At 37.7% G+C, this 69,871-nt stretch overlaps 8 protein-coding genes and 1 long non-coding RNA gene across 14 annotated transcripts in view; 6 read left to right on the top strand and 3 right to left on the bottom strand.

The window, feature by feature from the left end:
• Positions 1-14,373: 14,373 nt before the first annotated feature.
• LOC114557099 (apolipoprotein A-I) lies at positions 14,374-24,184 on the bottom strand. The gene is made up of 6 exons (XM_028580393.1): positions 24,077-24,184; positions 21,265-21,408; positions 15,772-15,966; positions 15,630-15,681; positions 15,332-15,482; positions 14,374-15,205 (listed from the first exon to the last, which is right to left on the bottom strand). The coding sequence occupies exons 3-6, from the start codon at positions 15,856-15,858 to the stop codon at positions 14,629-14,631; spliced, it is 867 nt and encodes a 288-aa protein (XP_028436194.1). The 5' UTR covers positions 15,859-15,966; positions 21,265-21,408; positions 24,077-24,184; the 3' UTR covers positions 14,374-14,628.
• LOC114557101 (apolipoprotein A-IV) lies at positions 18,031-19,597 on the top strand. Of its 2 annotated transcripts, none has more exons than XM_028580396.1 (4): positions 18,031-18,216; positions 18,324-18,374; positions 18,531-18,681; positions 18,818-19,597. In XM_028580396.1, exons 2-4 carry the CDS (start codon positions 18,335-18,337, stop codon positions 19,392-19,394), a joined length of 768 nt encoding a protein of 255 aa, XP_028436197.1. In that variant the 5' UTR covers positions 18,031-18,216; positions 18,324-18,334; the 3' UTR covers positions 19,395-19,597. The 2 variants fall into 2 exon arrangements, with proteins under 2 accessions (XP_028436197.1, XP_028436196.1); XM_028580395.1 differs by having other exon boundaries at positions 18,528-18,681.
• Positions 24,185-24,255: 71 nt separating the features above from the next.
• apoeb (apolipoprotein Eb) lies at positions 24,256-26,539 on the top strand. The gene is made up of 5 exons (XM_028580394.1): positions 24,256-24,300; positions 24,538-24,603; positions 24,711-24,861; positions 25,082-25,369; positions 25,466-26,539. The coding sequence occupies exons 2-5, from the start codon at positions 24,561-24,563 to the stop codon at positions 25,815-25,817; spliced, it is 834 nt and encodes a 277-aa protein (XP_028436195.1). The 5' UTR covers positions 24,256-24,300; positions 24,538-24,560; the 3' UTR covers positions 25,818-26,539.
• Positions 26,540-29,303: 2,764 nt separating this feature from the next.
• apoc1 (apolipoprotein C-I) lies at positions 29,304-30,717 on the top strand. The gene is made up of 4 exons (XM_028581324.1): positions 29,304-29,411; positions 29,860-29,929; positions 30,030-30,165; positions 30,331-30,717. Exons 2-4 carry the CDS (start codon positions 29,875-29,877, stop codon positions 30,389-30,391), a joined length of 252 nt encoding a protein of 83 aa, XP_028437125.1. The 5' UTR covers positions 29,304-29,411; positions 29,860-29,874; the 3' UTR covers positions 30,392-30,717.
• A 2,388-nt stretch (positions 30,718-33,105) lies between these two features.
• Positions 33,106-36,806, top strand: apoa2 (apolipoprotein A-II). Of its 2 annotated transcripts, XM_028579664.1 has the most exons (8): positions 33,106-33,192; positions 33,381-33,426; positions 33,512-33,596; positions 33,766-34,142; positions 35,066-35,170; positions 35,407-35,451; positions 35,913-36,144; positions 36,374-36,806. In XM_028579664.1, the coding sequence occupies exons 4-8, from the start codon at positions 34,118-34,120 to the stop codon at positions 36,528-36,530; spliced, it is 564 nt and encodes a 187-aa protein (XP_028435465.1). In that variant the 5' UTR covers positions 33,106-33,192; positions 33,381-33,426; positions 33,512-33,596; positions 33,766-34,117; the 3' UTR covers positions 36,531-36,806. The 2 variants fall into 2 exon arrangements, with proteins under 2 accessions (XP_028435465.1, XP_028435466.1); XM_028579665.1 differs by lacking the exons at positions 33,106-33,192; positions 33,381-33,426 and having other exon boundaries at positions 33,497-33,596.
• LOC114556667 (uncharacterized) lies at positions 33,323-40,947 on the bottom strand. 2 transcript variants are annotated; one of them, XR_003692729.1, is made up of 4 exons: positions 40,790-40,947; positions 34,005-34,111; positions 33,731-33,878; positions 33,323-33,579 (listed from the first exon to the last, which is right to left on the bottom strand). It is a non-coding gene; the product is annotated as an uncharacterized LOC114556667 (long non-coding RNA). The 2 variants fall into 2 exon arrangements; XR_003692730.1 differs by having other exon boundaries at positions 34,005-34,082.
• Positions 40,079-41,925, top strand: LOC114556666 (uncharacterized). 2 transcript variants are annotated; one of them, XM_075447428.1, is made up of 4 exons: positions 40,079-40,196; positions 40,619-40,681; positions 40,803-40,959; positions 41,057-41,925. In XM_075447428.1, exons 2-4 carry the CDS (start codon positions 40,633-40,635, stop codon positions 41,142-41,144), a joined length of 294 nt encoding a protein of 97 aa, XP_075303543.1. In that variant the 5' UTR covers positions 40,079-40,196; positions 40,619-40,632; the 3' UTR covers positions 41,145-41,925. The 2 variants fall into 2 exon arrangements, with proteins under 2 accessions (XP_075303543.1, XP_075303544.1); XM_075447429.1 differs by lacking the exon at positions 40,079-40,196 and adding an exon at positions 40,208-40,226.
• Positions 41,926-43,935: 2,010 nt separating this feature from the next.
• LOC114556854 (trypsinogen-like protein 3) lies at positions 43,936-47,496 on the top strand. Its single transcript, XM_028579914.1, has 5 exons — positions 43,936-43,993; positions 44,084-44,225; positions 44,931-45,184; positions 47,009-47,145; positions 47,308-47,496. The coding sequence occupies exons 1-5, from the start codon at positions 43,954-43,956 to the stop codon at positions 47,494-47,496; spliced, it is 762 nt and encodes a 253-aa protein (XP_028435715.1). The 5' UTR covers positions 43,936-43,953.
• Positions 47,497-65,070: 17,574 nt separating this feature from the next.
• Positions 65,071-69,871, bottom strand: part of bcam (basal cell adhesion molecule (Lutheran blood group)) — a 54,034-nt gene continuing 49,233 nt past the window's right edge. For both annotated transcript variants that reach the window (XM_028581103.1, XM_028581104.1), the window contains one exon: positions 65,071-67,144. In XM_028581103.1, the coding sequence (XP_028436904.1) occupies positions 67,142-67,144 (3 nt within the window). In that variant the 3' untranslated portion in view covers positions 65,071-67,141. The remainder of the gene's footprint in view (positions 67,145-69,871) is intronic.

Here is a 69,871-nt window from a genome sequence, read left to right as displayed (position 1 = left end):
AAAAGTAATTTTATAGTATGACAAAAAAAACATTAAAAAGTCATAGTAAGGTATATCGAAAAAGTCATTGTATAGTATGTTGATAAAAGTAATAAAAAAGTCATAGTATATTATGACGAAAAAAGCCATTAATAAATCATAGTAAGGTATATCGAAAAAAGTCATAGTATAGTATGTCAAAAAAAGTGATAAAAAGGTCATATAGTATGTCGAAAAAAGTGATAAAAAGTCATAGTATAGTATGTCGAAAAAGGTCATAGTATAGTATGTTGAAAAAGTTGATAGAAAAGTCATAGTATAGTTTGTCGAAAAAAAGTCATAGTATAGCATGTCGAAAAAAGTGATAATAAGTCATGGTATAGTATGACAAAAAAAGCCATTAAAAAATCATAGTATAGTATGTCAAAAATGGTCATAGTATAGTATGTCGAGAAAAGTGACAAAAAAAGTCGTAGTATAGTATGACGAAAAAAGCCATTAAAAAGTTATAGTAAGGTACAGTATATCAAAAAAAGTATTAGTATAGTATGTCAGAAAACGTGATTAAAAAGGTCAGAGTATAGTATGTTGAAAAAAGCCATTAAAAAGTCATATGTCAAAAAAGGTCATAGAATTCTATGTTGAAAAAGTTGATAGAAAAGTCATAGTATAGTATGTCAAAAAAGTGATAAAAAGGTCATATAGTATGTCGAATAAAAGTGATAAAAAGTCATAGTATAGTATGTCGAAAAAGGTCACAGTATAGTATGACAAAAAAAGCCATTAAAAAGTCATAGTATAGTATGTCAAAAAAGGTCATCGTATAGTATGTCGAAAAAAGTAATAATAAGTCTTAATATAGTATATCAAAAATTGTGGTAAAAAGTCACAGTATAGTATGACAAAAAAAGCCATTAAAAAGTCATAGTATAGTATGTCAAAAAAGGTCATCGTATAGTATGTCGAAAAAAGTAATAAAAAAGTCATAATATAGAATGACGAAAAAAGTGATAAAAAGTCATGGTATATTATGACAAAAAGGTGATAGTATAGTAAAAGGTGATTAAAAAAGTCATAGTATAGTATGTTGAAAAAAGTGATAAAAAGGTCATAGTATAGTATGTCGAAAAAAGTGATAAAAAGGTCATAGTATAGTATGTTGAAAAAAGTGATAAAAAGGTCATAGTATAGTATGTCGAAAAAAGTCATAGTATAGTATGTTGAAAAAGTTGATAGAAAAGTCATAGAATAGTATGTTGAAAATGGTCATAGTATAGTATGTAAAAAAAAACGATAAAAAGTAATAGTATAGTAGGTTGAAAAAGATCATAGTATAGTATGACAAAAAAAGCTATTAAAAAGTCATAGTATAGTATGTCAAAAATGGTCATAGTATAGTATGTCGAGAAAAGTGACAAAAAAAGTCATAGTATAGTATGACGAAAAAAGCCATTAAAAAGTTATAGTAAGGTATTAGTATAGTATGTCGGAAAACATGATAAAAAGGTCAGAGTATAGTATGTTGAAAAAAGCAATTAAAAAGTTATATGTCGAAAAAGGTCATAGAATTCTATGTTGAAAAAGTTGATAGAAAAGTCATAGTATAGTATGTCGAAAAACATAAGAAAAAAGTCAGTATGGAATGTCGAAAAAAAGTGATAAAGTCATAGTACAGTATGTCGAAAAAGGTCACAGTATAGTATGTCGAAAAGAAAGTGATAAAAAGTCATAGTATAGTATGTTAAAAAAGGTCATAGTATAGTATGTTGAAAAAGTTGATATTAAATTCATAGTATAGTATGTCAAAAAAGTCATAATAGAGTATGTCGAAAAAAGTGATAAAAAGTAATTGTATAGTATGACGAAAAAACATTAAAAAGTCATAGTAAGGTATATCAAAAAAGTCATCGTATAGTATGTTGATAAAACTAATAAAAAAGTCATAGTATTTTATGATGAAAAAAGCGATTAATAAATCATAGTAAGGCATATCGAAAAAAGTCATAGTATAGTATGTCAAAAAAAGTGATAAAAAGGTCATATCGTATGTCAAAAAAAGTGATAAAAAGTCATAGTATAGTATGTCGAAAAAGGTCATAGTATAGTATGTCGAAAAAGTTGATAGAAAAGTCATAGTATAGTTTGTCAAAAAAAAGTCATAGTATAGTTTGTCGAAAAAAAGTCATAGTATAGCATGTCGAAAAAAGTGATAATAAGTCATAGTATAGTATGTCGGAAAAAGTGATAAAAAGTCACAGTATAGTATGACAAAAATAGTCATAGTATAGTATGTCGAGAAAAGTGACAAAAAAAAACAGCAGCGGTGTCATTAAAGCCATTAAAAAGTCATAGTATAGTATGTCAAAAATGGTCATAGTATAGTTTGTCGGAAAACGTGATTAAAAAGGTCAGAGTATAGTATGTCAAAAATGGTCATAGTATAGTGTGTCGGAAAACGTGATTAAAAAGGTCAGAGTATAGTATGTTGAAAAAAGCCATTAAAAAGTCATAGTATGGTATGTCGAAAAAGGTCATAGAATTCTATGTTGAAAAAGTTGATAGAAAAGTCAAAGTATAGTATGTCGAAAAAAGTAAGAAAAAAGTCATAGTATAGAATGTCAAAAAAAAATGATAAAGTCATAATATAGTATGTCAAAAAAGGTCACAGTATAGTATGTTGAAAAAAGCGATAAAAAGTAATTGTATAGTATGACGAAAAAAACATTTAAAAGTCATAGTAAGGTACAGTATATCGAAAAAGTCATAGTTTAGCATGTCAAAAAAGGTCATAGTATAGTATGTTGAAAAAGTTGCTAGAAAAGTCATAGTATAGTATGTCAAAAAAAGTGATAAAAAAAAGTCATAATAGAGTATGTCGAAAAAAGTGATAAAAAGTAATTTTATAGTATGACAAAAAAAACATTAAAAAGTCATATATAGCATGTCGAAAAAAGTGATAATAAGTCATGGTATAGTATGACAAAAAAAGCCATTAAAAAGTCATAGTATAGTATGTCAAAAATGGTCATAGTATAGTATGTCGAGAAAAGTGACAAAAAAAGTCATAGTATAGTATGACGAAAAAAGCCATTAAAAAGTTATAGTAAGGTACAGTATATCAAAAAAAGTATTAGTATAGTATGTCAGAAAACGTGATTAAAAAGGTCAGAGTATAATATGTTGAAAAAAGCCATTAAAAAGTCACATGTCAAAAAAGGTCATAGAATTCTATGTTGAAAAAGTTGATAGAAAAGTCATAGTATAGTATGTCAAAAAACGTAAGAAAAAAGTCAGTATAGAATGTCGAAAAAAAGTGATAAAAAAAAGTCATAGTATAGTATGTCACAAAAGGTCATAGTATAGTATGTTGAAAAAGTTGATAAAAAGTAATTGTATAGTATGACGAAAAAAACATTTAAATGTCATAGTAAGGTATATCGAAAAAGTCATTGTATAGTATGTCGATAAAAGTAATAAAAAAGTCATAGTATATTATGACGAAAAAAGCCATTAAAAAGTCATAGTAAGGTATATCGAAAAAAGTCATAGTTTGTTGAAAAAAGTGATTAAAAGTCATAGTATAGTATGTCGAAAAAGGTCATAGCATAATATGAGTAAAAAAGCCATTAAAAAGTCATAGTATAGTATGTCGAAAAAGTCATGCTGGGAATCAAACCTGGGTCAGAGTCTGCAGTTCCTACTCACAGTTCCTGTTTGCAGCGGTGTTAACTAATGAGCCACTGTGGTACCAAATAGAAAGTGTTGAAAACACTTAAAGCATAGAATGTCGAAAAAAGACATTAAAAAGTAATGCATTGTATATCAAAAAAGTCATAGTATACTATGTCAAAAAAAGTGATGAAAGAAGTCGAAAAACAGTCATAGTATCCTACAGTATGTTGAAAAAACTGAAAAAAGTCACAGTATAGTATGTCAAAAATAGTCATATAATAGTACAGAATGTCAATAAAGTGATGAAAAAGTGATGGTATAGTATGTCGAAGAAAGTCATACTGGGAATCAAATCTGGGTGAGATTGTGCAGTTCCTACTTGCTGGTGCAATTTGGAGTCGTGTTAACCACTGAGCCACTGTGATACCAAATAGAAAACGTTGGAAACAGTCATAGCATAGAATGTCAAAAAAAGCCATTCAAAACTTATAGCATCGCATATCGAAAAAAGTCATCTGAGTAAAACATTAACTATTATTATATAATCTATCTTCCTTGTCTCATCATGTATGATTTGTCGACACAGCTTATCATCAATATAGTACCATACCATACCATACCATAACATTAAGCATATTTTAAACAAGTGGTTGGTTGGCCAAGTGGTTGGAGTGAGCTTGAATCGTCACAATACAGAAACTTCAAAGCACCTAAATTCTAGTCACGAGAAGTGGCAGTTGAACCTCTACCTGTTTTATTCCCACTCAAGCCGTTAAACTGCTCTGTCACAGTTTCATCACTGGGTGGCAGTGTAGCCTCTTCTATTGGCACAGGGAACACAGTCATCCTAGTGTTGCATGGTGCATTTCACAGTGGTGGAAGTATTATAACTCATTTACTTAATTAAAAGTAGTGATACCACACTAAAGAAATACTCAAAAACAAATAAAAGTCCTGCATTCAAAATTTCTCTTTAGTAAAAGTACAAAAGTATTATCAAACAAACAACAACAAAATGTACTCAAAGTATTCCTTTATCAGAATGGACAATGTCAGTGTTATATCATAATATTACTGGACCATTGTTATTGATGCATTAATATGTAAACAGTACTTTAATGTTGTCTAATGCTGAGGTAAGGTGCAGCAAATTTGAAATGCTTTATATACTTTTTGTGGTTATATCTATAAAACATCATGTTTTCTATGCTGATCATATGTTTTGTTTGTAAAATCTGAAAAGTAACTATAGCTGTTAGATAAATGTAGGGGAGTACAAAGTACAATATTTGCCTATGAAAGTGGAGTAGAAGTATTGAGTAGCATAAAATGAAAATACTCAAGTAAAGTACAAATACCTCAAAATTGTATGTAAGTACAGTAGTTAGTAAATGTACTTAAGTTTCATTCCCCCACTGGCTTTTTATAACAAGGCTTCTGTCTTACGGCAACTTACATTTTTGTCCTCCCAAACATACACTCATCACAGGGGTTTCAGTGTATTGCTCGAGGGTACTCGACAGAGGGATTAAATCAGTAACCCTATATCAGTGGGGAAGATGTATTCAGATCATTTACTTTAGTAAAGGTAGCAACACCACTGTGTTAAAAAACCTAATTACAAGTAAAATTACTCTACTCAAAATGTTACTTAAGTTAAAGTACTGGCAACAAAATGAACTTAAGTATTAACAATTAATATCAGCACTATACTTTAATGTTGTAGCTGGTCAAGGTGGTGCTTAATTTAACTAATTCATAATAGTGTTGTTTAAAACACATTTTATAAACTGATCATTTATTTAATATGTCAAATCTTAATCTGAAAATTAACTATAGCTGTTAATTAGGTGCAGCAAAGTAAAAAGTACAAAATTTCCCTCTGAAATCTAGTGGAAATATAAAGTAGCATAAAATTGAAGTACACTACATGTACCTTAAAATTGTACTTAACCCTGTAAAGCCCAAATAAAAAAAACATACTATACCTAGCATAATATGAGGAAAAAAGCCATTAAAAAGTCATAGTACTATGACTTTTTAATGGCTTTTTTCCTCATATTATGCTATGACCTATGACATACTATACTATAGTATGTCGAAAAAGTCACGCTGGGAATCGAACCTGGGTCAGAGTCTGCAGTTCCTGTTTGCAGCGGTGTTAACTAATGAGCCACTGTGGTACCAAATAGAAAGTGTTGAAAACACTTAAAGCATAGAATGTCGAAAAAAGACATTAAAAAGTAATGCATTGTATATCGAAAAAGTCATAGTATACTAAGTCAAAAAAAGTGATGAAAGAAGTCAAAAAACAGTAATAGTATCCTACAGTATGTTGAAAAAAGTGAAAAACGTCAAAGTATAGTATGCCAAAAAGTCATAGTATAGTATATAAAAAAAAAAAATCATACTATAGTACAGTATGTCGAACTTTTTTTTAAAAGTCATACTTTTTCATAGTACATAGTATAGTATGTCAAAAAAGGTCATAGAATTCTATGTTGAAAAAGTTGATAGAAAAGTCATAGTATAGTATGTCGAAAAAAGTAAGAAAAAGTCAGTATAGAATGTCGAAAAAAAGTGATAAAGTCATAATATAGTATGTCGAAAAAGGTCATAGTATAGTATGTTGAAAAAGTTGTTAGAAAAGTCATAGTGTAGCATTTCAAAAAAGGTCACAGTATAGTATGTCGAAAAAAGTGATAAAAAAGTCATAGTATAGTATGTCGAAAAAGGTCATAGTATAGTATGTTGAAAAAGTTGATAGAAAAGTCATAGTATAGCATGTCAAAAAAAGTCATAATAGAGTATGTCGAAAAAAGTGATAAAAAGTAATTGTATTGTATGACGAAAAAAACATTAAAAAGTCATAGTAAGGTACAGTATATCGAAAAAGTCATAGTTTAGCATGTCAAAAAAGGTCATAGTATAGTATGTTGAAAAAGTTGATAGAAAAGTCATAGTATAGCATGTCAAAAAAAGTCATAATAGAGTATGTCGAAAAAAGTGATAAAAAGTCATTTTATAGTATGACAAAAAAAACATTAAAAAGTCATAGTAAGGTATATCGAAAAAGTCATTGTATAGTATGTTGATAAAAGTAATAAAAAAGTCATAGTATATTATGACGAAAAAAGCCATTAATAAATCATAGTAAGGTATATCGAAAAAAGTCATAGTATAGTATGTCAAAAAAGGTCATAGAATTCTATGTTGCAAAAGTTGATAGAAAAGTCATAGTATAGTATGTCGAAAAAAGTAAGAAAAAGTCAGTATAGAATGTCGAAAAAAAGTGATAAAGTCATAATATAGTATGTCGAAAAAGGTCATAGTATAGTATGTTGAAAAAGTTGTTAGAAAAGTCATAGTATATCATTTCAAAAAAGGTCACAGTATAGTATGTCGAAAAGAGTGATAAAAAAGTCATAGTATAGTATGTCGAAAAAGGTCATAGTATAGTATGTTGAAAAAGTTGATAGAAAAGTCATAGTATAGCATGTCAAAAAAAGTCAATAATAGAGTATGTCGAAAAAAGTGATAAAAAGTAATTGTATTGTATGACGAAAAAAACATTAAAAAGTCATAGTAAGGTACAGTATATCGAAAAAGTCATAGTTTAGCATGTCAAAAAAGGTCATAGTATAGTATGTTGAAAAAGTTATAATAGAGTATGTCGAAAAAAGTGATAAAAAGTCATTTTATAGTATGACAAAAAAAACATTAAAAAGTCATAGTAAGGTATATCGAAAAAGTCATTGTATAGTATGTTGATAAAAGTAATAAAAAAGTCATAGTATATTATGACGAAAAAAGCCATTAATAAATCATAGTAAGGTATATCGAAAAAAGTCATAGTATAGTATGTCAAAAAAAGTGATAAAAAGGTCATATAGTATGTCGAAAAAAGTGATAAAAAGTCATAGTATAGTATGTCGAAAAAGGTCATAGTATAGTATGTTGAAAAAGTTGATAGAAAAGTCATAGTATAGTTTGTCGAAAAAAAGTCATAGTATAGCATGTCGAAAAAAGTGATAATAAGTCATGGTATAGTATGACAAAAAAAGCCATTAAAAAGTCATAGTATAGTATGTCAAAAAAAGTCATAGTATAGTATGACGAAAAAAGCCATTAAAAAGTTATAGTAAGGTACAGTATATCAAAAAAAGTATTAGTATAGTATGTCAGAAAATGTGATTAAAAAGGTCAGAGTATAGTATGTTGAAAAAAGCCATTAAAAAGTCATATGTCAAAAAAGGTCATAGAATTCTATATTGAAAAAGTTGATAGAAAAGTCATAGTATAGTATGTCGAAAAACGTAAGAAAAAAGTCAGTATAGAATGTCGAAAAAAAGTGATAAAAAAAAGTCATAGTATAGTATGTCACAAAAGGTCATAGTATAGTATGTTGAAAAAGTTGATAAAAAGTAATTGTATAGTATGACGAAAAAACATTTAAAAGTCATAGTAAGGTATATCGAAAAAGTCATTGTATAGTATGTTGATAAAAGTAATAAAAAAGTCATAGTATATTATGACGAAAAAAGCCATTAATAAATCATAGTAAGGTATATCGAAAAAAGTCATAGTATAGTATGTCAAAAAAAGTGACAAAAAGGTCATATAGTATGTCGAAAAAAGTGATAAAAAGTCATAGTATAGTATGTCGAAAAAGGTCATAGTATAGTATGTTGAAAAAGTTGATAGAAAAGTCATAGTATAGTTTGTCGAAAAAAAGTCATAGTATAGCATGTCGAAAAAAGTGATAATAAGTCATGGTATAGTATGACAAAAAAAGCCATTAAAAAGTCATAGTATAGTATGTCAAAAATGGTCATAGTATAGTATGTCGAGAAAAGTGACAAAAAAAGTCATAGTATAGTATGACGAAAAAAGCCATTAAAAAGTTATAGTAAGGTACAGTATATCAAAAAAAGTATTAGTATAGTATGTCAGAAAATGTGATTAAAAAGGTCAGAGTATAGTATGTTGAAAAAAGCCATTAAAAAGTCATATGTCAAAAAAGGTCATAGAATTCTATATTGAAAAAGTTGATAGAAAAGTCATAGTATAGTATGTCGAAAAACGTAAGAAAAAAGTCAGTATAGAATGTCGAAAAAAAGTGATAAAAAAAAGTCATAGTATAGTATGTCACAAAAGGTCATAGTATAGTATGTTGAAAAAGTTGATAAAAAGTAATTGTATAGTATGACGAAAAAACATTTAAAAGTCATAGTAAGGTATATCGAAAAAGTCATTGTATAGTATGTCGATAAAAGTAATAAAAAAGTCATAGTATATTATGACGAAAAAAGCCATTAAAAAGTCATAGTAAGGTATATCGAAAAAAGTCATAGTATGTAGAAAAAAGTGATAAAACGTAATAGTATAGTAGGTCGAAAAAGGTCATAGCATAATATGAGTAAAAAAGCCATTAAAAAGTCATAGTATAGTATGTCGAAAAAGTCATGCTGGGAATCAAACCTGGGTCAGAGTCTGCAGTTCCTACTCAGTTCCTGTTTGCAGCGGTGTTAACTAATGAGCCACTGTGGTACCAAATAGAAAGTGTTGAAAACACTTAAAGCATAGAATCTCAAACAAAGACATTAAAAAGTAATGCATTGTATATCGAAAAAGTCAGTATACTATGTCAAAAAAAGTGATGAAACAAGTCGAAAAACAGTCATAGTATCTTACAGTATGTTGAAAAAACTGAAAAAAGTCACAGTATAGTATGTCAAAAATAGTCATATAATAGTACAGAATGTCAAAAAAGTGATGAAAAAGTGATGGTATAGTATGTCGAAGAAAGTCATACTGGGAATCAAATCTGGGTGAGATTGTGCAGTTCCTACTTGCTGGTGCAATTTGGAGTCGTGTTAACCACTGAGCCACTGTGATACAAAATAGAAAACGTTGAAAACAGTCATAGCATAGAATGTCAAAAAAAGCCATTCAAAACTTATAGCATCGCATATCGAAAAAAGTCATCTGAGTAAAACATTAACTATTATTATATAATCTATCTTCCTTGTCTCATCATGTATGATTTGTCGACACAGCTTATCATCAATATAGTACCATACCATACCATACCATAACATTAAGCATATTTTAAACAAGTGGTTGGTTGGCCAAGTGGTTGGAGTGAGCTTGAATCGTCACAATACAGAAACTTCAAAGCACCTAAATTCTAGTCACGAGAAGTGGCAGTTGAACCTCTACCTGTTTTATTCCCACTCAAGCCGTTAAACTGCTCTGTCACAGTTTCATCACTGGGTGGCAGTGTAGCCTCTTCTATTGGCACAGGAACACAGTCATCCTAGTGTTGCATGGTGCATTTCACAGTGGTGGAAGTATTATAACTCATTTACTTAATTAAAAGTAGTGATACCACACTAAAGAAATACTCAAAAACAAATAAAAGTCCTGCATTCAAAATTTCTCTTTAGTAAAAGTACAAAAGTATTATCAAACAAACAACAACAAAATGTACTCAAAGTATTCCTTTATCAGAATGGACAATGTCAGTGTTATATCATAATATTACTGGACCATTGTTATTGATGCATTAATATGTAAACAGTACTTTAATGTTGTCTAATGCTGAGGTAAGGTGCAGCAAATTTGAAATGCTTTATATACTTTTTGTGGTTATATCTATAAAACATCATGTTTTCTATGCTGATCATATGTTTTGTTTGTCATTTATTAATTTAAAAAAAGGATACAATTGTATTTACAAAAACTGAATTTCATCTTCATCCCAGTGTTCAGTCATGTTCATTTCCAATGATAGTCCCCAAAACTTTCTCTGAAAAGCAAAGACGAACATTACACTTGCTGTATAGAGTGTTGGTGTATCCTTTATTGCAGTGTCCTCTCTTTGTTGTCACTGGGAAATGTGCAATTAGGTCCTTGCGTACATCCTGTGGGGGTGTACAAATTACCTCTTGGCTGTCACCCCATTTGAATGGTCTCTTTTGAGCCTTCAAAGGACTCCTTGTGTCACCATCTGTGTTACTGGACTCCCAATGGCTAAAGATGGTCGCCCTCTATTTGGTGTGTTGAGAGTTGTGTTTACTGGAATTGGATTAGAACACAATCAATTAAGATAAATGTCAAAAATACATTAAGATACAAGTCAAAACTATTATAAATAGTGAAATATTAAAAAACGGCAACTAGCAGAAATACATTCTGAACAGGATGAGAAAGGATGCTAGTTGTGCCTGAAACTGTATCCTGTTAAGTATTTCTTTCCTAGAAATATTAAGAGCTTTGCAGAGGAGCCAGGCGATCACAGCGAGGATAATGGTGTGCCAGGAAATGTAGATGTACCAGTTGCAGGATTTCGTGTGGAACTTGTCAGTGGGTTGTTGGTTCTCTTCATCCACTTCACCGGCATGTTCATCTGTCTCTTCATCACTTGCATTAGTGTCGTCTTATTCCATCTCCAAATCCCTCTCACCATTCTGGATGGCTTCAATCACATCCTGCACAAGGTATAGAAGACCTCTCTTTGCTGGTGGCATTCTGGAACGGAAAAAGTAAAATAAATATTTATAAATAATATATGTGAGTATTATGTTGCAGTAGATAAACTAAAGGATTAGATATAGAGCCAGATATTTTCCAGGCGAAATAATTCCAATGAAAATGTATCCTCATCCTATTTACACATTCCAGGAAATTCACCTAATACTGTCTGGCTAACCTATTATGCTCTCCAATTAGCATACTAAAACAAATCATGCATCACCACAGACAATTTACATCCCTAAATCCAGGGGAGAATGTAGCAAGCAACGCAGCAAGCATCCCCCCATAAAACATTTCAGAAACAGTTTCTGCATGCAACATGCAGCTATTTAGACAATTAAACAAAACCCAGAAAAAAGCTCAGGATCAGTTCAATATATTTTTTCAACTGATAAGATACAAATACTGCTACAGATAGAGTTTCAAATATTGCAATCAGAAATTATTTATTAATTTGATAGTTATAGTGAATTATCAAAGATATTATATTTATTTTTGTATTTTTGTTCCCATATGTGAACATGTGACAAGTGCAATGCCCCCATCTTATGTGTAAGGTGCACATGCTATTTTGAGTAACAATCTCACCCAGATTTGTAGAATTGCAACACAGACATAACAAGTTAAAAAAAACAATTTGATAAATGTATTGCATATGTTCTAGATATTGTAATAATAACACAAACAATGTTTAAGCAATTTTACTTACTTGAATTTTGACAAATACCAGTCCAATACAACAAAGAGATGAGTTTTAAGTAAAGTCTGCAGTTGTGTGAGTTCATTGCCAGATGACCGGACCTATAAACACATTTAGTATCCAATAGCATTGCGATGATAAACAATAGGACTCAATTCAGTTCAATTCAATTTTATTTATAGTATCAAATCATAACAAGAGTTATTTCAAGCCACTTTACAGCTAGAGTAGGACTAGACCACACTCTATAATTTACACAGACCCAACAATTTCCCACGAGCAAGCATTTGGTGCAACAGTGTCGAGAAAAACTTCTTTTTAGGCAGAGACCTTGAGTGGTGAGGAAAAACTTCCTTAAGGCAGAAACCTCGGACAGACCCATGCTCCTGGTGGGCGGCATCTGTCGCTGCCAGTTTGGACACAGACACTAATACAGATATAGATATAGATATAGAGAACATTTATACAGTGATGTCAAGTATCAAAAATGATCTTACTACAATAAAACGGCTACTATGGGGACTAACATCATCCGTATGAATATGTTTGGGCTCAGCTATCCAGTAATGGCCATTTTTTCGAAGAAGAATACATTTTCATGCAGATATCTTGAGGTGAGAAGTCAAGGGACCCTTGTGAAAATGGCCATGCCAGTTTTTCCCGTTCCCCTAAATTCAGCCTAACTATGGAGTGTTATTTAGCCCCTATCCCGACAAAATTGCAATTAGTTGGTACCAAATGGATTCCTGAGATCATCTAGTTTCATATGATAGCTTTAAAGTGAGGCCCATCAGGCCTTTTAAAGACAGTAATGTTGGGCAAGATTGAAAATATTTGGGGCAGAGGAAGATCCAGGCTTAACGTTACAATGGTGCTGCTTCCCATATTTTTTCATAGGGCTGTTAGATTGTAATATATTTAAGGTATATACTTCCCCAAGAACATATCTTAACCATTCTGTTATGAAACCAGACCAGCTGATAGGGAACAACAAGGTGGAGCAAACAACAGCCTGAGAGCATCTACCATAACCCATCGACACTAGACAATCATTTCATCTCTGCTGGCACCGATCTGCTTATCAAACCAGCAGCAACAGTCTTGTAACAACCTCCTATCTACATCAAAACAATACTGAACCTCTGTTTGTCACTACAGTGATTAGAGCAAGATGGGTCTTGTTCAAAGAAACTTGTGTGTGTCAAACAACGCCTCCCTCCTCTCAGCGGTCGGCATCGTAGAGTTTAAATGGGACGGACACTTGGCCTTCTTTAAAAGTGGCTGTTAGGATCAAGGCCTTAACGATGCCTTTTGGCTGTTTTGACTGCAGTGTGAATAGTTCTTCTGGGTGCCCACACAAGTGCTAATCAGGCGTAAAACAGGCCAGAGCATGAAAACCTGGGATCAGATTAGCATTTGTAAAGTCACACAGAGCTTTGCAGTAGTTTGAATAGTTTGTGTCTCCCTGAATGTAGGACTTTAAAATGCTGCAATTAAAAAAGGGCAGATTGACCTCTAGGGACTTACAGTTTAGAAAAAGTACACATAGGCTTTTTCCTATTAATGCATGGATTATTACTCACTGCGGCCTTATGAAGAATTAGTCAAAAACAAGTTATTCTCTGTCAAAACAAAGGTATTCTCTCTTCAATATCCCCACAAGGTTTATAATAAGGAATTTTACTTGAGATAGATATCTCAAAAATGACTACCACATTTTTCCAGTGCAGTTTTTGCAGTGTCTGTTTTGATGTAACCAGGGAACAAATAAGCATTGTGTGTGTTGTGTGCGCATGTGAGTGTAAATGTAGTATTGCAATTGGACTCTGACCCTCCACGTTGGATGCTGGCACTGTCAATAGAGGGAGGATAAGGCTTTGTGTTGTATATTTAATAAGAGGTTGCACAATTTTAGTTATTTATGACAAAAAGAATTCTGTGGTTTTCAAAGCACCATCAAAACAAATAAGTCACTTTAAAATAGAATAAATTAAAATTGCATCAGATTTTTAGAGCAACTCACTTATTGTTTTATATGAAATCTAATGGGATGAATCCAAAACTGACTTGTATAGGCCTTTCTTGGTCATTCTCACAGCCATTTCTCAATGTTAGTGCTGACACCGGGAAGGTGCAGTTTCATGGCAAGCATTGACAAGTACCAGAATAAGAACATTCTGCCCTTTGGATAAAGAAGAAGGCGAAACTGTGACAGGAGCCAGGACATGTTGAGACACGGGAGAAATACTAATTGCCTCCTAGGTAAAAAGCAGCACATTTCCCACTGTGGCTTGTGACCATAGTAGACCCTCTATATGTTTCTCTCACTGCTTTGTTAGTGCTGTGTACTTTCAGGATGGCTTGCCAATACACTATATATGTGTGCTATAAAACAGATGATGTTGTAAAAAAGAAGATATCTCTTGTGATTAGATTTCTTGTAGATTTTCATATTCTGTAGAAGAAAAAAAAATACAAATATATATTTTTCCAGATTCATCTTTTTATTTTCTATAACTTACAGAAATTACAAAAAAGTTACAGCTTCGAACTTCACAACACACAATAAAAACTTAGTATTTACATTTTGGACAAGTGCAATGGTTTGCTTTGCGTCAAGCAATAAATATTAGTTTAATTTGGTATACAGTACAATTCAGATATTTCATGCTTCAAACAGAGGTAGACCAAACAAGGCCAGCATCTTGATAAATGATGAAGCAGGTGTGGAGGTTGACTTATTTGCCTTCAACAAAGGATTGGTAGAGGGACATGAGTTGGTCCTGAAGGTCCTGAGCGAAGGGGTCCAGCTTTTCCCTCAGGTCCTCAGCGTAGGGGGCCACCATCTGTTTCACCACATTGGCTCTCTGACTCAGCTCAACCTGGACCTTCTCGGACATGGGGGCCACGCTATCTTGGAAGTTCTGCAGGTGCTGGTCCACCTTCAGCTTCAGGTCATCGGTGTAGGGCCCCAGCTGAGCCTGCAGATCCTTCACACTCTGCTCCAAGTTGGTCTTTAGATCCTCGCTCTTCTGCATCAGGGTGGTCTTCAGGGCCTCAGAGTCCAGGGAGTCTGCGTATGGTGCCAGCTCCTGTTTGAGCTGCTCCACTCTCTGCTGAATCTGGGCCTTCATGTCCTCGGTGTAGGGCTCCAGCTTGTCCCTGACAGTGCTCAGTTCCTGGGTCAGCACATTTCTCAGCACCTCAGCCTCTGCTGTGATCTTGATCATCAGGTCCTGGGCTGCCGGGGGAAGCTGCTCCTGCAGGCTGACTGCATACTTGCTGGCTATGTCAGTGCTATCTGCCAGGCGGGCACTAGAAGACAGACAAAGTAATGGTTGGACCATAAGGGGTTTTTGTAATACCATATTGATTTTAATCAACATGTGATACATGCCGCTAATAGGCTCAGTCACCATGGTCATGTGTCACACAACTTACTTGACTTCCTGTCCAAACTGTGATTTCCTGATCATCTGGAGGGTGTCATCAGCTGTTTGGGTGGCCTTGGCAATGTAATCCCAGAAAGCATCAGTCAGCACTTCCAGCTGTGGCTTGGGTGCATCAGCATAGAAAAGGTTGGCATGACAGCCTGTTGGATGGAAACAAGAACAGCTTGAGAACAGTGCAGGTTTTCAGCCGTTCAGTTAATTTCGACAGCTTTTAGTTGCTGAAGCAATGCTGTATAGTTTTGCCAATATAATAAAGACAAGTCATAAACCAAAAGCTTGCAACTTACCAGACAGCGCTGCAACGGCTAATACAATGAACACCTTCATGATTGCGTCTTGCTGAAAAACATTTATGATCTAGTTAACTTTCAAGCTGATTGAAAATGTTGTAACATTTATATTTGTTTTGAAATGTATTGTAATTCCCACCTGTTTTTGACTTGTGTGTCCCTCAGAGTTGAGCGTGTTTGCGAGTGCATTAGACTGGCACTTCCATGTATATATACTAAGCCACATGACTGTTGTAGTCAAGAGCCCAAAGTCCAGGAGTCCCTTCCATGTTGTCACAATGGCTCGCTTCCTGTTTCTGCTGCTTCTCTGGGCTACTATCACTGGCTGCTAAGGCTACATGCAGACACAGTGACACAATTTTTACAGTATACAGAGGTTATGTGGCTTTTGGGAATTTCATAACTATAAACCCCATCTTCCTTCTTGCACTAGTTCTCCTCTGACCCCTCTCTAGAAAGCATTTCAGAAATGGTAATTAACTATCCACGCTGTACAGTGCTAACAGGCTGCAGATAACTCCAGATAACCTTGGTATGCTTACACTAGTGGACTTTGTATTATAATATTAAAGTTAAGCTACGTGATTAAAGTAGCACAATGTTTTTTTTTTAAAGTGTTCTTGTAAAAGAGGCTTACTATAATCAGATAATGTAAATGTTTTTACAGTATCCAGCAAGTATAATTTTGTGTAAGGAGTCAATCAGTAAAAAAGTCACTTTTGCAGTACAATATTTTCCATTTGGCTGTAAAAAATATTACTGTATTTTCCTGAGACATTTAAATGTCAGGCCTTCATACTGGAACTCATTGCAGATGTTGAGATTTATTTTTAGAGTAACAGGAAGATGGGCTATCTAACTATTTAAGAGCATAGTGTTGTCACTCTCACTGAGAAGGTGGCATAAATAGATAAGGGCTGTAAGAAGAAAGAGTTACCAGACAGAAGTTTTTTTTTCAACTTTTACACTACTGAAGTAAGACAAATCTCCCTCATGAGGACAGGGACATTCAAGCATTACAAAGATGGGGAGCAAACCTCTGAAACACTTCACACTACAAAATGAAGACTCAAATCTGATGCACTGAATACCCTGTATACAACCTGAACGACAGTAAACAAGAAACTCTCTTTAGATTCAGGGTCTTCTGTTGGAGGTTTAACTTCATTTTATAGCAGTGAAACAGTTTGGACATAATTATCTCTAAAACAGGAGTCTTCAATGTAGGGCTGGGCAACATATCTATATTGTCGGCAGGGCTAGTAAGAAGTTATGTAGGAAAACTCAGAACGCAACAGGGACAAGAAACGAGGAATGGTTACAAATAATAGATACATTGAAAAATCCATGGCTAAAGTTTCAACTCAAAGTTTGGAACACAATTAAGACAGAATATAAATTATTGGATAAATTATGGATAATTAGATGAAGTGCACATGACCCGGACTTTAAACCCAATCAACTAGATCTTAGATTTAAAACATGGATAGAAAGAGGGATCACAAAATTCTACTCACTTACAAACAAAGGGCAACTAAAGGACTTCCAAACTTTAAAAGAAGAGTTTTCTTTAGATCAACAGGACTTCTATAAGCATTTGCAATTACGTAATTACTTTGACAAATTTAAACAAAAATACCCAATAGATTTGGAAGATCCAGTGCTGAAAGAAATTCTAAGGGCATATTCATGTGAATCTAACAAATCCACATTCATCAAACTTCTTCTTAGAATGCACATTTTAAAATACCAAAAGAAGCAGGACAGAACATCTGTATGAAAGTACTATCGGGATCAAAGGATCAAAGTCTTTTCAATAAAATGTTCTAGTTTCACACACTAACACTGTGTCAGAGGTTTCCAAATAAATGTCACTAAAATGCTGCTCTTCAAAATTGGTTTCAGAGAAGTGAACTATGGTACTTCTGGTGTGAAACAGCAGCTACTTTGTCCTTTAGAAGCTGACAGTGTTTGGGTCTGCTAACCTTTGGCCAAAGTGACACATGACTGACACAGAAACTAGAACTATGCTTTACTGTGACGTTAGCTGGCAACAGGTCAGGCTAATAGAGACAATAAATCAACCACTGTACATCTAATCAAAACTAGACAACAAAGAAATTAAGGAGAGAGATTTTGTCTATGTTGGCAGAGAGTTATCTGAGGCCACTAAAAGCTAACAGCTAAGTGATTACACATAGGCTTCTGAGGACAAGGTTAATTTAAGGTTCAACTTAAGGATTTTGTCACAATCTAACACTGATGAATCACAGATACATTTAGGTAATATACACTAAGTAAGGCAAACAAAAATTGGTATCTGGCAGATATTCACTGATACATGAAGGTGCAGAAAATATAACGTACTCAGTGTGTGTAACAGTATGAGCTTGTGCATACGTGCTGGGTGGATTATCTGGCACAGGGTGTCGTGAGGATAGCAGGGTGAGGCAAGGTGACAGCAAGGCACTAGCCCCCTGGACTTTGGTATCATTACAGTCTGGCTTACTATATAAGCTGCAGAACCACACCAGCTGAACACCATCGCAGCCAAGTGGATTTGCAGATACACTCGCAAACTCAGGTAAGATGATGAAGAATTGGCTCAGTATAGCAGCTGAGCTTTTTATTTCAGAAATATTTCTTGGTGAACATGCTGTGCTAACCAGCTTTGTATCTCCTTGTTATAAGGCCTAAGAACCATGAAGGTCCTCGTTGTGCTCATCGTAGCCCTTTTCAGTGGTAAGTTTGATGGCAAAATTTCATTATTCTTTTTTGGAGCATAACAAAATATGTTTGAGACAAATAACTGCAAGCCTTGCTAATGGTACATGTGTACTAGTATAAATGCCTTAAATCTCAACTGTTCTTCAACGTGTTCTTGTGTCTATCCAGCAGGCAGTCATGCCAACCTTTTCTATGCTGATGCACCCAAGCCACAGCTGGATGTGCTGACTGATGCCTTCTGGGACTATGTTGCCAAGGCCACCCAGACAGCAGATGACACACTCCAGATGATCAGGAAGTCTCAGTTTGGACAGGATGTCAGGTAGGTCAGAAAAGACCAGTGTGACTCATTGTTGCTATGCAAATGAAGTAAAAGCTAATAACGGATAGTGGTAATTGACATGCAATTCCTCCTCACTAGAATATGAACTAAAGACAAAACTCATTCTCTCGTACAGTGCCCGTCTGACAGAGAGTGCCGATGTTGCCAGCAAGTATGCAGTCACCCTGCAGGAGCAGCTTCCCCCTGCAGCCCAGGACCTGATCGTCAAAGTCACCACTGAGACCGACGTGCTGAAAGAGCGTATGATCCAGGAGCTGAACACCGCCAAAGACAAGTTGCAGCCCTACACCGAGGAAATAAAGGCCCAGATCCAGCAGAGAGTGGAGCAGCTCAAACAGGAGCTGGCCCCCTACGCAGACTCCATGGACACTGAGGCCCTGAGGACCACCCTGAAGGAGAAGACCGAGGAGCTGAAGGCCAGCCTGGAGCAGAGTGTGATGGACCTGCAGGCTCAGCTGGGGCCCTACACAGATGACCTGAAGCTGAAGGTGGACCAGCACCTGCAGGACTTCAAGGAGAGCGTGGCCCCCGTGACCGAGAAGGTGCAAGGTGAGCTGACTCAGAGAGTCCAGCAGGTGAAAGAAATGGCTGCCCCCTACGTTGATGCGGTGAGGGAAAACCTGGACCCCCATGCCCAGGACCTCCAGGCCCAGCTCACCTCCCTCTACGAGTACTTTGTCAAGGCCAACTAAGTCAAACAGAAAGAAACTGCTTCTAAAGAATCCCAGGAACACGTCCATGTTTTAACAATATGACAACAAAAAGTCAACAGTTTTGAAAGTTGAAGATGTCTTTAGATACATGTAAAGTATTAGATAAATAATAAACATTGAGTGTTGGTCTGTCACCATACACTGTGTTCTTGTTATATTACGGAAATAAAGTTAAAGCCAAACATCAACTTGTGAGTCTGTTATGTTATTTAATGAGTGTTAGGTAAGGTTTGAGGATGCCAAATGTTTTTCTTGCAAACTAAGGCAAATGACGTGTGGTTAAATGTGGTAATGGAAACTAGAAACACTGAGTCCAATGTGGTTACTCACACCTAGATAATTAAATGGTCTGATAAATCAGCTATACAAGCATATATTGTTCATATAAACACTTTTTTGACAATTATTTCCATTAAAAAAAACACTGGTTATTTTTTTGGGACTTGACTGGATGAAACAAGAACCGTTGAAAATAATTAGTGGCATTTGGCTAACAAATAGAATCACTTCATCACATATATTCATGTGCAGATGTGAGCAACATTTTCAATGCATGGATTTCACTTTTATGTTATAAGACACTTTCTATATTAGTTCCACATAAGTAGGGATAAAATCCTTGCTTGTTTGTTCAGTTCAAATTGCAAACGCCCCCCACCACGCCCCCGTAAGATTTAGTTTTGGGTCTTGGATGGGGCATGTTCAGGTTTGTCTCTGCAAGTCTGGAAGTTAACATAAACACATCCTGCTTCATCCTGCATCCACCTTGTTTTTTTAGTCTTCCTTTTGTGCCTCCATCCCTGCTGCCAGATCGCTCCCACGCTGCCTTACCCAGTGGCAAACAACATTCCTCTGTTCTGCCCCCCAGCTGCCACAGACTACACTCACCATTAACCCTCCAAGCACACACACAGCTCTGATTTCTTATTATGTCTGATTATGTGAGGGGTTTTGGTTATATTCCAAATCTGCATGTAAAAAAATTTAATACATTTGCTGATCTATTAAAAATAAATGCTTACTGAGTTTCACTAGATTAATGACCCAACTTTTTCCCCTTTCTTGTAGTTTTCTTACTCTACTCTATTACAAGTATTTTATCTTGATATGAGCTTGTAATTTTTGCAGAGAGAGTTAGATGGAGATGGATCTAGCCAGGCTAGCTGTTCTAGCTAGCTCTTTGTTCTGTAGCTTCATTTTAACACACAAAGTCTCTACAAGAAAGACAACAAACGTATTTTCTAAAATGTCGAGCTAATCCTTTAATTAGATGTACTTTACGCTTATTTAAAATAATACTCGCACAAATAACATATTTGTGAAAATTAAGGAACATGTTGCCAACCAACCAAGTTTCTGCACTGCTTGAACTCCTTGGTAGACATAAGGCTTTTGTCCTTCAGCCTAAAAGGATACACTTAGCGTACCCTAGCATTGTACAGGGAATGAAAGCAGGAGGGAATGTGACTCAAGGTTACTTTTTTGATGGACACGCATGATCTGCTGCATCAAACCATGTGACCGCTTTATTACAGTGAGACGGTGCTCTAAACAAGGCAGACCTAGAACGTCCAGTTCAACAACACTTAACCCACAGAAGCTAACTGTAGTAACCTCACTGACTCATCTTAGCAGATGTTTGCTGTATGGAGGGGTGAGATCATTCAGACTTAACCAAAAACCAAATTCTTCCAGAGAACAACATCTTCAGGCTATAGGGTTACTTTCGTTCACACCATCTAAAGATGCCTTCTCATACACTCACTCCTGATAGACAGTGTTGTTGTGGCGAGGAAAGGAGAAGCAGCAGGAGTTTAGATGACTGTGTCAGATATTCATACTGTATTACCTAATGGTTCTTCTTGAATCTCACTTCCCCCATCTGCCTCTTTATCCTGGAGGTTCGGCAAAGGAAGGCATGGCATTGTGGGTTTGTGCTGTCAGGCCTGTGACCTTTGTTGGTGTGTAGTTTGGTGACTGTGGTCCATCACGTCTGCATAATACAAACACAAACTATTTAGTTTACGTCGGTTATCTCCATAGCGGAAACACATTGTAGGGGCTAGAGTAGGTGAATTTTTTACACAGTAGATTAAACATATTACAAAAAAAACAAAAAGTCGATGCGTGACAATGTTTTGCGCAGAATGGTGGGATTGTATTACTGATCTTGATTTGCTTGTATGTTTGAACTGGACTGGACTTATTATCTAGCTGTACATGCGGCATCTTTCTGTGTGTGACACACCTCATGTAGTAACACACTATTGTCGTGGAATATCAAGGTCGAAGGTCTTCTGTTTTTTTGTGACACCTAAATGAGTTTAAACCAGAAAACTTATCAACCTGTTTCCTCTCATTTAAACAGAGAAAAGAACCGTTCTATCCATTTCAAGATAGCTGAACTATTCACTTAGGTACAGTCTCTAAATCAGTTAACACAGGGTTGACCTCTTTGGGTTATCACACACTCATGTTATCATGTTCTCCCACTAATTATCTGACCAAGCCAACCCATTTAAACTTTGTTCCTGTGTAAAGTTGGGTTTCTTGAAAAAAAGACTGTTTGGTTGACAACAAAGAAGCCAAGTCCTAAAGGGCAAACGTTTTAAAATAAGCCAATGCTCTGATAGACTGAGATCTTTGCTGCTCCCATCTTAAACCAGTTTTCTATACAACATAAGACCAACAAACTTATTCAAAACAGGCTTAAATTAAATTAAATCACTTAAATGTAAGAAGCATGGTGCAGTAAAAGCAAGATAGCACAACAAATTCTGACATGCTCCTATAAATAATAATAAATAATAATAATAAAAAATTCCATTTGTGTGTATACTGCCTGATATATAACAGCCTTGAAGGGTATAGGATAGACTTTACAAGTCTTTGGGTTTGACATAATTTGTAGTCCAGTAGTAAAGCGTTTACTGCGAAAAGGGAAACCTGTCTTTAAGTCCCTGCTAATCCATCCATAATCTTTGTCATAACAGGAAAATAACAGTTCTGTCTGATGGAGACGCATTTGTCTGACATAAATATGCACCAGAACTCATGATGTTCTACCACTGAATAAATATGTGTTGCTCAATAAGCTGAGGTAATCACTTTTCTTTCTGCATCAAACATCCCCTTTCCTGTGCCAATTTTATAATCCTGGAAATGCCTTGTCCTCTGTGGAAACCTACCACCCTTGTGTTGACTTTGGGTCAAATTGACCCGTTTTCAATGTTTGTTTTATATAACAAAATTTGGGACGTAGAAATAAGTGCTGAAAATGTGTAGAAGAAAATTTTTCTTTTCCACCTTTCTTTCCTAGGTCGACTGGAAGACAACACAAGGGTTAAAACAGATATGATTTTAGTCTCCTCCCTCTATGGTTCCTTTATAATCTACTTCTTTTGTTCAGTGCCCAGTTTACAGGTAATAAAATAGTTTATGTTCAATGTATTTCATTACCTGTAATCCTTCTTTTGTAAAGTGGGCTCACTGTACCCAAGTGTTGTCCCCCCCAAGCCCGAACATGCCCACCTTGTAGAGCTGACACTTTATTTTTTACTTCAGGCACTTATTGGTAATGTAGAGCTCTACATCATAAAGCAGTACAGTACAGCACGCACAGTATATAGAAAATGCAATTTGGTGCGCATGATCTTCATACAGAAAAATCGAATTCACCACTTGAAATGTGTGAGTGAGACTGACATGCAAATATGCTGTATTTGTTGGGGGTTGTGTGTCTGTAGGGGGTACGTAAGTGAGAGCCAGACCATGAATTGTAATGCATGTGTGAAAGGCTTTTTTGCATCCTGGCGTCAGGAGGATTTATATTCGGATGAGACCACTTGGTGATAAAGATCAAAGAAAATCCTGCAAAGTTGTGGTCACTTAACACCAAAACCTGCAATAAATAAAAGTAGCAATACCATATAAAAAGTAAAGGTTAAGTACAGTAAAAGAATGAAATCAGCAGCAAAATATACTTATACCACCAATTTCACTTGTTAAATTATAATAGTTGGACTGTTGAGATGACACTAAATCGATAATTATTTATATACTGTTGCATAATATTCTAAATCATGCCATCCTGCTTTAAAGTTTATTGTGTTATATGTGTACATGTGTAAGTAACTCATGCATTAGTGGTGGAATTTAACCAAGTACATTTACTCAAGTATTGTATCTAGTACACATGTAAGGTCATTTTTTTCTTGAGTGTTTAATTTGTATGCTACTTTATACTTGTACTCCACATTTTAGAGGGAAATATTGCGCTATAGATACTTTTACAGACTCGGGTTTAAAAAAAAAAAAAAAAAAAAAAACATGTAATTGGCAACAGAGCACAAAGTAGCTTCATTTCACTAGCTTTTTACTTCTAATTTTACATTGTGGTGTGGCTACTTTGACTTCCACCTCTGAATAGAATATATGTTCATATAAAGTAGCCTACCCCAAAAAACTTCTTTAGGAAATGTGCTTTGCTACTTTCTACCTCTGGCAGCGACGCATGAAAGGTTCACTGTTGTTAAAGATTTGTAAACGGTGGGGGAAAATATACCAACAGAGAGATATTCTTTTTAAGCGCACGTGAAACTTTCACCCCGTTATTCTTGTGACTGCCAGATTGCTCAATCACCCCCTCGAACGATACAAACCTGTGAAAACGTCGGAACTTCGGACGCGGCGTTGCTGGCACGTTGCGTGGAGGAAAACAGCAAATCTGTGCAGATAAAATCATGTTGACCACGTGAACGCGCGCAAGCAATCAGCGCCAACCCCACAACCCCCACCCCCCACGCGCGGCAGCATCAGTCTCCCGCCACTGTATAAAAGCCCTCAGTCACTGTTCAGGGAGCACGGAGGAAGCTCAACCTCTCAGGTGAGTGAAAGGGCTGCACAGCACGCAGAGATACCTCTTTAAACTACATTCTGCTTCGTCTATTCTGTGTTACATTTAATGTATATTTTATTCAAGTTGTTTAAGGCCCTAGCTGGATTATATGTATTTAAATTGTAGGGGAGGAAGTTAAAACTCTGTACTACCTCGTGGCAGAAACTCTTCATCTGTTTGTATTGCATTGTTTATTGCTTACCTTTCCCCCCCTTTCATTCACAGGTGTATCTATCTGTCCAACAACCATGAAGACTGTAGCTCTGATCCTTGCTCTGACAGTCATCACTGGTAAGTGTACTACTGGTCTGGAATTTTACCACCACTAACTTTTTTTTTATTACATTGGATTTGATGTTTGTATATTTATCCAACTTTTCAAAATGTGCCCATAATAGGCTGCAATGCCCGTGCTGTGCTCCCTGATGCCACCCTAAAAAGCTGGGAGGACACCGTGAATCGTTTCTGGCAGTACGTCGACGAGCTGAACCAAAAAGCCGATGGAGTTGTGCAGGAACTCAAGGCCTCTCAGCTCACCAGGGAGCTAGAGTAAGTTAACTTCATCATTCTCATGCCTTCTTAATTTCAATAGGCAGTGATTCGTTCACTTATACTTCTCTTCATTTTGAGTACTTCCAAATGGTTTCCCTTCACACGTTTCTCTTACTCTTATTTCCAAACCTTACTTCTCTCTAACCTGTCATCCTTGCTTTATGCTTACAGCCCTATTCTGTCCTCATGTCTGACCATCTTGTTCCTCTGCTTCCAGCACTCTGATCTCCGACAGCATGGCAGAGCTGGCAGCATACAGAGATGACATCCAGACCAAGCTGACCCCCTACACCGATAGCTCCACCGGCCAGCTGGCTCAAGACATGCAGCTTCTGGGCAACAAACTCCAGAAGGACATGCTAGATGCCAAAGAGCGCAGCGTTGAATATCTGGGTGAGCTCAAGACCATGATGGAGCAGAACACCGATGACGTCCGCAGCCGCATCAGCACCTACACCCACAAGCTGAAGAAGCGCCTGAACAAAGACACCGAGGAGATTCGCAAGTAAGTGGGGTGGAGGATTTTCACGCCCTCAAACTCTTTCTTGTCTTTGCTAATATGAAAAGTAAATGTCTTCTCTCTTCTTCCCCCTCCCTCAAGCACTGTGGCCACCTACGTGGGTGAGCTCCAGTCCCGCACCTCCCAGAACATCGGCGCTGTGAAGGAGAATGTTGAGCCCTACGTCCAGCAGGCCACTGACACCGCATCCCAGAAGCTGAGTGACATCTCCACCATACTGAAGACCCAGGCTGATAACTTGGGCCTGCAGCTGGAGACCCAGGCTGAGGGCATCAAGACCCAGCTGGAGGCCACCGCCCAGGAACTGCGCACCTCCCTGGAAGGCAAGATCGACCAGCTGACCGACATTATCTCCCCCTTTGCCACCCAGATCCGTGAGCAGATTGAGAACATCATGGAGAAGGTCAAGGAGACCGCTGCCACCGGTGCATAAAGAAAGACTGATTTCTTAATACAAAGAGGGGGGGAGTTGAGAGATCCTGATGATACCTTCATGTGGGTGCTCTATTGTTCAGGATAAAAGGGGTTGATGAGATGAAGAAGGGGGGGATGAGGTGCGTCTTTTACAAAACAGCAGATAAACATCTAAACATTCTGCATAGTCACCTTTTCTTCTCTTATTAACTCCCTTGATCACTGAACACAAGCACCCCATTCAATAACAGCCTTTAATACACAAACAGGAGACAATTATTTGTAATATGCTTAGCTTTTCTACTGATCTAGCTGTCTATCCTGCCCTCACAAGGTTTTGTATTTAGTTTTCTACATTTTGTTTGGTTGTAAATATAACTGCTAAACCTCATAGGCAGGGATTGGTAGGGATATAATCCCCAAATGCACCAAACACAAGTGTTTTTCATTTCAATAAATGTACTCAATGATAATGATCAAAAGATGGAGACACCTACTGTAATGTCTGCTCAGTGAACTGTATTTGTCTGCATGTCTTCTCGTACTGCACAGAGAAGTGGAATGTAAAACGACTTAATGCATTTCTGACAATCAATGAGTGTAATGCTGCCTGTCTGTCCTTCAGTCTGACTATAGGGTGTCCCTTGTGTGTCACGTGTCATATGCCCACTATGCTGCTCACTGTATGCGCACTGCCAAGTGTGCTGAACAGTGCTGAGTGAATAAAGAACCTAGAAAATATGCTTGTTTCCACTGTTTGTTTCTCTGATCGAACATTAAAGAGTCATCCAATATTAAAGGTAGAAATGATAGTTTCAACATGAAGGTCATTTCATTCATATAAAGCTATTGGCCCATTATAGCGCTTTCCCAACCTTCTGACACACAAACACCTCTCCTTTGTTGAATAGTGTCTTAAATATACAGAAGTAATGAATCTCAAAGTTTAAAAAACTGTATTTGCTCTCTCTGCAGCTGTTCTCCACCCCAGTCCTTTCCCTTTCTCAATTTGCTCTCCTCATACAGCCACCCACCACAACCCTTGGTCTACAGTTTTTCTAGTTTGGACTTGTTAAGATCTGTTTCCAGATTCCTTTGTCTTGATCCAAGCAGGCATTTGGGAACACGCTGTGCTTTTGATTGAATTACCTTTATGTTGAAACTATCATTTCTACCTTTATTTTTGGCTCAAACCATATTATAAGCCATGCATCAGTGGATTTGTATACATACATTTGCTCAGACATGCCAATAAAATATATTAGTACATGCACACATACTGTTTGTAGACAGTGTGCCCACATGCACGTACAGTATATGTTATCAAGCGTGTGCATCCAGTTGGCTTAAGATGCATATCATTAAACTGCAATGTTTGTTCCTGGAAGGAAATCATTTGTTGCATGTCATACTCCTCTCTCTCTCTCTCTCCATTATAAAATAAAGCCCAAAATGCCAAAAACAAATATCTAAATGTACCTTTCTTTTTTTCTGGTCTTACAACCATTAAGAAACACACTGAACACCCCAATCAGAAACCTTACACTACTACACTACTAGATGCAAAGGATGTAAATCCAAAATTAGAAGATCCCTTTTAGCTTGCTACACATCTGGACCTACCTAAGGGGAAAAGGTGGTCATGACTGTCATAAACTCAGATTAATTCACTCTTCCAATCAAAAAAAAAAAAAATGCTTATGAAACTCAGCAGGGTTTTTCCTTTGAAGTGCAGAGCAGAGGCCAGTAGAAACCATCAGCAGGGTTTTTTCAGAAAACTAAACAGGTGCTAGCTAAAGCCAAACTATGTGAGTTTCAAGAGCAGAACACACACTTTTCTCAGATTTTAATCAAAGTAACCCTCCAAAAACACACCATGCAGAGATTTTACCTCCTATTACAACCCCCTCTCTTCTTTCCATCCTTTCTATCCCTTCAGGGCTGGCACACAAAATCAGTCACCGCAGGAGCCAAGGGCCAAACACAAAAACAGCATTTTTGTAAGCTTGTTATTGCAAATTGGGAGCATGCAAGACATGCACTTTCAAGCCCTATGCCTCCTACAATTATTCAAGAGGAGCTTATATGCACGCAAGCACAAGCTCATACATAAACCCACTGGCCACTTCATGGCAAAGAGATGGAGTCTTTCAGAGGTAATGTGTGGGTGTTAAGGCATGTGAAGGCTCATTATCTCAATTGTAGGACTATTCATCATAGTGATAGGACAAGTCATCAGCAACAATGGGCATTTGGCCCTTTGCAGCAGACCACTTGGTGTGAAAACAGATATTTTCAGCAGTGATGAAGCCTTTAAACCATCAGATACAGACTTCCTGGATCTAACTCAGGTCACAGTTGTATTGAGGGGTTACTGCAGTTCAACCGACTGCACTGTTTGTTTTTTTCTGTTGCATGCCTTCTTACAAGATGGACCACATAAGACTTTGTCTGACTCACTTCCTTTTTAAGAAAGGGAAGGTCTGGATAAAAGAGACATTTAATGAGGCAATGGAATTCTCAGTTAATGGAAAAATACACCAAAACAGAACAGGACAATGCAGAAAAGCAGTCTGCAATCAGTGACTTCTGCACATAAATACATTTACAAATGTAGGTCCTAGGACATCAAGGATACTATTCAATTTAGCAGAGTTGGTCAAAATAATAAGGAATCAATACATTATGAAATGTTAACAAGGGACAGTGGTGGAAAGTAACTATATTTGAGGTACTTTACTTATTTCCATTTAAGCGTATACTCCGGTACATATCAGAGAGAAATATTGAAGTTTGTACTCCACTACATTTACTTGACAGCTACAGTTAACCAGTTACTTTTCCAATTGATATTTTACATACAAAAATATAACTCTAGCTCCACCATGAACAACATTACCCTATATTGTTAATGCATCAAAAATAATATAATATTGACACTGCCCCTCTGCATAATGACTTTTGAATGCAGGACTTTTATTTGTACTGGAGTACTTGTATAGTGTGGCCTTGCTACTTAAAAGTGAAAACCACTGCAACTTATGAAGTATGCAATAGGTCAAATAGGGACATGGAAGTTAAAAAATAAATCTAATTTAATGGAAAATCTACATGTGATGAATGTGCATCATTCTCACAAACCAGTCAGACCTATACAGTTAAATCTGATCCTGACTCCAGTTGTTTGATATCAAACATCTTAAATAAGCCATTTCCAATAAATGTAAGGCTCTTTGAAATCGAGTCCATGCTTGGCCAACACTTCAGGTCCAAAGGAGCTTCCAAATAGCTCAGATTTATTAGTAATGGTGCTATCAGTGCTGCTAGATTCATCTCATCATTGTGCTGAATATAACACAATCTTACAGCATTATGCAGTTAGGCACGTAACTCATTTTCCTCAGTGGCGTCTATATCATAATCACAATCTTTTAATGCAATTACATCGGTGCTGATCAATAAAGGGGGCAGTGACACCTAAAGGACTCCACGTGTACATGGTGACTGAAGTCTGGTGTTGTGCGTCACCCTCAGCGGGCTTATAAAGAGGAACACACAAAGACGCTCAAACACACTCGATTTGTTTCACCTTTTCCTTAAAGACAACCAACAGGTATGTTTGACATTTCATTTGAATTACGACTAGAAAACACATAGTCTTTGTTACTCTATTAACTACAGGACGATGAAGATTAAATGTATAGCTTAAAAAACTATGAAAGGCCTTCTGTATTTATCCAAACGTTTTGCACTAACCTCAGGGGACTTATTTCTTAATATTGTCATCATGGCGACACCTGCGTGTTAGAGGGAGTACATGGCAAAAATATAATTGAGAAAATGCAACCACAGAGATAGTTTGATATATAGGTCTATGCATTTGTTGTTAATCATTCAATTGTAACGAACGTAATACGTAAACGGAGCTGTCCAGTCGCAGTGGAGCTGACGTAGGGGAGCGCTAGTTTTAAAGATAAAAAAACACTTTTATTGTTTCTTCCATGAAAACGTCTTGTTTGCGAGACAAATAAACCGCAACCTGTCTCTGTCCCTCCTCCTAGAGAGTCACAGCCAAGATGAAACTGTACCTTGCAGTCGCCGTGCTCATGCTGGCTTTTGTCGCATACACAGGTATGTTTATTACGCCCTTAAAAACAAAAACCGTCCCAGCTAAGTGTTCTTCCATGTTGTGTAACTTTTGTCTGTATCTATCCATCGCTCTCACCTGCAGAGGCCCAGGAGGAGACCATCGAGCAGAAGTTAGCTGCGTTTCAAGATCGGCTGAATGAGATGGGCAAGACCCTGGCTGAGAAGGCCAAGACTACCTTTGAACAGGTCCACACCAGCGAATTGGCAGTCAACGCACAGTAAGCACACACACACACACACACACACACACACACACACACACACACACACACACACACACACACACACACACACACACACACACACACACACACAACACGCTACATGAAAAGATATTCACACTTTGACTCTGTGTAACACGTTTTTTGTCCTCTCCTCCTAAGGAACTGGTTCCGCGAACAGTATGAAAATCTGAAGGCCAAGGTGGGGGAAATCGGCCAGTAGACAGGTCCCTGTCTCAAGCCTACAACCCCCACCGCCTCTGACCGCTGACCTCTTCACTCTATCTGGTTGCGACGCTGATGTCACACATCACACTCTCGCTCTGCTGACCAGACGAAATGGTTACGTTGCCTCTCTGTAAAGGGATGTTTTTTCTAATAATTGAAATGCAATCTTTTGAAAGTAGCAATGTGAAAAAGTGCAATAAAGACTTGAAATAAAGTTTTTGTTTTGATACATCATGTGTAAGCATCAGTATTTCTCAATGGAAAGAAAATAAGAACTTCTGATTGTACTAAATTAAATAATAAATGAACAGTTCTGGTCTATGAGAGTATGGCCTCCATATGTTTTGTGTGTGTGTGTATATATATATATGTTTATAAATCTCAGCAATTAATTTCCTTCCCAACCTATTCTATTCAGAGTTCTGAGTTGAGATTATTTTCATACTACCCCTTTGTAATTTATTTTTTTTTTTTAGAAAGAAGTGTCAATTTTCTTATAAGATATATGTTTTTGCATTTTGCAGGCAGAAAAACACATTTAAATGAAGGCTGAAGTTAATTTCTTTAGAGTTTATTTTACATTAATCACCTATTGTCTTGAATTAAGAAATCCATATTTACAAGATATGAAGTAATTACCTGATCTTAAACAATTATTGGGTGGTGGTGGGGGGAAAACTGCTAGAGTTGGAATATTAACAAACTTAAAGAGGCCTTTGCACAGACATAAACACAGTATCCAGGTTTGCAGTTTATCATTTAAACATGTCTCCTCATGCAATCACAGGCCAATCAGTGTTATGTTAAACCCAGGCGCAGCTGTGTTTCATGGCACTAAAACCGTCTGTCTTGTTGAAAAACTGACCAATACTGTGAAAGGATTTGTAAAGTGCAGGGGCCTTTGCATTTTAACTGTAGCTAAGGGTCTGCTGATGCTGTATTTCTTTTATAACATCTAGAGACACATTCAATATAAAACTCTCAATTCCATCAAAAAACAAGTTTGCATTGAGTTCATTAAACAACCAATCACTGACTGATCACAGTGGGATTTAATGGTTTTAACCACCAGCCATTTTTACTATGACCAACAGATTAATCTAAGATCAGGTCATTATCATATGATAGGACACTAAAGCTGATCAAAAATCACTTAACCAAAGAATAGCCAGCAGCATCTAATAGATAATAGTTTATTTGTGTCAATAGCTTGTACCAAAGGGCATGTGCCAACATGGCTGCTTTTCTGGAATTTCACAACCCCTGTGCTAAAGTCACTATTTATGCTGGGTTAATAATCCACCAGTTGTCCCAGTTCATTGAGATCTGTTCCTGTGAAGAGAACAGAGTGACAGAGGTCATTAGCTGGTGGGCAGAGGTACCAGATTATGATCATATTGCATCAGGTGTGTGGGCTGAAATTAAATTTCAAATAAATAATAAATCCCTATCACTAGATAGAGAATATATTGTACACGCTCAAAAACAGTTTGATTTGGTGGAAAATTGACTTCCTGACATGGCTAAACTTAAAATTAACTTAAGTTTTGTCTTGTCTGGCTCCTGGCTAAAAGCCATCACAAAGCTGTTAAATGAAAACCGAGAAGTGGCACTATTATTTTCAATTATATTGCAAACCTACTTTATACACTATATTTTGTATTTTGACTTAATTTTAATCCAAGCAAATACTACATAAATAATCTAATGTAGTTTTAAAATATGTTTTAAATTGTGTATTTCTTGATTTGTAATTATGAAATGTATACATTTTATAATAAATATATAACTTTTCTGAAGCATAATGGGAGGATGCAGTCATGTCTCTCACACACACACACACACACACACACACACACACACACACACACACACACACACACACACACACACACACACACACACACACACAGTAAAGATGTTTAAAACCCAACACAAAATCTAAAAACAAGGAAGAAATTTGATTCCATCTGTTCAGACAGCTGTGAGATCAGGTTTGTAAATGCGACAGAGTTAACTCTAATCTCAACATAAGTGTTGGGTTGTTTCCATTCAGAACACAGCAAGCACAGAGCCTACGAACTTACAAGACTGAATTGATTTTGTGGTGGACTCTGCACACAGAAATGCTTCGCTTAGCTGAAAATGTTTATCTAATTTGACCCCGTCCCCCTCACTCTTCACTCAAACATCCTGCCAGAACAGACTTTGATTGGCCTGTACACATATCTTATCCAAAGGGCGCTCGGACAGTTAATGAACTCAGCTAATGTTGATCTTGAAAAGACATCAAGATAACAGATTACAGAGAAAAGAAAAACTAATCACATAACTATCCAAGATGGATAACCCTATTGACCAGTAGCTCTCATGTGACTCAAATGGAGATCAAATTTCACATCAAACAATTGCCCTGAAGTTCTGCGTCTTTGAAATCTTATAAAAGTTTAAAGAAAACCTTCATCTAATCTGTCTACATGCCTGTTAGTCCATTTGTCTGTGCATTTTCTGTGTGCACATATGTATTTATTAGTGTTTTCTAATTTGTGTGAATGTCAAAACAGTCTGACATTAAGAGGGAAAATAGTCAAAAAAAGAAAAGAATACTTTGTGTTTGTTTGCACCATCTGAGACCTTTGACCAGATTTTTGCCAATAAAATGTGGAAAAAACCAACGCAATGAATGAGTATCTGATTTGGACCAATGTACAAGCTGTTACTCTCACTCAATATAAATAAAATAGCTTGATAACACTTGTTTTATTCAACTTCTGTTGACCAGAGCCAGATGAAAAGGTAAAAAAATACATTTTGTCACTCCTTTGCATGTTTGTTGTGGTGTAAAGGAACACATTTTATTTAAAAAAATCAGGGATTTAATTTAGTATTCTAAAGTTTTTTTTAATTGTAGAAAAGTGAGAGAGACAATTTTAGCATTTTAAAATAATATAACAAACTGCTGACAGTTGTGTTTCTCATGGCAGATGCATATGAAAGAACTTCTTTTCGGTCTCATCTTACTGATGCAAGGTATGCCTTTAAAAAGAATTATTACATCTTCAGTTGCACTTCCTTTATTTCTGAGCTAGTGACTGACAAACATCCTCCTCTGCAGCATGTGAACCACTTTTGGCCCAGACACCGGCCCCGATACAACCCGACTCTCCAGGAATACTGCAGAGGCTGGCAGAGAAAACCAGGTATCATTATCAGTATCATCATCATTAATGCAAGCACGTTGGACCTCTCTGCAAATGATTGCCATTTATCAGAATTGTTAAAATATTTTGTCTGCGTGCACTTTGATGTGTCTGTGTGCCCATGTTATACGTACCTTTTTACTCATCTGTGTACTTGTGCATCTCATAGGGAAGCAACAGCTACAGTCAACCATCTGAGGGGCTTTATTGGTACCTACTATGAAGATCACATCCAACCAGTGACTGACAGCTACTTTGACTGGGCCTCTGATGTCAAAAGCTCTGTGTGGGAGAAGATCCAGACAACCATTTACAAACTCATACCAATGAAAGCAACTAATGAAATGGCTCAACCCACTCAAATATGAAGAAAAGCTGACAATAAATGAATACTCTTAGCATTCTTACCACTTGATGGTGAACTCATAATTTCTTAAGGTTTCACCAGGCTTTGTGTCAAACACAGAAATAATCTATAATAATCCTCTGTAGTACATGTTGCAGTATGGGCCCAGCTTGTCATGCAAGAAAGACAACAAGAGAGAGGTAAAGATCATAAGAGGGAATATTTAAAAGCAGCAATTATTACAATTATGTAATCAGAAGGTAAATTCACCAACACACTATACATTATATGATTTATATACAACATTTACTTGCATAATCTGCAATTTTGTAGTATAATCATGCACCTTTGCTGTAGGTGACAATTCCCTTAGAGAGCTATTGAATGAGTTACATTTAGTTCTGCTATTGAAAAAACTAATGTTACTATTTTCTTTGGCTGCTGCTGTCAGTACATTGTTACTTTCTGCATACATCTACAGATAAAGGGAAGGAGAAACAAAATGTATTAATGAAAAAGAAGAAAAAGGAAAGTCATTATAAATCATTATAAAAAGGGTCCTTTATCACCCTGCACGGAGTCTGTCTCAGGGTATGAGGGTGAAAGGTGAAGCAGTAATCCCAGCATGCATAGCTCTGGGTATAGTACAATGTGTCTAGACATGGTCCTGGTTGATTGACCTGCTGAGCATTTGACTCTGATCTATATCTGAGCAGAAATTAGGTGATTCCAACTTGCCGTCAAATAAATGTTAATTAGTAAATCTACTCAATATTATACTTTTATTGCAGCAGGTGCACAACATGTGAACTGCTTTAAAGGTGTTTTTGTTTTTTTGTAAGACATGATGCTTATGATATACATGCAGTGTGGCATTTTGCCAACACATCACTTATGCAGCATTATCAGGAGGGCTCTAAGTGCATCGCCATATGGATGCAGATAAACTTACAGATGAGGAACATTGCATAACCACACAGTCATATTTCAACATACAATATTTAAAGTGAATATTATGTACACTGGACTTTGTTTAGGTGAACGTGTGCGTGTGAGTGTGCATGTGCACGCATGGGTGTATGTGTGGTTGTGTGTATGGTCATCAGATGACGTTTGTTTGCAGTCCCCCCCTATATCATCCTGTCCAAATGTGAGCTCCGAGTTACAGACAACTCACTTTCAGAGAAGACTGTCACTTCTTGGATCTGTACATCCAACACAACAGCAGGTAACCACTCTTCTCACTGCAGCAGCCCGTGCAGCTTCTCTTCTGAAGCTTATTCTGAATAGATTTCACTAAAACGTATATTTTATAAAACATTTAGGCATTTGATATTTGCATTCAGTCTTTGCAGTTTTATTAACTTCTGCATTGTCTCCTGAGTGGAAAAGAGGATACAAATATTTGTTACACCTAACGGAGGGTTCAATTTTAAGTTTTGTTCCTCTTTTCTTTTGTTTCAGACATGAATGCTAAATACGCCTTGGCACTGATCCTCGCTCTGCAGGGTAAGGCAACATAATGCAATCTAAACAATTGCAGTGTATGGATTTTGTTTGAACTAAACTACTACTATGCGACTGTGTGAAAAATCGAGAAGATCATGCAGAATACAGACAGCCATTTGGAGCAATGTACTTGTGCTTCTCATTTTTCTGCATTCCTTGTTTTATAGTTGATCAAATGTAACATGTTTTTAATACATTCACTCATGTTGCAGTAATTTAATGAACACTCCTACTTTATCTGTGGTTGGCATGCAAAATGAAGACTGCTTTTTTAATTACAAAGAGTGAGAAACCAAAATAGGCAAAGCAGCTTTTATTTGGTTCTTTGATGATTCTTCCAAAGCAAGAATTTACATGGATATCTTGATGCTCTTTATCAACTTATTGTCATCTGTTTTTTATGTTTAGTTTTACAACACTAGTTCTGTCATAACAATCCTACCATTCTGATTTCATTCCAGTCTCTGTGAGCCTGTGTGAGATTCCCACACCATCGGCGGATCTTGTTGAAAAGTATGATTCCATGAAATCTGTGTTCTACCAGAGGCTGCTGAATGCTTACGGCAAGTTGCAAGCCGCCGCTGCTCCTATGTTTGAGAAAGCCGGAGACAGTGAGCATGGACAGGCTGCCAAAGACTTCTTTGAGGGGCTGCAGACCAAGCCTCAGTTCCAAGCCGCCATCAAGGTTGCCTCGTGAGTGTTCACTGAAAACTATTTCTTCCTATTAAAAACTCTGTATTATTGACCCTGACAGAAAAACTTTTCTCAACTTCTAAGTTAAGAAAGGTGTCCACGTCAACTGCAACTTTGCTGTGTAATCACAATTTCTATTGAGAATACAACATCCAGGCACTGAGCTAGCTGACAAATCTTTTTGTTATGGAGATTTCTTTAAATAACCTATCTTCCCTGATTTGTGCAGTGGCCTGGGCCAGGAGGCATCTCCCCTGGTGGACAAGACCCGTTCAGCAGTGCTGGGTCTGTACGGACACTACGTGCGCCCCTACGCCGGTGACTACCTGAGCGAAACCATCGACAACATCAAGGTCTACCTGGACAAATACCTGCCCGCTCAGTAAAGAAGAACAACCAGAGCAAGGCACCTGTCAGCAGCCTTTAATAGATGATAGATCATAGGAGCAAACCAAGTTTAGGCTGAGAAGAGCAATGCACAATGCAAATACAATCCTTTGCCTCTTTTCAAATCAACATCTTTGCCAAATCATGCAGTTAAAAGCAGGACGAACACCGCCTATGCAAATTGTGCATGTACAGTATTTTGTGTTTGATACACTAGCCAAAGTCTCTGTGTGATTGATTGTGTGAGTGTGTTCATTAAAATGAACTGGAAACTATCTGACATGTGCTTCTTCATCAAGAGATTCAAGGTTTACTTCCACAGTTGATTTCACAAAGTTATCCTATCATATCATTTTATGAGCAGAACAAAAGTTGTTCCGGACTCCATTAATCACTGTCTTCATCACAGCTCAATCATAGCTATACATTTTAGTTTAGATATATGAAACACATGTTAATGTGTTCCCAGATACATTATGATCATTCAAATCAAACATTATGAAGGTGTTTGGTTTATAATATAAGCTGCCACTTTGATACAAATGGAACCGCAATTTAAAATGAATGCTTTACATTAGTAAACAAAGACACGGCTATACTTTATAATAACCATCACTAATAAATGGTAAACTCATTAATATTGTTTAATAGTTATGTTCTTTTAACAGTTTATTGATGCACATATCATAACATTTTATTTATTATATTAAGTATTTGTTAATGATTACCAAATGATCTGTAAACCTTTGTAAATTGTTTGTAAACCGTATAATTTATATATATATATATATATATATATATATATATATATATATATATATATATATTGCACTAAACTAATGATAAAATAACATCAATTATAACAGTACTAATAATAAGTAAACATAAATCCTCATTTCATTGTTTGTTAACAGTAAAATAACTTAACTAGAGTTTAATTAACTATCAATGTACCATTTCTTATTAATGGTTGTTATAAAGTGTTACCAAAGACACTACTTTTAAGACATTAAGTTGTTGGTATATTTTTCTATCTTTACTCTAATCCAGTGGTTCTCAACCTTTCTGGGACCAGGGCTCCCCTATCCATTATCCAGCCCCCCCCCCCATCAAATAAGATGTAGGCTAATTGCCCTGAATATTAATGAGTAGGTCCTATTATTTTTATGATTATTATTATTATTGTTGTTATTAGTCCTATTATTACTTGTTACTATTGCCATCAAAAATCATCAAAAATCATATCATTGAATGAAATATGTTCGACAGCTATGTTCATAGACTTATTAAAGATAAATGATGTTAATGTTTAATACAGACTGTAAAGTTCACGACAAGACCGATTCATAATGCTGCAGTTCGGAGTTTATATAAGATGATACTCTGACGTCCCGTTCCCATGAAGGCAGCATGGAGCTGCACCACACAATGCCTAAAGAAACACTAAAGAGAAGAAGAGTTACGTTCCACCGTCTCATCCAGTCGCAGTGGCGTAAACTGGCAAGTTTTAATGTTGCAGACCACTGTTTTTTGCAAGTAGTTTAAAGTGTAAACTCATATTGTTGTGAACCTTTGGTGTAAACTTGCCTTAAAACAAATGCCCCCCAAAGGCACCTCAACGCCCCCCTTTCCACAATATAGCTTCCAGCCCCCCCGTCATCCTCTGAACGCCACCTGGGGGGCTGTACCTCCCCCGTTGAGAAACACTGTTCTAATCAGAACTCGGGCTCAGTTTGGGCCTACTACGTCAAAGCACACAGATTATTCCTCCAAGAGTATTATTTACTTGAAATGAAGGTGTTGAACACAACATCTCAGTGTTGTTACAGTGATCTCAATGAATCACAAATCACTATAGCATTTCTTTTATTTAGCATTAATAGATCCCAGAAGGCCGAGCCTGAGGTCATTGTGAATGACGGCATGTTGTGTGAGAGCAGCAGGATGTGCTAATTCTTCATTCCGGCCTCATTTCAGACATTCTGGTTATTTTAACTTTGTTTCAGTTCATTATACAAACATCCTTACTGTTTAATTACAGAGTTCAAGACACAACAGACAACAGCACTGACAGAAAATACGTCTCTCTGTAACCACTGACAGTTCCATTATGCACCCTAATGTTGTCTGTAGCAAAGCCGAGTCAGCGCAGCACTGAATCATCTGGAATCTGAATCCCACTGCTGCCCACAGCTGTCCTTAAACTGACCCGAGTCCTCGGGTCACACGCAACATGACGTGAGGCGGAATCACATATTTACTTAGGACTCAATCAACATAGCCATTACAGAGAAACTGACTTCTAAAACTGAGACTTCACTGCCACTCTTTGTAATCAATGAAGATCACAGGTTGCTGGGAAGTTAATAAAGTTATTGTGCTGAAGTTTGATGAGTGTTAGATACAAAATAGTGTTTTTTATTAACAGAACAATAAACCTAAAGCTCCTGTAAACTATAAAGCCTGTGTGCTGTAGGTTTTGATTTTCTCTGTGATTTGCATAACTTTATATATATATATATATATATATATATATATATATATATATATATATATTTTTTTTTTTTTTTTTAAAAAACAACTTCAAAAACAAACACTGACTGCTCTTCACAAAATCGTGAACAAAGGTTTTGCCACGGCAAACAAAAAAAGCATTTGCACTTATTAACCAGAGCCAAAATATTTACCATTGATAACAGAATCAAAACATCAGGGCTAAAAAGACAAAACAGAAAAATAAATAAACTTTAAATTAAAAATGTATTGTTTTGGTTGGAGTATGAGAGACACTTTTTTATACAATCAATGTAAGTCATGTGGATGAGCACACCACAAAATGACAAAAATGTGTCTGCATTTTGTACTCATGTGATATCTATTACCATAAAACAAACCAAAAATGATATGCACCTTTGCCAGCAAACCCTGTACTAAAACTGTATTTCTGATTAAGATTGCACTGAGTGGGAGTTGTTCAGGGATCTTTGCCACAGACAAAACAATGGAAAACATAGAAAACAATACTTCCATAAAAAGAGCTGCAAGATGTCTTTAAACTGCAGCCCAATACATTTCATAGCTGACCTAAATACTTCATAACCTAAATAACCCGGATGATGTGTTCAACACACTCTAGACTTAAGGCCATCTTAATAGGACTTAGGACTATTGTAATGTGACATGAACGCATCACCACCATTATGCAAGTAACAAGTGCCTCCTCATAGAGAATGGGAACAGGGCAACGTGTAAGAGCGTGCCGCATTAATGAACTACTAACCTAATCAATGGAATATAACTGATTGGGATGTATTCAAAGTTAGCGTCACATACATACTGTACAGTTAGTGGGAAATGTACCAACATGACGAGCCCATAAGCCTCTGTGCTTAGAAAATCCAATCAGTGGCTTTTGATGATGTCTAATGCAACTTTTGATACTTTGTTAACATCCTTGTGTTTACACAGTTAGCCATTATGTCCGTTTTATCAAGACGCAATGTCACACATACTCCCACAAACACACACCAGGCAACAGTGCTGGTTTATCTACCACAGAGTGCACTTTGTCTCTGGGGGCGACAAGTCAACACATTCACGCTCCTATATAAACAGGCTGGGCCAGTGGTGCCTCTTACTCTGTTTTCTAGAGAAGAGGGAATACAGTGAGTACTGACACTTTTACTTCAATTAAGGTAGTGGGAATTAAGCATTAATGTTGTGGTAGATATGGGAGCATTTGAATGTATATTTTGAGACATAAGCTGCATGTTCAACAGAATTGCAAATAAGAAAAAAACTTTTGTGTTGTGCTAGAAGAGTAAAAAAATAAAAAGTCTTCATGTATAGAAAGTTGATATCACCACAAATCTATCAGCTACACATGAGCGGAGAAATGTATGACAATGTCTCACCCTAGTGGATAAAGTGAGGTAATGGTGCGTTCTTTTTGTCCACCGAAGTCGGTTTACGAGTTGTTTTCCGGAGTTACGAACCGGAAGTTGCAAAAAGAACGCCACCGAGGTCGTATATACGACTCGTCAAGTCGTCTGAACTAAATGCCCTTTTCTGTTCTCTCTCCTCACAGATACGAGTGACACAATGAATAAGCTGCTTGTCATTACTGTGCTGGTTGCGCTCCTTGCTCTCAGTAAGGACATTCTCAGAACATGGAATTGAATTCAGAATAGGATAAATCAGTGATGGATAATATGTAATGTATTCCTGGTAAAATGTGGAACCCTTTGACACCTCTGACCTGTCTTGTGCAGGCACTGAAAGCTTCCGTATGCCGAGGCAGGCTGAGGAGGAGCAGGGGACCCTGACCAAGATCACAGGCACCATAAGGTCCTACTATGACAACGTCGTCGACGTTGCCAGTGGATACGTGGATAGCATCAAGGGCCTGAAGCTGGAGGAGAAGGCAAAGTAAGAGATTTTAAATGTATATTCACTGATGCAGTATAAAAAAAGAAGAAGTGTGGATTCATGTTTAAACTCTTCTCTTTCTGCGTGTTGCCCACAGGCATCTTTACACTGATACTACCACAGTCGTGAGCACATACGCTGGCATCTTACACGACCAGGTGTACCACATCTTTTACCATAATTAAACAAAAACTGATTTCCAATGGCCTCAGCTACATTTTCTGACAACATGAGAACTTTCAAGCTCAACACGAAAGGCCCAAACGTCAATTGGCATTTCGAATTTGCTCATATCTCACCTCACCCCAGCCTCAAAACCGACAAACAGCATCTTCAAAAAGAAAAATAGTGGACCCACTGCTCTTTGTGGGGCTTTCTTGGGCCACTGCACTGGTGGCAAATGATGATAACCACCCAACGGGGACTGTAATCCTTTGAAAAAAAACAACAACAACTAACAGCTTGTACAGAGGAACAGGACAGAAGAAGTTGGCGGTCACAAGGGAAATAGCACACAGCACCTTATCATGTACCACTGAACTTCTACCTGGGTGTCAGAGTTAAGAAACAATCATGCAAATAATGTAATGATCTATCGCCACCTACTGGTGTTTTCAGTCATCCCACCTCTGAATAAATAAAATATTTGTGTCATATCTTGAAATAAAATATTTATAAAAAAAAAAAATCTGGTGTCTATGGTGGATAAATGAGAATTTAGTTTACTGTTTGATATAGTAAATTGTGCATATTTCTCCTGTCTCGCTGTGTAAGACCTGCGTTTCCTTTAATCTCACTGACGCAAACGATCACGTGTTTATGTCTGTATGAATCTGCAATGAGGCGCCCTGCTTTTATCAGCGGAGGCAGCACCAGAACAGAGGCTTCTGCTGTGATTAATAATGGATGAAAAGAAACAACATGTAAAATGTGAGCGCAGAGATGAATAAACAACACTATGAGGTCTGTTTTGAGGATTCTGACAAGCAATGATGCAAGAATGTTGCGATTTTTAATTAGTGCATAAATCCACAACATGTGGCCTCTTCTGAAGCCTTAACCAACACAAACAAGGTGTTGTTTAGGTGTTACAAAAGATGTATACGGTAGCAGACAGAGGCAGGACAAACACAATTGTGTGTATTTTAAACAGTATTCTAGCTGCTGCTACTACTACTGCTGCTGCTACTATACAACTACTATACTTATATCATGTATATATAATGGCAAACACTGATTCTTGTGTTTGCAGCCCTGTTGGTATTTGTATCCAGATCAATTTGAGAAGAACTGCACTCAGTGTTTGGTATCAGAATTTGTGTCAAAGTTTTCTCTCAACTGCAGACTGCGATCAGATTTAACTTCGACACTAACATGATTTAATCTGTGGGCATCTGCAGCTGCTGCACAACAGGGAAAACCTAATTCTAGACTGCGCTGGCAATCCAAAACCTGAGGTTTTGGTATTATGATTATTTGGATTCCAATCTCAGCTTTGATTTGAGTGCATTTGGGTGTCTTTAATTAGAGCTGTTCATTTTAACGCTACTAAAGCAGTCACACCTGAAAGAGATGGGACTCTAAAGTGAGTGTATACATCCAGTGGTGCCTGGAAGAAATGAATAGGAGTCACCATGTGCTTTGTTGCGCCTGAACCATGTGAGTAAGTGTGGACATGGGTATAACTGTATGCGTGAGTGAGCTGATATTGACAATTACCTTAATCAATATATTTAAGGTCACAATATTGCTAGAATTGGGAAATTAAAATGTAGTTTGACTTTTAATGACCCCTTATCTTTGACAATGCTTTCTTATGGATGAGAAATTAAACAAGACAAGATAAAGTTCATCATCACTTCCTGTGTATATTTCTCCTGGGACAGATAATATGGATAGCAGACTACTTGACATTGCTGCTATATATTTCTCTTCCCACATGTCATATATTAAACATCTGTTTCACAAGTGGTGTATTGTCATTTCAGTGGAAAGTATCCAAAACAATAAGATGCAGAGAACAGCGATGTGCAGGGCTTCTGTGGAGTGGAACAAGTTATCAAACAATATTAGTTGTAGTAGAGAATCCCAAAGTGCTTACACGTTAAAAAACAAATGCATATGCATTGAACACAACTTGTGTCCTTAAATGAAGCTGTATTGTTGTAATGATCAGCTTTGTCTTTATTTTGGTTACATTATATGTAATTTGATTAATTTATTGTAATTATTGATATTTTGGGACCTTGCTTTCATGGACCACAGGAAGATTAGGAACTGCGATGTCTGAAGCTAATGGGGAACCAAAATAATAATAATAATAAAATAAACAAAATAAATAAACCAATTGTGCTCTTTGTATAAAAACAAACTGAGGAAGGTCATAATATTTTTAATCATCTTTTCAGTGACTCAAAGAAGAAGAGAAAATAAGTTGGTTTCCCAAAACTGCAGTATGAGTTGTGCAATCTGTGATTTTCTAAGACAAGCCTTTTCAAATTGCATCATGGTAAAATATTAACTTTACAAACAGCAGTGGGCATAATATTGCCACTCTTATCGCCTTTATTATTACTTCTTGTGGTGCCACAAAATTATTGGTTCATTTATCTATGACACCATTATTCATTTTATAGTGCACATAGCACAGACTAGCCATAAAAAATGACTTCAATAAATCCCACTAAGCTAAAAGAATCTGTGAAAAGCAAAACTTCCCCAAAAGTACAAAAACTGTCACTGTAATCTATCATGTCTAAACAATATCTTTCATATACCATAAATGAGGGTCTTCCTGGTTCCTTGTAAACAAGGTGTGTCACTCTAACTGAACGTATTGTGTTGAAAATGTCTCTGATAAGGTTATTGCAAAGATTGGACTGGAAATAAAGCAGTCTGTTCCTCCCACGTCCTTAAAACGTTTGCAGGTATAAAGACTCCAGACTAATCTGAACATCACACACTGACAGAGCTACAGAAGAACACTAGGAAAACATGAATCTTTTCCTTCTGCTGGTTGCGTTGGGACTCACAGGTAGATATTTACCATGTTGTGTGTAAAATAAAATAAATTAATATTAGAGTAGTCATTTAGTTTCTCTTTGGTCTTGTTGGTGTTTTACAGGAGCGTCTCCCCTGGGGGACTCCAAGGTGTGCCAGCCTCACTCCAGACCCTGGCAGGTCTATCTGCATGGTGGAGGAGTGTCCTGCAGTGGAGCTCTTATCGACGCATTGTGGATAGTAACCTCCTTTGACTGTGCACCCACGTAGGTACTAGTGAATGTTAGTGCCAAATGAAAACGTCCAGCTGAAGTCCAGCTTTATGACTGTTCAAAGAGTGTAATAATAATAGCATAATTTTCATCCTATAGCAGTACTGCAATTTAATGTGCGTCCAATTTTCCCAAATTTTAAGTATCAGCAGTAAATATTACATTTGGGCTTGGTAAGACCTGTCTGAGGTGCTTGACATATTCTGCTTTGTTTCCTTTTTACCTGTAATAACATTCCTGCAGCATTTTCAGCATGACCTTCAGTCTTCGGCTTTGCCAGCGTGTGGCACAATTTTCCTGAAGAAATAAAAAGCAAAATGTTTTGTATTTCTTGTTTTGCTCACAAAAGTGATTCATAAATAGGTCAGACATTTTTGTCAGCTGTTTTTTTTTTTTTAACCATTTCGTTGTACTGCACATGATGCTCCAATACTCTTTTATGTCTAGAGAATCGTTATAATCTGTCTTGGCAACTCAATCAGCAATGACTTGGGCAGTCAGTGTTAGAAAGACTTGATATTGTTGGCAGAAACAGTGCACATTTCACTCGTGTTCCTCCTTGTTTTAACCACATTCATTAACCTGCTGCTCATGTCTGATTAAGGATTACTGTTCCTCAGACATGGGACTGTTTCTGCCTGAGGCACGAAAGGTCTGCTTGCACTTAATAAATTAGTCTCTCTTCCCCTGTCCCTGCAGATCCTACAGCACCATCGCATCTCTTGGGGAACATGACGTGACCGTGGATGAAGGCACCGAGCAGCACATCTATGTTGCTGACGTCATCCGTCACAGTCCCTACCGCTCGCCCCTCCACAGCCTCACGATGGTCCGTCTGGCCGAACCCGCCCGCTTCACCCAGCACGTCCAGCCCATCCCTCTGCCCAGCCGCTGCCCACAGCCTGGAGAGATCTGCCATGTCAGCGGCTGGGGATCCACCATCCCAAATCAATGTAAGTGGATTTAAAGGAGCTACTGTGGCTATTACACCTCATTAACTTGCCACCACATTAGACTTTCATAGAATTGCTGCAAAGCCAGTGTTCCCTAATCCAGTCAAGTATTCCCTGTTCTACAAGATGTTTCCTATAAATATCTAACTAAAGGTCTCCCGTAGAGCTTATCTTTTAGTAGTTGTTTTACATTTCAAAATGCCTTGTGTGCATCTTTGAGGCCTGAAAAAACCTGCTGAATACATTTGTAAAAATCTGTTCATGGTTGTTTTCAAACCTGCTTTGAATTGTGATCGATGTCCCCCAATGCAACAGAGATGGAAATTTAAACAGACCTTGTGTGGACAGTTACAGACTGTTTCTTCAGTAGAAAATATTACCATGAAAATAGTGGATTGTTGTAGATTATCCATTCAGATCCATTGTATTGGGCACTGATTCTGAAAAGAGGTGTTGCATTTTAAATGTTTTTATTTAAATGCTGTGTGCAACAAATTAAATTCCATAAATACAAACCTACAAATCATGGACAAAAAAATATCCTAGATACCACTAGAAGTTATTTAGAAAATTGTAATTTTAGTAGTAATTTGGGTAAACTGTCCCTTTAACTATACAAGAAAAGATTGCATCTCTGTGAGGCACGAAGATTCACAACACAATAATGCTCCAAATAAACACTGAATATCCTGTCCACCCGTAATGATAGGTTTATCTAACTGCAGTAACTTAAGGCAAAATGTGCGTTCATTGTTACATCTTGTTGTTATATTTTGTGAACGATTAGAGAGGTTGCGTCCTGTATATGAAAACGTGTCGGCACCCACAAATATGCCACTACTGCAAATACTGTGAGATATTCAAGCAGCAAAACTGAATAATAAACTTGACATTAAACATATTTTGGACTAAATGGATCAGACTTTTACTAACAATTTAAACAAAAACAAAACATTTATTTTAAAGTCCTACACTTAATTAGCCTGGATGCCAGCCGAACTTAGCCCCGCCCACAACATTCAAGGTTGTGACATTCTGACTAGAATCTGAGTATGACCATGTCAGGCTAACACTTAATGGATCTTCCTGTTCAACTGAAGTACATTAATGCAGTGTTATATATGTGTGCTATAGCTTGCCTTGCATGTTGAAATGATTGCTGTTATTATTGGTCGCAAATAGTTCTTATATAGTGCTCTTTAAAAGAAATGCACATGGAGTGACACCAGGGAACAAATAGGACCACTCACTCTTCAACAGGAATCATTTATCGGAAATGTAGGCTTAATAAAGACAATAAATTCAAACTGCACTACTTTTACTTTTACATTTGCACCATAACTCAGGGAAATGTTGGATTCTGATCAACAGGTCGGCTTGCTAGTACTTGCTAAAAAACTCATCAATATTCTGGTCATTGCAATGCTAACAAGGCGTGAACATTCAGTTCTAATAACTGCTAAAAAGGGCTTTCTTTAATCAGAGGAGTTTTTAATTGCTTGTCAAAATGCCCAGTCAGTGATCAGGACTAATTAAATGAGGTAGATCTTGACAATAGTATTTACTTAAGGTTTAGTCCTTAATGCTCAAGTGCAAGAAGTGGTAATGCGTAAAAATGGGAAATAATCCATAGACCTGAAGAGGGGAAGGGAGGAAGCCTTTTTCAACGAATGATGAACAGATTGATGAGTGATTGTACAGAATATAACATTCAGATGAGCTACCTGATTTGAAGTACCTGAACGAATCAAACAAAACCCTTTTTTTTTTTTTTTTTTACAGTGGTATGGTAATAATAACCCACCTTCTTGCTCTTGGAAACAGATGAGCATTCTCAACGCCTGAAGTGTATAACTGTGCCTGTTGTGGATGACCAGACTTGCGTGAACACGTTTCCTGAGTTCCTGTTCTGGAGCATGGGCATGGTCTGCGCTGGACAAGCAAACACAGATAACTGCATGGTGAGAATGGTCACAATCCAGAGAAACTGTGGATCACACAGCTGTATTTCTATGCCTCCCACTGTATCACAGCATTTTCATTTATCTCACTTACTCGCATACATTTTGCATAAACAACCCCAACAGAGCCTTCTATTCTCTCCTCTCTCTCTCTCTCTCCAGCGCGATGGTGGCAGTGTGATGGTGTGTGACGGCCAGCTGCAGGGTGTGCAGTGGTTCAGTCACGGCTGCAGAAACCCAGCTGACCCCAGCGTCTACACCAAGCTGTGCATGTACAATGACTGGATCCACGATGTGATGGACCGCTACGTGCCCACTCTGCCAACTGAAACCACTCCAGGGATGATATGAGGCAGCAGAGAGACGTGTTTATATATATATATATATATATATATATATATATATATATATATATATATATATATATATACATATATATCAAATACGTCCTGACCACTTTACTGGGAAAGGTTCAGTGTTGTGGAAACTATACTTAAACCCAAAGTTTAGGGGTTCTGTTTATGAAAGTATTCATAAACATTATGAAGTACGCTCAGCTATAAAAGAAAATCTGTATGCAAACTCAAAATTGTAGATATTAACAACAACTAAATAAAATGTCATGTGTTCTGACAATTTGTCTAATGCATGAATTTGACTGTGCCCTTTACTATGTGACTCCTCCCTTTTTTTCTCATTTGCCGTAGTAAAACGTTTCAACAGCTGGCTAATAAGCTCCGATTTTTTTTCCCCAGTAGATCATAATTTCAAACATACTGCTGTGTATGTGACAGTGACGGTGAATTAGACATTACAGTGGATATTTGTGTGGTTCCACATGTTGGAACACTAAAACCACTTCATCTTGTGGCTGATGGCTCCTTGATTAAAGAACTAGCAGCTTATTTTTTATTTGTGAGACAAGTTGATATTGTTCAAAAAAACAAATGAGGACAATGTCCAAAAATAATTTAAGCTGCTCTAATCGATAGTTGTTATATTAGCAACAATAGATCAAATGACTACATAAATAAAAGCTTCCAGCATGTGTAAAACCGGCAACGGTTTGCTAACAAGTTTGCCATATCACAGAGTGGTCTGCTGCCCCTAAGTGATCAAAAATATCAAATAATGGCGGTTTAATCATTTTAAACTTGATAATTTGACATTTTTCTGTAAGTTGGTCAACATAGATAATGTCAGTACCAGCAAACTGACCTTTATGTTGTACATGTGTAGTTGAAACACTTCTGTTTCTTACACTTTCTTATTAAATGTATAATGAAATCAAATCAAATAGAGCCTGGTAATAAGGTGTGCCTGGGAATTCTGTATTGTGAAAATGTTCCCATATGACAAAGGGTGGGCATCATTAATGTGAAGCACCACTAGATGGAGGTAAAGCTCAATGGTAAAGAAACACATTGTGCCAAAGTCCCAAAGAGAGAAAGATAGAGGGAAAGATTTTGCTCTTGACAGTGCGGACAGGTGACATCAATCGTACATTCTTAGCAAGGTTTTGTGTGAACTCTGATCTGAGATCTGAGCTCTGCCACGACACCATTATGACCGCAAAAATATGTCATAGCAATAAACACATGGATCTAATGTAACTTTACCGAGACGCAACGATTACAAAGGGACTGAAGAACACATGGGGGAGTTAGAGACACTGCATATATGCACAAAAACAAATACACACGTGCGCGCGCACACGCACACGCACACACACACACACTTAGATGCAAAGTGACTGACAGCTGTGTCCATAATCACCCAGGCAGCTGAACATAGGGGCCACTTCGCCATCTGTTCCCACCATTTCTCTCCCTTTCCTCCTCACCCACCCCCCTGTTCCCCTCTTTTCCCACATCAGCAGGAGACAGAGGACACACTGAGGGGTTGACTTTAGTAACTGGGATGTCACTTTAAAGAGCAGTGTGATATTAACTGGTGTGGATTTTAAGAGCTGCTGCTTTTTCTTTCAATTCGGATAGCCATTGTTTATAATTCTGAGGGATTTGACTAAAACCAAGTTAATGTAATAGCCAGTCTGTTAATAATGCCTAGCTTTAGTAATAGATACAATAGGTACTTCACTCATTCCCTCAGGCAGCATACCCAATATAACAAACCTGAAATCATGTGGGAGTTCCCCCAAACACCTCCTTGGTCTCTTTGTATACTGAATCCCAAATGATCTGCAGTTTGTTATGGCTCGTAGTATGTGGTCTACCACCCTCCAAAGAGGGCGTGGTTCCTGTGTTACCAGGCCGCTTAGGAGATCTACAGCATCTCCCTAATAATTTCCACCTGAACTCTCCGGTAATTGAAATGGGTTATCTTATGTGCTTCTGCAAACACCACAACCCATTTCCTCCCTGACATTTCTAGCTGGAATTCAACCTTTAACTTCCTCTAAGTAAATCAAAGCCATTCAATAAGGTCAAAAAGTGATGTACAGTAAAGTAGAAGGGAGATGCCTGAGACTTAACAGGACTAATAGTCTACAGCCATACTAGTGGCCCTGCGAGGCTGTGCTGCCGGTTACACACTGCCTGCATGGCGCGAGCTGCGTGGATTTTTCTATGTTTTTACACACCAGAAACGTGTCCGACGCGGCGCTGCTGCTGCTAGCCTTGTCTGGATACATGTATGTTTCCCATTGATAAAATGAAATACCATGTTAAACATAAATATATACTGATTTGATTACAGCAAAGACAACGTCGGCAGTATTGACGGCTACAGAATATTTCGTTCTGTAGGCTATTGACAGGTGCAATATTAGAAAATCGATTTTATTTTTTAATTTATATCTGCATTTATGTCAAAACCTAGAGACTTTCAAACATCAACATGTCATTTATTACTATGTATTCGTGTCTAAACGACATATAAACATCTTTTCCTATTCTATTTTGCCTGGAAACGCTTCGTGAAAAATAGGCGTCGGTTCTATTTCTATAGCAGGCACGCGTTTTCGGCGCCTGAGACGTGCGTGTCACGCAGGCAGTGTGTAAGCTCTAACCTGTTAACATGGGAGCCGAAATATAAACGGACACGCCACACAGCTGACACGCTCGTGCGATGCATCCAGTGTGTAACCGGCCTTAGGCACTGTGGTGCTTTGTGCTAAATGCTAATGTCAGCATGCTAACATGCTGATGTTTAGCAGGTGTCTAACCATCTTAGTTTAACATTTGCTAATTAGCCCAAAGTATAGTAGAGACTGATATAAATATCATTAGTTAAGCAGCTTTTTGGTCAAGTGTTAGACAAATTAAAAAACCATAGCCAAGCCCCTAGAATGACTACAACTAAATGTATGTTGTAAATGCTATTAAAAACTAGACAAGTCAATTCCACAAATTACAAAGGATTCATCAACTGACTTCAGGAGGAAGTGCCATTCACTACATCCTAGCTCAACATTTTTCTGCCTAATGGTCCAAAAAAAAAAAAAAAAAAATCTTAAATTTGACTTTAATAATTAGTGTCTTGACAAGCAGCACAGTTGTGTGTTTTCTCTAGAAAGACAGAGGGATACAAAATTACACATTGTTTCTTGACCTGTAGAGGTCAGATGCATCTCTCAAAACTCCCACCCAGAATGTAATGGACCAACATAATCAGAAGTTGTAAAGATAAGATGACCTTTGTGGTCAGAGGGATTTTTATGCCTTGGAATGAATTCTAGACACAACTCCCACTGGATTTCTTTTCTTTTCTGCATTTCTGTTTCTACCCAGCAGACAAACATGCACACATACAAATTGTGTATAGACTGTTAAATCCTCCAGACCAGCCCAGTTAGTCATAAAATGCCTACATTTATTAATGGGTAACCATCGCTCCTTTCCTTCCTACCTCACTCCCTGCTTCCAACTTAATGTAAATGATTTCCCAATTTCTAAATGTCCTCCCTCCAACCTTCTCTCTCTACTGGCTTTCATAACTCAGGCATGCACGGCCCACATTGAAAACAAATATCATCCTCAATTGCCAAAACACCGTGGCGAAAACTGATTAATGAGGGAATTAAAATGAACGATGATACATAGGGGGAAATCTTTTTCCTGGGGTGTGACAGTGCTTATCAGTGGTTGGTACAATATCTGTAGAGTAAGCATGAGGCATCTCCCTCCATCGCTCGGTTTCTCTGGCAAACTGTCGCCATCACTCATCGCCGGCTTACATTCCCAGCATTCCCCTGTGGCACCTGGCTCATGAGAGAGGAAAAGTGACGAACACGCACTCGAATGCACCTTCACAAACAGAGAAAGTGCACACCGCACACACACACATTTTTTCTTCCAAACAACTGACAGGTCTTTTCACAAATATGTAAATGAATATGGGGAGCTGACTTACATTAGCACAGGTCTGTGCGTGTGTGTTTGTGTGTGTATATTTCTTGTTCACTAATGGCTCATTGAAAAGAGCACAGGTCAAGTCAATCATGCCGGATCTCTCCCCATCGTCCCATTGAGACTTGTGGCTCATCAGGGGAGATAATTAGACTGAAGAGCTTTAATGATACTAGCCTAATAGCTACAAGAACACACTGCGATGCAACAGTGTGTACATGTGTGTGTATTTGTGCATGTATGTGGTGGGTTTAAAGGTGTGGGATGTGCCTCTGAGAGGCTGTAAGTGACTGAATAAGTGATTCAAATGATGTTTTGTTACCAGTGTTTATGAGTGTGTGTGTGTGTGTGTGTGTGTGTGTGTGTGTGTGTGTGGTGATAATATGGAAGCTAATTGGATATTCAGTTTTACTCTACTTTTCTCCCACTCCCTCCATCATAGTTAGCACTACAGTTGAGCAGGTTGTACTGTGTAATATGTGTGTGTGTGTGAGAGAGAGAGAGAGAGAAAGAGAGAGATAGAGAGAGATAGAGAGAGAGAGAGAGATCGGGGAGGCATTATGCATTCATATTGAAAATTGCTGTGAATTTAAATGAGCATGTGCACTTTGGTGGACACAAGCTGTTTAGTAAATGCAGTTACAAAGTGAATTGCAGTGCCATGAGTGCTTACATATAGGAGGTGGATACAATAATGGGAGCATTTTATGCTACACACTAGCTTCACTCTGAATGCATCAACATGATGTACACCTGCAAAAATTACCATAGAGCTACAGCAACACAGTTTGGCAATAAAAATGAACATATTAATTAATAATAGTATTTATTTTATTCAGTCTGATTGTAGTTTTTTTCATATATTTTTTCATATATATACATATATATATATATATATATATATATATGTGAATATGTGATTTTTAATAAAAATCATACATACACTTGAATTACTTCACATTTCTATAAAGTAAAGCCCGCACAACACAAAACAAAAGCAATAAGGGGGACACACTATTATTCTAAATTAATAAAATGTATCCTGCATGGAAAACTTGATTCTTCCAAGATCAAGGGTACCTGACAAATCATTTAGCCATGCTGTACTGAAACTGTTTCGCATTTTACATTTTCTTTGCAGTTATAAGCATGCAATAAACTGTCTTTTAGGCACATTAAATGTTTTCAGTTTCTCCAAGATGCCAAAATGCTCAGTGCGGGATCAGGTTGCACTCTATTGTACCACCACTTTGGAAAAGAAATCCCAAAAATGTCTCTCATACCTTCAAGTTTACTTTTTTCACAACTTGATTTTTGCGATCCAAATAGGGAATCAAGCCTTGGAAGTGAAGGTGCTTTTGTGCCATAAAAAGGATTGAGAGAACACAAAAAATGTCTCTCACACACACACACGCACACACACACACACACACACACACACACACACACACACACACACACACACACACACACACACACACACACAGTCAGTAATGGATTTCTCAAAAGGGGCCACAGCTACAAAGAAGTAAACCCCACAGGGCATGCGTTTGCCTTCCCTTGCAATCATCATACACTTCTCTAAAAACACTATGAACTGGCGCCGTTACCATGGATACATGCCACTTCATCCCTCCCTCTTTTCTCCCATCGTTTTTAAAATGTATCTTTTTTCTCTGGAAGACCTGTAATCCCTATGGGTTGGTTAACACTCCTGCGACATACCAGAACAAGTGGTTTCCTGCATGTAAGCATGTCTTAAAAGTGTTGATGTGTGAGGAATGCAGCAAGAAAGCATAACCTGAGGGCACACTTTACTTCAGGGAGATCTACACACAGCTCCTACACAAATAGATAAACAGTGCGTAATGCTGTTAACAGCTGCTCACTGCAGTAAACAGGATATGGAATGTGTATGTATTCTCAATACTCACACGCAACCCCAAGCAGAGTGAGAGATGTCCCATCGCTTACACCAGGTAAGCCTGACAAACTCCCCTGAGCTAAGCCGGGACTCATTGATAGGTCTGTCACACAGGGGAGAGAAGTCAACTTATATATCACTGCAGACCTGGAAACTCCTGCCTGCAGAAAATGTCCTCCAAAGAATACTGAAAATGCCACAGACAGTGTAACTTTTCTGGGAGTTAACAAAAGGTATGTTGAGTGAACGGCTGGCTGATCATAGTTTATTTCATCTCAGTGGTTCTGTTGTAGCCAATGTTCCCTGCTGCACGCCTGAGATACATAAATAATAAATCAAATGGCAAGATTCTTTCTTCTGTCAGAATTGTTTGTTTTTTTTTATTCCTGAGAATTGTAATTCAAATTAGAGCTGGGCAATATATCGATATTATATTGATATCGTGATATGAGACTAGATATTGTCTTAGATTTTAGATATCGTAATATCGTAATATGGCATAAGTGGTGTCTTTTTCTGGTTTTAAAGACTGCGTTACAGTAAAGTGATGTCATTTTCTGAACTTACCAGACTGTTGTAACTATATTATATATTATATTATATTATTTGCCTTTACCCACTTAGTCATATCCCCATTACTAATGATTATTTATCAAAAATCTCATTGTGTAAATATTTTGTGAAAGCACCAATAGTCAACACTACAATATCGTTGCAGTATTGATATGAAGGTATTTGGTCAAATATATTGTGATATTTGATTTTCTTCATATTGCCGAGCCCTAATTCAAATGAAACAATAGATAACTTGTCAGTGCAAGTAATAAGGACGAGAGTCTGTGGGTTTGGGGAGTGTATCATTTACAGTAACATACAATTATAATTGAACAGGAGTAGTACAGACTGTAATAGAGTCATGTTCCTTATTGTAGAATTGTAAGAAAAGCAAACTCAAAAGATGTATGATTAACAAACATGGACATACTGAACAGGATTATGTGGATTTGGTTTCCTCTTGTCAAAAATATTTTGGGACAAAAACTCGGCTTGTTACTATGTTACCTTGAGTAAAAAGGAAAGAGAGCATATTAGGCATATGAACAACTAAAACCTTTATACTAGTAAATCACTGGAATTTATCAGTGAGAGTGGGTTCTTATAATTATCTAAAGAATATCCTGTCTGACACATAAACTTGCTTGATCATTTTTCCTAAACATAAACAGCAGCACATTTACACATTGTCTGTGATATTTTGTAGTAACAATTTTGTCTGTGTTGCCAACTTCTTCTTCTATCTATTTTAAACAAACTACTGCTGCTGCTGTTACATGGATTAATGCATCATTTCCCGTGCAGCAAGGGATTTCCATTTGGAAAGACCTGTTCTCCTGAGGGCTTAAAGGTCGAGTGTGTAACGTGTTTAGTTGTTCATTATCAAAATCTGTGTTGCCCGTTCACGAACTTGTCCTTTTTCATGAATATTTACCACCACCATCAATTCCAAGTATTCCTTTTGGCTTGAAATTTTACGTTTGCATTCGCATGAACTAGGGTATTTGCTCCAAATTCCAATCCACATTGGACCTTTAAACAGGCAAATGTAAAATCTTTCATGAGCTGTGCATAGATTGAATCAATGTTGCTCTACATCTCTACTGCCAATAGAGCAGCAAAATGTAGCAAAACTAACACCGCCTCATAAGAGCAGATTATCATTTTGAAATATATATTCCTACAAGACACAGTAAGCACCTTCATTTGTCCAATTTGTCAAGTTGGACAAATGTCCCCTGATATGACCCCCGACCTGGTTCTTACTGTAGCGTAACAGCTAACCTTTGAAACATAACACCTAACCCCGGCTGACCCTGTGTGGCAAAGGTCGACTTTACAAACGCATGTCTTTGCAGCAATTTTCCAAACTATTCTGCACCACGAAGCACAAACACAGTCAACACACACACAACACACACACACACACACACACACACACACACACACACACACACACACACACACACACACACACACACACACACACACACACACACACACACACTGAGGAAAGGGAGGGACGGAGAACACATACAATTAGTAAGGAATGTTAGCCCCTCTTGCCCCACCCGTGCTGCCCCTTACCCTGCAGCATGTGGCTCAGAAAAGAAGCACGCCCTCAGACAGCTTTTTTTATACAGTATGGGTCGTGACCAGAGGACCAGAAAATGTTCTTGCCATTCTCTCTACATAGGTAAAAGTTGTGGAAAAAAAATATGGGAAGGAAATACACAGTACATACTGCACATTTATAAAGTGTGTGTTTGTGGGAATCAACAGGGTGTAAGAGACAGGCACGGCCATGCGGTGCAAGGAAGAGGGAGGAGAGTCTGGGGGATTTTGGAAGTAAATAATTTACACTAACACAGTAGTTAAGCCTCTGCAAAACATCTCACATAAAAACACTACACACACCCAGTCTGACACACATACCTTTTTCTCCTGTGTATGTGTGTGTGAGGTTATGCAGAGCTATGTCCTCTAATCCAGCATCAAATAAAGTGGACAGGTCTGATAAGCTGATAAGGACACAGCTGAGAGAAATGCCAGGGCTCCTCACTCACACACACAAAGAGGCGACGCAGGGGAAGGAAAACCTTTAACACAGGTAGACACACTGGCACAGCAGCTGTCAGCGACTGAACGCTGTGCAGTGTTTCCCATTACTGCACAGAGCAGCTTGATAGGACCCCTCTGGCTCTGAAATATGCAGGGCCCTCTCATTACTAGATAGCTGGTAGTTTATTTCCATTAAGTTATAGGAAGTGGTGAAGGTCACAAGAGCGAATGAGTGGTATAAAATAGAAGCTGACGTCTAGGGCGAGATTGAAAATGGAAAGGTGGGAATAAATGAAGAAAAGAAGACATATCCAGGTTGTTCCAAACACTCTCGCCCTTGTTTAACACAACAAGCGATACGTGAGATCTTGTTTATTCCGACAGCAGGAGAGACGAGGGCGACAGCGATAGCGAATGAAAAAAAAAGGAGGACAGGGTGGGATATAATAGCAAAGCTCCATTAGTAAGTCAGTGGAGCATATGATAGTAATTATCAGGTGTACTCTTGGGATGCCTTAAGTCGCTCTCACTGTCACTGCTTTTACTGTTACAACACGCCAGGGAAACCAACACTTTTCGCAGTGTGTGCATGTGTGTGGGAAACCAAGAGAGTAAGCAAGAGCAATGAACGCTGGCTGGATGATAAAAATGAAACCGCTGTTTTTCTTGGCTCTGTGTGTGTTTGGCCTCAAGCAGGTGTGTGTATGTGTGTGTGTATGTGTGTGTGTTTTAAGGTGTATTGAGAGTTGGGCAACAAGGTCAAGTGCAAAGAACGGGCTACTCTTTCATTACTCTACGCAACTCAACATGCTTCTGGGTATGTATGTCATTTCAGGAGCCTTAGTTTAACACAAGTACACTTTTAAGATAGGAGAGTTATGTGTGTGTGTGTGTAACTTTAGTTTCTGTGTGTGTCGACGTGGGGATGCCGCGTTTCTGAGTGTAAATCATAACCAAAAACACAAGTGTGCAAGTCTGTGTGTGTGTGTGTTTTATTCTCCAGACAGCTGCTGCGCTGTAATGTTAGCCAATGGGAGGAGCCTGTAGCATGTACAGAAGTTCTCCAAGGAGCAGTTCTGAACAGCTGCTCTTCAGCTCCTCTGGGCCCTTCTCTCTTTTTCCTCTTCTTTTAACACAGACTTTCCTCTCTGATCCTCTCTCTCTCCCTTTCTCTACTGAGCCTCAGGGGATTTCTTTGCCTATGGCACTAAATTCGGCGTTCCATGGTGTGTGACTACGTGCGAACACAAATGCATCTACAACATACAGTATTCTATCAGTGTACCGGTGCTGCAGTTTACCAGAAGACTTTACAGTAAACTTAATCTGATTGTTGGTCTGCTTCTCATAATGTTTTGCTGGTTCCATGACTATTTAACATTTTAACACCCACTACACTTTAGGGGCAGGTCCACATGAACTAGGAGCTCCGTGAAAGGGCTACGAGAGAGAGAGAGCTACTGGTAGTCAATGCCGCAACACAGCCTCGTACTTCGGGAAACTGGCGGTGTACCTGCGGACATTGTGAAGCTATGGCCACCGAACAGGAGTGTCTGTGTTGCACAGAGTGGGACCTGGGTGGTATTTCAGGTAGAAGGTTTAACAAACTCTGAGTGTAACCCTGATGTCTGAGTTGATTCACCCTGAGATGGGAAACTCTGAGTTTTTGGTTTCAGAACAGCTGATATGAGTTGGTTCAATCAACTAAGAGTAGGTTCATGCGCGTGCACCACCACAATAAAAAGGCAGCATGAATGGAGCCATGATTCTACGATTCACCATGGTGACAACCACAAACAAACGGGTCGGCGGAAATGCTCATGCGTACATACAGTGAGTTAAAACAAAAAAGCAACACAAAAAGAGAGAATTTGCGTGGGAGAAAATTGCTGCTAAAGTAAATGTGTATATTCCAATATAGTGTATATCAAATTTAATCATAAGAATAGCCGAATATTACTGGTGAAATATTATTGAACCTATAATCTATTTCATTTAGGTGCAATCCTGGGGGCGAAAAAGTGCTAGACCTACTAATCCCATTCTGAGGCTGCAGCACCATCATTATCAGAATTGTAAGCCATAATCTTTTATTTCAAAAGGGTTTACATCATTCACCTGCAATACTGTGGAACTCCTTTTAAAAACGTTTAAAACACGTTTCAGAGCGAGTCACACTCTCTGACGGCGCTTTGCTACAGTGGCTTTACTAATATGCTCTGCATCACCAATGTTGTTAAGACAAATGCCGATGGCAAAAAAAACGTAATGCGACACAAATAATCTGCTGGGATGTAAGAGCAAAGATGGGTGACGTTAGTGATATGAGGATGGATAAGGTTATTTAGCCTACTACATAACTGATCGACTGGGAAGAAAAACAATACCACTCAAATAGGAAGTTATCTGAAAATTAAAATTTTGGGGCTTCAATATCATCTCCAGACGTACTCTCTGTGAAATAAAGCAACTTCTTCATCAATGGGATCGTAGACAAAAGGAAATGCCATGTTTTGAGAAATAAAATGTTTTATAGTCTGCCTAAAAATGTTTTTAATTCATGCCGATAACAAACTGCGCTAAAATGTGCCTGATACAGACTGAATGAATGAATGAGGAAATGAGAGCGCGCTGTGTCAGAGGAGGAGACTGAGAGAAACTCGAGGTTTCTTGAAGAAAACCTGCTCCCGACCAGGTTAGGTTCACAGGCTCAGTTACCATGGTAACTGACTCTGAGGTTAAGTTACCTCTTTTTCTGAAACAGAAAACCCAGAGTTTCCCTCATCTTGGGATTAACAAATTCAGAGTTTTCACTAAACCTGCTTTCTGAAATACCACCCTGTTGCATCGCGACAGCCAAGAGATGCTGTGTTTTGTACAGTCTGAAGATTTCCCCTCTCTGATAAACAGGACTGTACTTGAAACTATTTTCCATGTCCCGAAAATAAAATGCGACCCAGACCGAAGGGACCAGATGGACAGTTATCCACTGAGTAGATAAGTAGCTACACTAGACAAGTTATGTTTTACATCGGTGCGATTATTTCAGATATATTGACCAAATTGCTTTTGATTTTAGTTTGCATCGCCAGCTGTAAGTCATGACTGGTTTTCAAGACGGCAGCTGCATGTAAACATGAACGCGAGTGTCTTTATAATCTATCTTTTCAATAAACTGTCTGTACACTTGCAAAGTTCTCAATGCTTCAGTTAACATGTAGACCCTCATTATGCTACCGTTGAAGTTTGGTGATATTTTGAGCCTTTTTAGTGGTACAAAATAGCGATCTGTTTTTACTTTCCCTGTGCCCCGAATACTAGCGTTGTAAGCTAATCAGCCAACCGCGCTAGCTTCTTTCAAGCTACAAACACATTCAATTAGCATGAAAACATGTCCCAGAGAACGATCGAGTGGGTACACATCTGTTATTAACCCCTAGGTTCATTTTGCGCCGGAATTGTCCTTTAATAGCAGGGAGACACCGTATTTGGTGTTTATTGTAGCTGGATAATTTTTATGACAATGTATTCTTTTTATGACCAAAAATACAGTGAATCACATTTGCATTCATGTAACTTTTCGTAACAGTAGCAGTTCTTGAAAGTTATTAAACTAGACTGTGGCGGCATCCTGTAGCTGGAACAGTAAATGGTAAAAAGTGAATCCTGATTTCAATGAAATAAGTCCATTTGACATGACTCTGCTTGAAGTGTTGAATTACAGAATGCACAAAATATGTAAAAAAAATTCTACATTTCACCAGTAAGAAGTGCATTATTCAATGTCTCTTAAACTAACATCCCAGTCTCTAGATGTGTTGTTACGAGTAGCTTAGCTTCTGTGACTTTCTGTTAGAATAATATTTGTTATTTCACACAAGAGATTTATGTTAGTGTTTTCTCTGTATGCCTCTCCCTGAAGCAGATTAAGCTGAGTTTTGAGTGCTGAACTAGTATTAAATTATACTAACGATGTTTTTCTCTGACTTTAAGCTTGATTGTTAATTATTTTGTTATAGAAAATATGCAAGATTTGAGAACAGCTACTTAAACGCTATTAACTCTAAAAGAGATGTCACTTTTTTATAGTGGTTTTTAATTTATATTCAACTAAATAATAAAGAAACAAAAAATGAACAGATATGAGAATATTTGTGGACATCTAGGTGTTATGTTAATTTTACTTTATTTACCCTCCCTTCCACTACTTTACCTACAGTCTGTAATGTGAGTGCGTTTTTTTCGCCAACTACAATAAGCTGCATTGTATTCTGGTACAGTCTGCTGCTGCTATTGTGTCTGCCGAAAGTGAAATTGTATCCTCTTCTATGATGGATTTCCTCCTGTGTAAACAATGGTGGCAGCAGTTTTTGGACTTAAGGTTTTGAAAATCTATACCAAAACCTGGTTATCCCTAATGTTTTAGAATGAGAAAAGAATACAATGTCATTAATTAATAAAACAATAATAAAACGTTGAAACGTCCAAATTATGACGTACGTTCACAAAGGCAAAGGACATCCCCAAATAGCATTTAACAGCATTTTGGACTGTGTTGAGGGAAGTGTTTGAATGGTTGTTAAAAAATAGTCCTGACCCTCTTAATGGTTTAACTGAAGTTGACCTCAGCCTGTCTTGGAAAATTTAAAGTGCTAATATTATGCTTTTTGGCTTTTCCCCTTTTCTTTATTGTGTTATATATCTTTTTGTGCACATTATAGGTTTACAAAGTGATAAAGCCCAAAGTCCACCCCAAAGGGACTTAGCTGCTTGGCACGCCCTCATACTCTGCAACTGACTAGCTAGCAGTACTTACTGCACATATGTGACTCCCAACAATGATGGTACACAAGTGAGATGCCTCACTGTGTAGCTAAAACAGAGAGCTCAACACATGGTGAAAAGAGGAGCTGCAGCAATGTGCAATACAACAAAAATATAGTGTTTTTTGAAAATGAAACTATGTAAACCTATTCTGATATAACCTCTAAATACAATTATGAACCTGAAAATGAGCATACTATGAGCACTTTAAGAGCACCCTTGCAAAGTGACTCACACACATCATGCCATCATGATTAACTCGCAGATAGTGGAGCACATAAACACAGTTCTCAATCTCCTATCACATCAATGTTGTTTTTGCACACTTTAGCTTATAAACCCTGCTGGAAATATCCTCCAGAACACAGAGTAGCCTAACTAATTAAAATTAAAGCAAACCCAGCAGTGGCTTAATACCCAAACATCCCACAGGTGCCCTGGCACTCCTGAGCGACACACACTCACACACTCGTTACAGCTCAGGCGGCAGGAGGTCGCTTTAATAGCACAATCACGGATACAATCAATGAAACAAATCCTCCGTGCTGCTAGTTAGATATAAGAAATACAGCAAATAAATGCAGACTGGCTCACACAGACAGGTGTAACACACACAGACACACACACTTACTGAGTACACAGGTACCATCTCTCTGTTCTGTCTCTCATAATCACACACAAACACATTCAAGCCACACAGGATATTAAACCTTAGGACTGAGAGAGATAAACACATTCATCACACAAGCGCTCTTTCATTCTTTATCTGTGTCCACCTCTCTGCTAGACACCTTCACACTTTACCTCCCCTCCTTTCCTTCCTCCCTACCGTTTTATTTCTTCTGAGCACCATGTCTGTTTAAAGCCAATGCAGATTTATGACCTCTTAACAAGGCATCTTCTGTTCCGTCCTTCGTCACCAGTCGCTACTTCCATTTCCTCTCATCCTGACAGTAACCCCTCCTATACACCATCTCCTCCTTCACTTTGCTCCACTCCCCATCCTGCCTTTAAATCTATTTTCACTCCATCTAAATGTTTCCCTTTTACGTCCTAGCCTTTTTAAGTCTCTCTATTAATTATCTTCTTCCTTCCCTTCCTCCCTTGACACAACTGGTCCTATTAATCTCTACATCTATGCTGAACTTCTCCTTGATTCATTGCTCTTGGGGACACGTGTGCAAACTACATGTGTGGGGTGATTATGTAGAATGATGGAGCACATGTTGTCAGCGAGGCTGCCACAAGACCCTTGTTCAACCTGGATCCATCTCAACAGCGCTGCATACAGAGTAGTGTCTATTTCTGTGTGTGATTATACTGGGCAGAAGCCAAGTGCTACTGAGTAGCCATTAGATCCAGGTCGAGCAGGCCAAGGGGACAGATAGTAGCGTCATCCCTCAATAGGCTGACACTAAATGGCTAAATCAGTTTGAAAAAAAAGCTACTGTAACTAAACCCAGCAAGAAAACCCACAGTGGGTAGAGGGAGGGAGGACACTGTGAGGAATGACAGTAATCCCCCCCCCATTGTTAACAAGACTGAAAAGCACTGATCCTCTCAGGCTCTCTCTCTCTCTCTCTCACACACACAAACACACACACACACACACACACACACACACACAGATTTTGCTCAACACACTCTTGATCCATATCACACACTTAAAGCCAGTTTTACTGTACTTATGATTACATTTCATCACACTCACCCCAGCACCACTGATAACATTTAGCCTACTTAAAGCAATACTTTGCAACTTTTAAAAGAAGAAATAACACAATATTTCACTTTCAAATCAAAAATGGAAGAGAAAGCAATAAAAGAAACCTTTTCTTGCAGTAGCACACACTGCGGTTTTGCCACTGCAATCCTTATTTGGCCTGGAAAACCCATTTAGACTGTATACAACGGTATGACCAGTAGCTTACGGTGGCTAATGTTAGCTTACTTTAGTTATATAACATAACTGCTAGCCTCAACCAAAGAAGAGAAGAAACACCCGGATACTCAAAATTCATTTTTATTTGGTTATGTGTTCTTAGCTAGCTAGCTTGCTAACGCTATTCACTGGCATACACTCAGGAATCACCTGATTTTGTTGTTGTATGGTGTATGGACCTCCTAGCTTGGTGAGGACGGGACTTCTGTGACGTCAGTGTGGCAGTGTGCAGTTACCGAGGCTAGCAGTTGATGGTCAGTAAATAGCCTAAAGTTACCTCCAAAATGTTTGCTTGTAAAACCACAGTCTCGTTTTTTTGTTTTTACACTTAACGTGAGTAATACAAATAATGACAAATTTATCTAATTCCTTTGGCTGTTGAGTAGGCTACTAAATAGTGCAACACAACTTACCTTGTTTGTTGTTTTCTACTTGTGGCAGGTCATCTTTATGGCAATTGACTTCACAGAACCTTGGGAAATTAAAGTAACGTTAGTCTAAATTAAATTAGCATTTTCCTGTTCCTGATCTCTATGGCCAGTGTATGCTGTTCAGCCAAAATTATATAACAGTAGTCTGTCTTTAAATAAGTTAAGCCTACTTTTAAATACTTTGACACTGCTGTTTTTCATACTAGGATGACTGGACTTTCAAAAGTTTCAAAATACAGATTGACCGAAATATTTTTTTCTATCTGTGTGTGTTTATGGTAAATAAAATCTAGTAGGCCTATATATTATTTTACTCAAATATGAATCAAGATTCTGTTGAGCAACAGCCTAAAACAAGCACTGTCCACAGGCGAGAAACAGGCAATGCTCAAATGTATTCAGAAACACATTTTAGTGTAGGCCTATAACTGTTCAGCTGTAAAATAAGAATGTTTGCTTTAGCTGTTTGGACGGTGCTTGTTTTAGGCTCCACTATTCAACATGGCTGCCGGGTCACAAACTTCCTTATGTCACAGCTTAACCGTAGGCCTATACTAAAATATATTTCTGAAACTATTTAAGGCAAGAAATAGGCAATGCAGTAACATAATCTTGATTCATATTTGATCAGCGCTGCCTATCAACTGCTGCTTAAACAGTAAAAACATTCAGTTTATCTAAGAGATTGTTTTCCTTTGTGAAAAAGCATCTGAAACAGCAAATGTATGATGGTTTTACTGCAGGTTTTATCGTCTGAAACCCCTGGAGATGCTGACATGAACCCTCACGTCCATCACATCAGCAGGGGATGACACCGTTATTTACAATTTCCATAAATTACCCTTATCCGCCAATACACTTGTACAGCTTGCTTCTGTTTTTGCTGCTTTGTGTTGGGAGCACAGATCGATTTCTCCGGGTCACATTGATAGAAGACTTTTAATTTCCTAATGGAAGAGCTAGCAGAGCAGGGGGTGTGTGTCAGGACAACAGCGCTGATAGGCCCGTAACCAAAGAGCCTGTATGCGTGGTGTTGGGCAAAATTGTTACAAAATGGTACAAGGTTAGCGCATACTGTTTAGGAGATTTTTTTGGTGTGGAGAATAAAACAGTCTAATTTAGATTTTTTGAAGAATCCTTTCATCCTTCTGTCTCTTGATTGAAGTTTGGTTTTATATGAATCTTTAAATAGTCAATTATGTTTATAGCTGCTATTGATAAGAATCATCCTACTAACTGTTCAACTGATCAATGTACAAAGCCAAACCCGCACGGCAATTTGTTGATGATTGATGCCGGCTTCATTTACAGTCATTTCTAAACATGAAAGTGAGTAGAGAGAATACTGTTGAGCTTCCTCAATCTTTCTGTTCTGTCATAACAAATCATGGGATCAATCAGCGTGGGGGAAATTTACATAATGTTGCTTATATCAAAGAGATTAAACTTTGGTGCAAGCTAGGAATCAATTTAGATGTCATCTTTTAGGAAATGTAAAAAAAAAAAAAAATACGCAGATGAATTACATCACAAGCTATTTGATTTCTGATTTGCTTTTTGGTCTGGTGTCAAGATTTTAGAGATTATGTTCAATGGTGTGTGAGGGTTTCATTTGCCTTATCATGTGGCCATACACACTTTCTCGCTCCCATACAACTTTGTTTATCTAAAAAAGCATACACAGTGAATTTCAAAACAAATTTAGTCCCATTAGTGATAACGATGAAGGAAATAACAGTGATATCGCTAAAGAAATCACAAAACAGCTTTTGCAAATTGCCTGTTGCACATATGGGAATAAAAACACAAAGAATATAGTGTTGTGATTGGTTTTCTTAAGTTTTGTTTCATTATAAATTCTACACAGCTGGAACAAAATAAAAAGATACATCAACACACCACAGAGGTCACAACAGCGTACCACAAAATATACAGTATACAGTACAGAGAGAGAGAGAGAAATAAAGCACTGAGAATATCTCATAAAAAAGAATCCTAAATAAAAAAATAAAAATCACTCTTCTCTCAGAGCGAGTGAAAAAGCATGGGAAAATGAAAACTCAGTAGTTCCAAAATTAAGAATCCCCCTTTCTAGAAAAAACACTTTTATACCACAATATTTTATATAAAACATTAAAAACCGAAACACAATGTCCCAAGTTCACTTATCTATCTTCGCCTGCCATCACAGGTTTGCTAACAGTCAATATGGCAAGATCAGTAGACTGACATTACAAAATAAAATGAGCCTTGTGGGCGGAGATAGTGGTTTGAGGTGACATTCTTTTTTTTAAATCAAGGCCATTGGTTCCAGTGTACAACAAAGTAAAAGGGCACGTCAACCCGCTATCAAAGCTCTCTGGCCTGCCGACAGTGTAGGGGAGAAACAGAAAAATACTCCTGCTGTGACACTCAAAAACTATTCCATTTGGTAAAAATAAAAAGGTACATCAAATAGTCCAGCAACAAGCCCTGATCCCTCCCACACCTTCCCTCCTTCCCTTCCCTGCTTGTATCAAACTAGAGTGAACCTGTGCCAGTGATTTCTCCTAAAAGGTGAATCTGTGACTACTACGCCGCAGACCATGTAAGTCCCATTTTGTTGTCACAGGAAAAACGCCAACACAGCAGGCCACAGTTTTAGATTGGTGACCGATGACCATTTCACCACCACTTTTACAGTGAAAGCTGATGATAATAGGGCTTTCTGAGCAGAACCGTAGCATGCTGCGCTTGTGAGAATGGTTTCATCTCAGAGTAGAGGACTGAAAGGCCGCGAAAGACTCAGTGAGAAATGAGAGCAATTACGGTCCCAGGCCAGCAGCTTAGTACCCACAAAGACTTTAAACTCCATCTAATGCACAGTACACCTCCTGCTTGATAGACAGGGTAATTGTAGAATCTGAATTTACAGAGAAAACAGGAGAGGAAAGTGAACAATTGATGTACTAACATAATATACAAGTATGCTGGAAATGGCAAAAACTAATTTGTACAACCTAATAGCTTGCCTGTTTGGTGGCTTTTTAGCTGGATTTAAAAAGGCAAGCAAATTAAGAGAAAGGATTGGCATTATTAAATGCTTGGGCTGCTTCTTCAGAAAGCTAATTAGAAAAACAACAACAACAAAAACATTCACAGGTGGCAAATATGCAATTAAGCAAACAGCACTAAAGCAAACACAGAGTTTCTTTGAGCGGAAATATTACAGCCGTGTGTGCCAAACAGTGTGTAGAGGGATTAAATGTTGTGAGCGTAAATCATCACTTGTTGAGGTGAATAAAAAAAAAAGAGAATGGCACTGTGTGATAATCTTCCCCAACATACCCAGCAGAGAGCAGATTTAAGTGCAGACTCCAAGGCAGAATAGACGTTCATTGTTATACACTTGCATGCAGACACACACTCCTGAAGAACAGTGTTTCATTTGGAGTAGATAAGAAAGATTCTGCTACTGTGTTTGGATTGTGTCAGCCACGCTTTGCTGTGCAGCTCTATTCTGCAGAGGAGTCGACCAAAGATGGGACTGGTGAGGAAGAATCAAAAGAAGCAATGGTAATAATAATCCGATCCAGTGATGTCACATTGTGATTTTGCACATGTATGGTTTTACACCTGTGGTAGCATATATGGATGGAGTCTCTAAAATCAAAAGAATTAAAAGGAGAAACTCCATCTAAAAAGGTCTACTCCAGGTTATAAAATAAGCATAACCAATGCCAAACATGGTGTGTCTCCCGAGGTTGCCAAAACAAACAAATGTCCATGTTCCACCTCTTGTTGTCCCCCATAGTCTTGTGTAGTGAATAAAAATGAGCCCTGTTGTCTTCATAACTGTTCTCCTCCTTCCCTTCATCCCTCTGTCGGTTACTTTTACTGTCGTCTTTCATCACTGTCAGAGAGAAAAACACACAAAGAACAATATGACGAACGTGCATCTTTATAGATGGATATGTGCTTATAGAACATATAAGACATACTATAATACTGAGTTTCCAAACAACGGCCATGTAAATAAAAAAAAGGTATTTGTTGTTTAAACATACACAAAGCAAACTGAATGGATACCATTTTTTAAGTTCATAAATAAATATTCCCTCTACATATTCATTTACAGCCAGTTCAACAATTTATCAGGCACTAATTAGTCGGACACTTTTTGCATTTAGAGTACAGTAGCATTACATTAAAGTAATTCATATTCACATGCTATATAACACTGTATGAAGTGGTCAGGGTTTCATTTTTGCTGTTCATATTTTATGTGTTTTCCTCATCAACGTGCAGTACAATGGGTATTCAGGTTATTGGTCAATATGTGAAATTTAAATTAGTAAATAACTGAATGCTTATAAAACACTTTGATACATTTTATTCCATATGAAACTTCTGAAGGTATTTTGGGGGCAATGTCATGTGTTCTGCAGCTGGCATTATAAGCTATTTGTGTATTTGGTATAGTAAGACATTTTCCTGAATAAATCTGTTGTAAAGTCAAGATTGAATTTCATAATAAAATTAAATAAGTCTGTGGCTGGGGCTGCCGCGCCACCTTTTAGAAGACAGCTTAGAGGGTGATCATTTTTTTAATGACATCTTAGGGAAGAAACGTCACTTGATAGCATATGCAGAGACTGACTTTTACTTCCTCATTATACTGTATGCATTTCAAAGGCAAAGTAAATGTGTCTGCAGTCTTCCTGCAGTTCTGAAATGTCACAGTCTTGCAGTCAGTCGGTCCAGAAATCACATAAAACAAGACTTGCTTAAACTGGCTTTTACATTCCCGTCAAATATGCCACTACTATAAATTTCATGATGAAATGTTTCACATTTGTGATGACATTTTCACATGACTCTGGTGCAGCTGTCACACTCCATCGTTTGATCTGCAGGGACAGCTTTTTCAAACCTGCTTTCTTTGAACTAAAACTGCCTTTAGACTCTCAATCAGCATGACAGATGTGTCTGAAGATATTGCTGCAGACTGTAAAGTTTGTGCTTATGTGTAGCTGATCGCATTTACTATGCAGGATCTCTGTAGGCATGTTTATGTCTACATTACCATTGCAATAAATCCAAAGAGGATTTCTGATTATTATACTGCTTTTAAGTTACTATTGCTTGCTGCTACACATCCAAATAATCAAAATGTACTTTATGTAACTACATATACCAGCCAAGTTGAAGTTGTTCCACCAAACATGACCAAAGGCTTTAGAGAGTTTATTTTGGTCTTCTGTGATAAGAATCTGCATCTAAAAATGAAGAAATGTGACTAAATGGAATCTACTTTAATGTGAGAAGTCCTTTCAGATCAGAAATGGCTTTGTTTTCATCCACTGCACTGTCCTTACTAGCTATAGAGTCCTTGACTGCATAGCATTAGTCTATAGCATCATGAGTCACATTCATGAATGCAGAAGCAAGTAAACTCACTATTAGTGTCGCATTGCCAGACCTTCCACCACAGTGCTGCGGAGGAAGGTCTGGCTAGTCCACACTAGGGTTTAATATTTTTCCCAAAAATGAGAAGAATCATTTCCCGGGAAATAGACAGCCCATATTCCGGGAATCCCGGGAAATGGCTGTTTTTTTTTTGGTTTGTTTTTAGCCCAAGTAATGTATCGATATCATTCAAATATGCGTTCCCAAATCCCAAACTGACATTTTTTATATTATTTGTATAATTTTTAGGACTAAAGAACACAGTTTATGTCCATCATCAACACAGTTTGCAATGATCAATTCAATTGTGATCAACTGAGCTGCGTGCGTGCTGCAGCGTGACATCTGCTGCAGCGGCAGCGCTAATTATGAAATGCCAGGTGGAATGTCTGGGACTTGTCTTCTGAAAATCTAGGCAACCCTTATATAATCAATGTTTTATAGAAATCTATTATAAAAACAAACAAAATATGCTTAAGTTAACCCTTGAATGATTCCTAAACCATTACGTTATCGAAATCCATTCTGTGGCTGTTGAGGATGTGTAAGCGGCTGTAAACGGGAATCGCTCGCTGCAAAATGAACTTCTTCTTCTTCTTCTTCTTCTTCATTGAATGAATGTATTGAGTCTGTGTAATGATTTAGGGAGCCTGTATTACCGTAGCTACCGTCGCCTGCATCAACGTTACCGTATGAGAACAATAGACACGCACTCCTTGCCTTTTTTTATTTTATTTTATTTCCCGTTTCCCGTCATAACCTTTCCCGGGAAACGATTTTTATCAGATTTCCTGGGAATCCCGTTTCCCGGGATTAAACCCTAGTCCACACAGCATTCCGGGATGGGAGTGCTCTGGTTTATTGGCATTTCTTTAAACCAATCACAATCGTCATGGGCGGCACTTAGCGCCGGAAGGAACCACAGTGCAGCTGCAAAATAGCCTCGGGAAGGAACTTGTTTTGGTGAAACGTGTACGTTCAAAAGTTGATTTAGTCGTGCAACAGAAAACTCAGATTGGACAGATAGTCTAGCTAGCTGCCTGGATTTACCCTGCAGAGATCTGAGGAGCAGTTAGCCATAGTCCTCATAAATCAACTGGAGTCTACGCCAACACAAAGAAAGCGGAAGGAAACGGACATCCGGCCGAAAAGAGATGTACAATTTCAAGAG

This window comes from Perca flavescens, chromosome 6, assembly GCF_004354835.1.
Source record: "Perca flavescens isolate YP-PL-M2 chromosome 6, PFLA_1.0, whole genome shotgun sequence".
NCBI lineage: Eukaryota > Metazoa > Chordata > Actinopteri > Perciformes > Percidae > Perca > Perca flavescens.
The sequence above is the reverse complement of the archived record's forward strand: the minus strand, read 5'-3'. Positions and strand labels throughout refer to the sequence as shown.

Excerpts from the sequence above, each read along its gene's own strand:
- LOC114557099 (XM_028580393.1), bottom strand. The coding sequence starts at position 15,858 with ATGTGGCTTAGTATATATACATGGAAGTGCCAGTCTAATGCACTCGCA. Across the intron at positions 15,682-15,771 it reads GACACACAAGTCAAAAACAG|CAAGACGCAATCATGAAGGT; the intron begins GTGGGAATTACA and ends AATGTTTTTCAG. Across the intron at positions 15,483-15,629 it reads AGCCGTTGCAGCGCTGTCTG|GCTGTCATGCCAACCTTTTC; the intron begins GTAAGTTGCAAG and ends TCCATCCAACAG.
- LOC114557101 (XM_028580395.1), top strand. The coding sequence starts at position 18,335 with ATGAAGGTCCTCGTTGTGCTCATCGTAGCCCTTTTCAGTG. Across the intron at positions 18,375-18,527 it reads CATCGTAGCCCTTTTCAGTG|CAGGCAGTCATGCCAACCTT; the intron begins GTAAGTTTGATG and ends GTGTCTATCCAG. Across the intron at positions 18,682-18,817 it reads CAGTTTGGACAGGATGTCAG|TGCCCGTCTGACAGAGAGTG; the intron begins GTAGGTCAGAAA and ends TCTCTCGTACAG.
- apoeb (XM_028580394.1), top strand. The coding sequence starts at position 24,561 with ATGAAGACTGTAGCTCTGATCCTTGCTCTGACAGTCATCACTG. Across the intron at positions 24,604-24,710 it reads TGCTCTGACAGTCATCACTG|GCTGCAATGCCCGTGCTGTG; the intron begins GTAAGTGTACTA and ends TGCCCATAATAG. Across the intron at positions 25,370-25,465 it reads GACACCGAGGAGATTCGCAA|CACTGTGGCCACCTACGTGG; the intron begins GTAAGTGGGGTG and ends CCCTCCCTCAAG.
- apoc1 (XM_028581324.1), top strand. The coding sequence starts at position 29,875 with ATGAAACTGTACCTTGCAGTCGCCGTGCTCATGCTGGCTTTTGTCGCA. Across the intron at positions 29,930-30,029 it reads GGCTTTTGTCGCATACACAG|AGGCCCAGGAGGAGACCATC; the intron begins GTATGTTTATTA and ends TCTCACCTGCAG. Across the intron at positions 30,166-30,330 it reads GAATTGGCAGTCAACGCACA|GAACTGGTTCCGCGAACAGT; the intron begins GTAAGCACACAC and ends TCTCCTCCTAAG.
- apoa2 (XM_028579664.1), top strand. The coding sequence starts at position 34,118 with ATGCAAGAAAGACAACAAGAGAGAG. Across the intron at positions 34,143-35,065 it reads AGAAAGACAACAAGAGAGAG|TCCCCCCCTATATCATCCTG; the intron begins GTAAAGATCATA and ends GTTTGTTTGCAG. Across the intron at positions 35,171-35,406 it reads TACATCCAACACAACAGCAG|ACATGAATGCTAAATACGCC; the intron begins GTAACCACTCTT and ends CTTTTGTTTCAG.
- LOC114556666 (XM_075447428.1), top strand. The coding sequence starts at position 40,633 with ATGAATAAGCTGCTTGTCATTACTGTGCTGGTTGCGCTCCTTGCTCTC. Across the intron at positions 40,682-40,802 it reads GGTTGCGCTCCTTGCTCTCA|GCACTGAAAGCTTCCGTATG; the intron begins GTAAGGACATTC and ends TGTCTTGTGCAG. Across the intron at positions 40,960-41,056 it reads AAGCTGGAGGAGAAGGCAAA|GCATCTTTACACTGATACTA; the intron begins GTAAGAGATTTT and ends TGTTGCCCACAG.
- LOC114556854 (XM_028579914.1), top strand. The coding sequence starts at position 43,954 with ATGAATCTTTTCCTTCTGCTGGTTGCGTTGGGACTCACAG. Across the intron at positions 44,226-44,930 it reads TCCTTTGACTGTGCACCCAC|ATCCTACAGCACCATCGCAT; the intron begins GTAGGTACTAGT and ends CTGTCCCTGCAG. Across the intron at positions 45,185-47,008 it reads ATCCACCATCCCAAATCAAT|ATGAGCATTCTCAACGCCTG; the intron begins GTAAGTGGATTT and ends TCTTGGAAACAG.